The sequence below is a fragment of the Phoca vitulina genome, unplaced genomic scaffold (assembly GCF_004348235.1).
Source record: "Phoca vitulina isolate PV1807 unplaced genomic scaffold, GSC_HSeal_1.0 scaffold1, whole genome shotgun sequence".
NCBI lineage: Eukaryota > Metazoa > Chordata > Mammalia > Carnivora > Phocidae > Phoca > Phoca vitulina.
The window spans coordinates 32,962,622-33,034,386 of record NW_022589704.1 but is presented as its reverse complement, the minus strand read 5'-3'; the positions used below and the strand labels follow the sequence as shown (position 1 = coordinate 33,034,386).

Sequence of the window (71,765 nt, the reverse complement as noted above, 5' to 3'; positions counted from 1 at the left end):
CGGTTGGTTAAGCATCTGCCTTTGGCTCAGGTCATGATCTTGGAGTCCTAGGACTGAGTCCCACATGGGGCTCCCTGCTCAGCGGGGAGCCTGCTTCCCCCTCTCCCTTTGCTGGCTCCCGCTGCTGTGTTCTCTGTCAAATAGATAAATAAAATCTCTAAAAAAAAAAAAATCTTAAAAAATAAAATTTTCAAAATAAGATAATCATAGAAAATGGGAAAAGCATATGAACAAAGAATCTAAACTTAGTAGGTCAGTAGTAGCCTAATGCTACATCACAATGCCTACTTCACTCACTTCATCTCATCACATATGCATTTTATCATCTCACATCATCACAAGGATGAGTACAGTATAGTAAGATACTTTGAGAGCACATTCATGTGACTTCTATTACAGTATATAGTTATAATTGTTCTATTTTATTATTAGCTATTATTGCTAATGTCTTACTGAGCCTAATTTACAAATTAAACTTTACCAGAGGTATATATGTATAGGAAAAAACACAGTATTTATAGGGGTTCAGTACGATCCACAGTTTCAAGTATCCAGTGGGGGTCTTGGAACATATCCCTGCAGATAAGAAGAGACTACTATATGAAGATTCATTCCTCTAACAATTTTCAACTAACCTTATTATCAGTTAGTATCTCAAAAAAGGCCAATAAAGATACAGTCTGAGAAAAAGAGGCGCCAGGAAAGAGAAAGGGGTCAGGAAAGGGGCTGAAAGGCCCTTTGATTTTAGTATTTACTGTATTTGCCACTGAAGATGCTAACCAAAAAAAAAATGTTTTTATTTAGAGAAATTAAGATAATGTAAATCTGCCTAGTAGATCAATAAAACAGTATCAGCCTCTTCTACCTCCAGCAACAGATGCACATATAGTAAATGAAAATGCCATTTTTATTTTATTTTAAAGATTTTATTTAATTTATTTGAGAGAGAGAAAGCACGTGAGTGTGCGTGTTCGCAGGAGGGGGAGGGTGCAGAGGAAGAGGGACAAGCAGTCTTCCCACTGAGGGAGGGCCCAACACTGGCCCGATCCCAGGACCCCAAGATCGTGACCAGAGCTGAAGTCAGAGGCTTAAATGGCTGAGCCACCCAGGTGCCCCCAAAATGCCATTTTTAAATAATTTGCCTTATTTAAATCATTTTTCCAGTGTCAGAAATTACTCACACTTTAGAGAGTTAAAGGAGAAAAATAATGAAACTCACCTGTCCAATGACTTTGAGTTTAATGTATTCTCCTTCCTTCTTATCCCCCAAGTCCTCAGTTGAAGGTTTTGCCTCCTGAAAGAAACGTACATTTAAAAAGTTCCTATATGCTATTTTACTTACTTACTTAATGAGTACCCATCATTCTGAGTACAAAATCTGCACTTGAGAATATTAAAAGCGTTTATTTTCTCTGCCACGCCAATTAAGCAAAAAAAGTCCTAAGTCAATTACTGTTTCAAACACCAACGCGCTAGAAATCAAAAAAGAGATCTCTTTTATTATAATATCCTACAGTAATGGTTCTAAAACTGCGCCATGCATAGGAATCACCTGAAGGACTTTTTAAATGCCTGCTGGGCCCCACGCCCAGCTTTTTATTCAGTAGGTCTGGGCTAGGGCTGTAATTTGCATTTCTAATAAGTTACCAATTGGTGCTAATGCAGCTGGGTAGAGGAACAACCTAGAAACCACTACCCTACAGTCAACTCCTATTAGTTAGAAGTAGCTTGTTCTCCATTAATCCTTAAACATTCTGAATTCATGATTCTCTTCTCACAGCCTATCAGGAGAAGTTATCTACTCCAATTGCAAAACTGTACCCAGAAACATAAATTAACCATATAACCATAAGCAAAGTCTATTTGGGAAGGAAAATTAAAGAGTATATTAGCCTAATGTACTCTAGAGTCAAATCAGCTTTATATCATCTACTTATTTTAGACTATCTGAAGCAGTCTATCCAATTTTAAAAGAGTAGGTTTGGCTGAAAAAACTTAGGGGAATAAGTGGAGTAAGTAAAGTACAGCGTAGGTAGGGAAAGGAAAGAGGAGACAAAATTCGAAGAGAGAAAAGAGGGTTATAAAATAATTTCAAATGAAAGGATACTGAAATGAAAATGAAGTTAAAAGAATTAGTTAAAACAATTTCATCATGAAATATCTAAGAAAAGCAAGCCATTTTACTAAAGGAAGTAGCTTGGAAAATTTCACTCAATAACGTGTTAAAAATAGCTTTCCTGTGTACCTTACCTTAATCTGGCCACCAAATTAGCCATGTTTAAATATATACTCTTTTGTAAAACATGTAACAATTTCTGTTAATCCACACTTTTTAAGAATATAACCAACTATGTTGTATTTTACCAGTAAAATAACAGGGCCATTACTACCTGCGTATCTCGTGCCAGTAACTTAAAATTAAAATTCTTCAACATTCAAAAAAAATTTTTTTTTTTTTTTAAAGATTTTTATTTATTCATTTGCGAGAGAGACGGAGAGAGAACAAGCAGAGGGAGAGGCAGAGGGAGAGGGAGAAGCAGGCTCCCTGCTGAGCAAGGAGCCCGATGCGGGACTCGATCCCAGGACCCTGGGATCATGACCTGAGCCGAAGGCAGACGCTTAACCATCTGAGCCACCCAGGCGCCCAAAATTTAACAGAACATATTAAACTACAAGTAGCTTTTAACTTTAAGATACAGGATAGAGGGGCGCCTGGGTGGCTCAGTCGTTGAGCGTCTGCCTTCAGCTCAGGTCATGATCCTGGGGTCCTGGGATTGAGCCCCGCATCACATCGGGCTCCCTGCTCAGCGGGAAGCCTGCTTCTCCCTCTCCCACTCCCCCTGCTTGTGTTCCCTCTCTCACTAGGTCTCTCACTGTCAAATAAAATCTTTAAAAAAAAAAAAAAAAAAAGATACAGGATAGAGTCCACTGTAATGCTTAGACAACAGAATTGACTTCGTTAGTGTAAATCCTTGCCTGTTCTTCATTCTGCAGTACTTTCAACATTTGCTGACTACTGCATATTACGGCAGCAGACAAAATGCACCTTCTTTAGTGAGACAGTATTTCACCTGAAAACTAGAAGACTGTCTTTAAATATAGTCTCACCACCACATTTCTATGAATTTATATTCATAGTAAACAGTTGCTTCTTCCTTTAAGTATCTAGAAAGGATAAGGACAGTTTATTCCATGCAGTGAAGAGCAATAAAGAGCAATGAAACCCTGAGTTCTCTTTTACTGCAAGGAAAAGGGGTGTTAGGAAGCGGTTGTTTGAATTAACACAAAGGAGGAGAACCCTCCACCCCACGCCCAGCAGCAATTCATCAGCACAATGGGAGTGATTTTGCTCCAGTTTCTTAGCTAAGATAGCTATAGAAGCTACTCAAGGACAAAAGAGTTCTTTCCTCTCCTCCAATCAGTTCTTTCCTCTCCTCCAATCCCTCGTCCACACTGCTTTTCTAAAGCACAGCTTCTCTGATTGGATAACTACTCTATCAAAAAGCATTAGTAGCTCCCAGTACTCTAAGGCCTAGAACCAAACTCCACAGCACCTAATTCAGTTCCTCCCTTACCAAACTCAATTCTCATTTTTCCCTCACCACTTTCTTTACAAACCTGAGGACTCGGTTAAGTTGGACTATTTGCTGTTCCCCAAATAAGGCTATCAGCATTCTTCCACCTTCAGCCCTTTGTGGTTCCTGTTTCCTTTATCTAGAATATATATCCTCCCTCAACCACTCCTGAAATCACCTCACAGAAATCCATCCCACACATCATTTGAAGTCTAGTATTAAAAAAAAAAACTCTTCCAGGAACCACAGCACCCCCTAATCTTCCAACTGGGACTAATATTTTCCTTTCATGCTTGTATTTGCAATTTATTCATATCTTTCACGGCATTTATTTTCCAATTTTAAAATACTCCCTCCTCAACCATCTTCTCTAGTAGTCCTCATCTTTTTCTTCAAACTTCTTACAAGAGTACTCAGCATTAACTGTCTCCACTTTCACTATAATCTGGTTTATACATTAGCATTTCACTTGACACTGCTCTCACCAAGGTTACCAGTTACAAGGTAACCAGACTCCTTATTGCTAAATCCATCAGACAGTTTCAAATCTCATTTTTAACTCTAACACAATAGACAGTGATGCCCTCTTCCTTGGATACTCTCTACCTTTGGCCTCCAAGTTTCCACTCTCCTCTCATCTTGACTAATTCTTTAAATACTGGGGCTCCTCTGGATTCCACGTTTTCAATCCTCTGCTTTGTCTCCTTCAGTGACCCATGATTCCAACCACTTTTCAGATACTAATGACTCACAGTCATCCTCTCCAACCAGACAACTTTTCTGAGTTTTACACTCATTTATCCAAGTGCTTGACCATCTCCACTTGGGATGTCCCATGGGTACCTGAATATAAGTATCTAAAACTGAATGCATTATCTCTAACTCCTCTGTTAGATTTAACTTCTCCTTCCTGAAAACCACAATAAAAAAAGAAAAACAATTCCTCCTGGATTCCCAATTACAATAAATGGTCACCATACACTCAACTGCCCAAAACAGAAACTCAGGTGTCATCTTTGGCTAGTCTTCCTCTCTTAAATCTCACACTTAATCATTCATCATTCTGACAATGTTATCTCTTGGTGGCTCTCAAGTTTATTCTTCTCTCCATTCCACTGCCTTCTTTCAAGACTCATTGTTGTGCATGAATATTACTGCAACAGATGCCCCCAGTCTTCCTCCCTTCAATTCTCCAAACTACCACCAGAGCCATCTCTTTAAAATGCAATCTGATTTGCCCAGAATCTTCAGACAGAATCTTAAGTTCAAATTCCTTAGCTGACATTCACGGATCCTTCATGTACTAGTCCCTACCTAGCAATCCAGCCTTATTCTCCTACCTCTCTTCCTAATAATATCCTTTGCTCCAGTCATATTGATCTACAATTCCTTACACATGGCACCCTCTACCCTATCTCCACCATCTCTGTACATGTTAATCACCTCTGCTTAGAATGCCCTTTCTTACCTTCTTTCCCTTTCAATACCACTCAAGCATCACTTCCTACAAAATGATTTCTCTAATCACCCTCTTAAACATTCCCATAATGCTTACTTTTATCTATTAATCTTACTTTTATCTACTAATGCTTACTTTTATCTATAATAACCACATATTTGCATTTCTGTATCTTCTACCAGATTGAGTTCCTCACTGGCATACTTCATTGTTTTTCTAATCAAGCACAATGACCAGTACTTTGAATATATTCAATATGCTTGTTAAATAAATTAATGTTTTCTATGACAGTTTTGTCTTGACTTCCCTACAAGTTTACAAGGAGAGAACCCAAGTTTTTTCATCTTTATCATCTCTGTAATGCCAGGCAAATACTAGGCAATTATTTAAAGCTTGTTGAATAAAATTAACATTATTTTCTGTATCATACCACAAAATCTTAATAATGCTTCATACTTCTACTATACACAATAGTTAGTCCAGATAAAAATCCTTTCAGTTTTTTTATATTCACAGTTGGAAATAAAAGATAATTCACTTCAACTGCGTAAGAACATGTGAACAACTAGGATATGAAATTTCCAAAACTAAGCTGCCAGTTTCCCTAGTCACTACATTTTGGTGATCTCTTCCCAACTCTGAAGCACTACGGCAATGTCATCTGTATCACTTGTTTAACAGCCTCATGCTTGCCTAATGCAGTCATCCAACTTTTCATGTACCTTCTTTTTTTTTTTTTTGACAAACTAGTCTGAAAAATGAGAAGATCTTGGACAAAAAAGGCCAAAGACTGTCTCCAGTGATCTCAGTGTCTTTTTTATGTCTTCTTTCCTTCTCTCCCCCGTAAAAAAACAGCTAATACAGAATAGTATGGAACACTAGTTACAAAACAGTGAAAGCATTCATTAAGCACTGGGTCTGGGGACACTAGGTCACCAGAGAAAACAGAATCCCAGAGAGGGCTGGTTGATTTGGCTGCAAAGGATACATAGCCCTAGAACAGAAGAAACTGGTAATGGAAACAAAAGTAAATATATGTATGAGATCAAAGAGAGGAACCAGAAACCTCTAAATTTTCAGGTCTGTGTCATCCAGAGCCTGAATCATGGTAAATGGAATGGTAAAGGAATTTACCAGGCACGAGGCACTATCAACTCTTCCTTCCAAGACATAGAAGGAACAGCCTGAAAATAGAAGATGGCTGGATTTGGAAAGAGAACTAAGCTGGAAAGAACAAAAAACCCAACAAATGTACAAAATTCATGAGAAAAATTTTACTGTGCCATTTCAAAGTCAAAAGAACAAGAACTCTGCTTAGAAGTATTGGCAATCGAAAGAAGGAAGAAAAGAAAGAGAGAGAGAAAGAAAAAGAAAGAAACAAAGAAAAAGAAAGAAAGGGAAGGAAAGAAAGAGAAAAGAAAAAAGCAGCATTGGCAATCAGTATGCTGACAATTTAATCACATGAAGGGAGCATCACACTTAACTACCTCCAATTTGTCAATGACCCAAGCTGTACAAGAATTGTTCATTCTTGGGGGGTAGGGGGAAGAGGCAGGAATCCTGGGGAAATATATATTTACTCTTATTTGATGACATTAACAAATCTTCATTTTTTAAGGTGTGATAACAGTATTGTTAAACAGTATTTTTACTGTTTTTTTACAGTATTTTTAAATGTGTAACAGCATTGTTAAAACAAAAAGTTCTTCTGTTTTAGAGATACATACTGAAACATTTACAGATGAAATGATATAATGTCTGCCATTGCCTTCAAAATATGAGTGGATTGGAGCAGTGTAGATGAAATAAAATAGGCCAGACGATCAGTATATGGGTACAATTACAAACACACATTAAAGTTTTCCATAAAACCTTTCATAGAAAATGCATTCACTCAAAATTTCAAAAAAATCTCTTAACCATAGGTCTGACTAAAATACTTCAGCTTATTTCATTTTATTTCCTAATGAAAAAAGTTCAACATGGGTAAGTAGGATAATTCTAATACTTACATCCATTATTAAAATATACAAAACCCGGGGCGCCTGGGTGGGCTCAGCCGGTTAAGCCTCTGCCTTCGGCTCAGGCTCAGGTCATGATCCCGGGATCCTGGGATCAAGCCCGGAACTGGGCTCCCCGCTCAGCCAGGGTACTGGGATCAAGGCCCACATCAGGCTCCCTGCTCAGCAAGGAGCCTGCTTCTCCCTCCCCCTCTGCCTCTCTCTCAAATAAATAAAATCTTTAAAAATATATATACAAAACCCAAATTACAGTAACATCATCTCCCTCCTATTTCAAAGTATTTACCACAAGTCTAAAACACAAAAATACACACACACTTTCAGTTTCATGCTGCGTATGTTCAAACTTAAGAACAGTACTGGAGATGTGGAATGGAACCAACCAGACTTAGCCCCATAACTTCAAGGTTTAAGTCAAGCTGTCCAGACACCGGATCTTCTGCAAATTTACATTCAACCCTAGAATTGTGGTTAAACACTAGATATACAACTTCTCAGGAACTAAAAATTATAATTGAAAAACCGCACTGGTTGTGTAAAACTACTCTCTGAGCCTAGACTATGGACCTAAGCAAAGCCTGAACAAACTGGCTTGACTGTATACAGAAGTCCCAGCAAACAGGTTTAGAGGTATGGCAGACATTGTTAATTAACTATTCAACATCCTTTCCCCCCTTTTTCCTTACAAAGAGAAGCCTAGATTTGCCCAGCTAAAAAATACAAGCATTTCTCAGCTTCTCTTATGGCCATGTGACATAGTGCCGGCCAATGAGATAAAAGGTGAAAGACTTTTTGTTGGCACATACTTTTCCCCTTTGCTCCATCCCTTTCTCCAGCCTGGAACAAAGGCACAAAGTAACCTCTTTGTGCCCACAGGAGACAGGCATGAGAGTGAAGACATCTGTTATGGATGGGGGAAAAAGGAGTATGAAGGCATTGTGGGGCTGCCTTAATAGACCTGAACTATTTTCTAGACTTCTTGTTCCATGAGAAAAATAAACTGGTTTTCTGTTATTCAGCCCGAAAGAAATCCAAGCAGACACAGAAGGTGCTGTAAATAAGTATCATTTACTTTATATTAAAAACAGAACCTAGAAAACTACCTCAAATGCATCAAAAGCAGAATGGGTAAGTAAATTGTGGTACAGTCATACAGTGGAATGCAATTTAGCAATGCAATTTAACAACATACAACTACACACAATATGGACAAATCTCCAAACAATGCTGAGCAAAATAAGTCATATACAGAAGTACACACCATATGACTCCCATTTATGTAACGCTGTAACATATAAAAACAGGCAAACTAATCTAGTAGTCAGGGCAATGGTTCTTAATCTGAGTACTGGCTGCATGGATGTGTTCAGTTTGTGAAAATTCAGCAAACTGTACATTTATGTGCCTTTTTGATATATATATTAATCTTTGGTAAAACTGTGAAAAATAACTGGGCCTAGATATTGAGAACAGAGTCCAGCAAACAGAACTCCACTTTTCCTTCAGATTCTCATTAGCTCAGTAAAGGCAATCGAATGCAAAAATAATGGTCAAAATAAAAAAGTGTAACAAATATAATGTAATAAACTGAAGTTATGTTGCAGGAATATCCACAATTTAAACTAGTAAGGGAGTGCCTGGCTGGCTGAGTAAGAAGAGCATGCAACTCTTGATCTTGAGGTCATGAGTTCAAGTACCACACTGGGTGTAGAGATTACTTAAAATAAATTAATTGGGGGGGGGCTGGGTGGCTCGGTCATTAAGCGTCTGCCTTCGGCTCAGGTCATGATCCCAGATTCCTGGGACTGAGCCCCGCATCAGGCTCCCTGCTCAGCAGGAAGCCTGCTTCTCCTTCCCTCACTCCCCCTGCTTGTGTTCCTTCTCTGGCTGTCTCTGGCTGTCAAATAAATAAATAAAATCTTTTAAAATAAATTAATTTTCTTAAAAAATTTAACTGTAGGGGCGCCTGGGTGGCTCAGTCGTTAAGTGTCTGCCTTCAGCTCAGGTCATGGTCCCGGGGTCCTGGGATGGAGCCCCGCATCGGGCTCCCTGCTTGTCGGGAAGCCTGCTTCTCCCTCTCTCACTTCCCCTGTTTGTGTTCCCTCTCTCGCTGTCTCTGTCAAATAAATAAATAAAATCTTGGGGCGCCTGGGTGGCTCAGTCGTTAAGCGTCTGCCTTCGGCTCAGGTCATGATCCCAGGGTCCTGGGATCGAGCCCCGCATCAGGCTCTCTGCTCCACGGGAGGCCTGCTTCTCCCTCTCCCACTCCCCCTGCTTGTGTTCCCTCTCTCGCTGTGTCTTTCTCTGTCGAATAAATAAATAAAATCTTTAAATAAATAAATAAATAAATAAAATCTTTAAAAAAAAAAATTTAACTGTAAAAGTAAGATGCTCAGTAACAGGATGTGTGAACGTACCCACATGACTTTTTTTAAAGAAGCAGAGTATCAGAAAACGACCTCCCAAAAATCACTTTACAGAAAATTCTAAAGTGGGATACTAAATCTATCTTAGAGAAAATTATCCATAACAATCCCAATGCCCTAGAAGAAGCAAATGACCTGATCTTAGAGATAAAGTTACCAGATCTACTGCTAATAGAAATAAAGATCAAGAAGGAATGTAGGGGCGCCTGGGTGGCTCAGTCATTAAGCATCTGCCTTCGGCTCAGGTCATGATCCCAGGGTCCTGGGATTGAGCCCCGCATCGGGCTCCCTGCTCCACGGGAAGCCTGCTTCTCCCTCTCCCACTTCCCCTGCTTGTGTTCCTTCTCTCACTGTCTCTCTCTCTGTCAAATGAATAAATAAAATCTTTAAAAAAAAGGACTGTAAAGGGGCGCCTGGGTGGCTCAGCTGGTTAACCATCTGCCTTGGGCTCAGGTCAGGATCCCAGGGTCCTGGGATGGGGCCCCACGTCAGGCTCCCAGCTCAGTGGGGAGCCTGCTTCTCCCTCTCCCGGCTGTCTGTGCTCTCTCTCTCGCTCTCTCTCTCAAAAAAATAAATAAAATCTTAAAAAAAATTAAAAGGAATGTAAAAACATCATGAAAACTACTCCATGACAACCAACCCTTCCTCAATAGCGAAGAAACATCATGGAGGCTGAAAGAGGAGGAGGAAGATACCAGCTGCTTCAAGTTTTTGAGGCAGCTTTCCAATTCTAGGGCCTAGAATGGTGCTTAGTACATATTGCCATTCAATAAATACATGTTAAGTGAATGAATCTGACCACTCATTCCTTCAAAAACTTACTATCTTGTCACTGTGCTGGACACTTTAGGAAAAAAGAATGAATAAAGCCTGATTCCTGACCCTCAAAAGCAGTCTAATGGAGAAAGACACTTAAGTACATAATTGTAACACTATATATACAAGCTGTAATAGAGACATTTTCAGCTTTGCTGGCAGTATCCTAACCAATGAGGTTTATTCCAGGCGAGATTATGGCTAATATAATAGAGACCTTCTAACTGCTAAGGGGGCTAACAGGTATGAAGACATATTTGACAACTGCTTTACAGTTCTGAATTTGAACTATTCAACTAACCTTCATGAGTACTCTAACCATAACAATCATACTCGGTTTTCAAAATACTATTAAATATTGTTTTGGTGACATTTGCAATGTTTTATTATAACCTGTATGTCTGCAACATGCACTAGCAGCACCTCATATACCTATCAGAGAGAAGAGAGACTGTATCCTCTCCTAGGGCACAGAATGCTTACTGTATGTATCACTAACTACATGCTCAAGTCATAGCTACAGTTTACCAATCTTATTATGTGATATAAATAGTAGCATAATTATGAATTTTAATATATATCCAATTCATCATATTCTCCTGCTATCTCAAGCTAACAGTAATATCAGTAAACATCAACAATAAGGAAGATATAAAGAATATTGCAGGGAATAATGCTATCCTGACAGAAGAAATACCATTAATGTGGTAGATTAAAGATAACCATAAATTCTTTGTTACTGTTCCCATTGAGAAATGAAATCTAAATGCCTTTCCCTTGTTGACTATAGTTAATAATACTGTACTGCATATTTGAAAATTGCTAAGAGGTTAGATCTTAAGTTCTCATTACAAGAAAAAAAATTGTAACTGTGTGGTGATGGTTGTTAAATAGACATATTGGGGTGATCAGTTCACAATACACACACAAATATCAAATCATTATGCTGTACATCTGAAGCTAACATGTTATATGTCAATTACCTCCCCAAAATAAATAAATAAATGCCTTTCCCTTGAATTTGGGCTGGTCTTAGTGATCTGCCTGACCAACAGAATGCAGAGGTGACTTCCAAGGCGAGGTCCTAAGGAAGCTTGAGGTTTCCACTTAGGGTTCTCTGGGAACATTCACACTCTTGTGAGCCCTGAGCCACCACAGATCAATACCCTGGAGTCCCTATACTGCACAAAACACATGGCCTCAGAGAGGCCTTGTGACTTTATGAAGAGCCCATCCATTCCAACCCCCAACCATATAATCCCAGCTGAGGCCCCACACACCAAAAAGCAGTGGTAAGTCCAGCCCACAGAGCCCTGCCCAAATTGCAGATATATGAGCAAAATATAAAACTGCTGATTTAAGCCACTAAGTTTTGAGGTAGTTTGTAAGGTACCAACAGATAACCAGAATTACACAATGCTTCCAAATCCTTGACTAAAAGGAAAATAAAAGAAAATCATTTAGACTCTCTCTGAAGTGGGAGTGGGGAGAGTGAACCTGCTCACAACAGATTCAGTTAGCATTTCAAGTAAATCAGTCATCCAATTATTACAAATTAACAGACCTGAATTAAACAGCTGAAGTTCATGCTCCCTTTGATGACTTGGGCATGGGGGAGAAGGGGGGTGGAACACTATAAACCTGAATACAGGGAAGAAGGAAGGGAAAATATTTGTTCAAATTACCCATACCCATTTTGACAGTAAGCTTCTGGTTCTATATAAGTGCTTAGATTTGCTGCAAGGTGAGACCAGGCTAAAGGAGAGCACCCAATGAGATCTATTATTGGTTAAAGGCCAGTCTTTATCCTTTCTGAAGGGTCATGTACCTCTGATGAAAGCTATGGGCCCTTTCTCTCTAAAAGAAAAAATACACGTGTACAAATACTCACAAAACACCATACAATTTCAATGGATTTTCGGCCCTTAGGGTCCATGAATTTTGGGTTTAGAACCTGTTCTAGAGGATTATTCAGTAATGGTTCACAAATCCACTAGATAATGCTGGCATTGTTAGAATTATAAGAAAGTATTTCACTCAAATTCACAAAATAATAATTTTTCACTCATCAATGGAGAATCCAGCAATTTAAGTCTTGTTTGATTTTAATGTCCACCTATTTTTTAACCTAAAATTGTTACTCAACTGCAGTATCTTAGCACCAGACAACAAACTTCTGAGAGGTGCCTCAGAAAAGGCATCCTTCTAAAAAGATCTTGGTTGAAGCTAATATTGCCTCTTGGGCTGTGGTTCAGTCTCATGCTGCTGATATTGCACAGTAATAACTTGAGATTCTTACTCTTGCTCATAAGCCTCTTAAGGGTAAGAGTTCAGCTTCGTACCACTTTAAATCCTTAGCACCCAACACTGATATTGTACTGAGTCTTGATTATTAATAACGATGCTGGTGAAACAGACTAGAGCAACAGTTCTCAAACTTTTTGGTCTCATTACTCTTTTACACTCTTAGAAATTATTTAGAACCCCATAAAGCTTTTGTTAGGTTGGTTATATTTATTGAGGTCTACAGTATCAGACATTGAAACTGAGAAATGTTTTAAGTATTCATTAATTCATTCAAAAATAACAATAAACCCACTATTTATCAGCAGATAACATATTTTTTATTGAAAATGTTTTTGAAAACAAAACTAGCGAGGGACGCCTGGGTGGCTCAGTGGTTGGGCATTTGCCTTCAGCTCAGGTCATGATCCCAGGATTCTGGGATCAAGTCCCACATTGGGCTCCCTGCTCAGTGAGGAGCCTGCTTCTCCTTCTGCTTGCCGCTTCCCCTGCTTGTGCTCACTTGCTCTTTCTCTCTCTCTCTCTCTCTCTCTCTCTGACGAATAAATAAATAAAATCTTAAAAAAAAAAAAAACCTAGCGAGAACAACACTATTTTGCATTTTTGCAAATCTCTTTAATGTCTGGCTTATAAGAGAAAACAGCTGGATTTTTACATCTGTTTCTACATTTCAATCTGTTGTGACATCACAGGTCACGTTAGTGTTTAGAAAACACCAGTGAACATTCATGAAAGGATGACAATGAAAAAGACCAATAATTCCTAGTATTATCATTAAAATAGTTCTGACCTCAAGGACCTTCTAAAAAAGAATCTGAAGAACATCTGACCACCTGTTAGTGTACAAAGTCCGTTATTTCTTCCTTCATGTCTCTCTTAATGACTGGAATTCAAACTGGAGCAATAAATTCTACAATTTAGTTTATAATTCTTTCTGTACATTGCTCTTTCATCAGACTATAGTAAATTTCAACATGCTTCCTAACATCAAAATAAAAGGCTGATGAAACTAAGCATTTACCTCTTCTTTCCTCCCTGGTAACCAAGTAAACAACTATCCAGGGAGATACTTATAATGCCACTTATAATTCCCATACCAATTTAGGAATTAATCTAGACTGTTAGTTAAGAAGATCCATCCAAAACTAATCTAGATTATGATTAAGCTTTAAAAATAAAAATAAAAATATCAGTGTACATTTGCCCAATAGTACAAATCCACAAAAGCCTCACTTGCTCTCACCCAGTGGTACAAAACTGAACCGGGTTAAAAGCCAGGGGAATAACTGTGTTAAATTTAAAAGTTCAAGTACATTATGGAGTTGAATGAAAAACAAATTTTCTAGATAACTATCACTAAACAAGCAAAAGATCCAAAAAGACTTTTAAAAGTCAAAGTCTTCTGAGCAAACAAAACGAAGTCCAGACAAAAACCTTATGAATTAAAAACTAGCTATAAACGCGGTTAACTGAAGAAAAAGGATGAGGAAGAAAAACTTACCAAGCAAAACTGAACACTCCTGATCAAGTGCAAAATCCCAAGTAAAATCTTGATATTAACACTCTGCCATTATAGCTTTCACAGCTTTCTGTGACTATTATGCAACTGCTCTACACACACGCAGTTTTCCTATCCTTTCCCTCAAAAGTATCAGTCAGCTTGAGGTTAAATGCCCAGATGAATGTTTTCTGTTGCTCTGGCAGTTTTGTTCTACTTTGTTTCTTGGTTATTCTGAGCGCTCTCTTACAACTGGAGAGTTGCTGAACCAATCCCGAGTAAGAAATGGGAAAGTACAAGAAAAGAGGCGACAGCTCTGCACCACCACACGGAAAAAGACTCAGCCGAGCAGCGGCGGCCCTGCCCTAGCTGCAATCCGAACAGAAAGCAGAGCTTTTTAGGTTCCCAGCAACACCAGACGTCTCCCGCCCCCACGTCCCCACTCCTGGACTATCTAAACACCGAGACCCAAAAAGTGGAGTCCACCCGCTTTTCAGGGCCAGAGAGTCTCCCGGGCTGGGATTCTCTCCCGTTACATAACTGGGGCCTAGCGCCCTGCTTCTGCAGTCAGTCTCCAGGACAGGGAGACGGACGTGTTCCCCAGGGACCCTCTCAGGGAGGTGGAAGCTAGGCTCTGCACCTGGTCGACCCCGGAAAAAGAAGGGGGAACCACTCGAGGGAGGCCGCAATCAGAGACGCTGGGGCACAGGGGGTGATGAGCAGGCCCGGAGAGGAGCAGGGCGGCTCCCGGAGGCCCGCGGCAGGCCCCGGCGTCTCCGACACTAGTCCACTCCCCTCCCTCTCCGGCCGAGTCCCACCGGCCGCCCCCTCCCCCATTCCGCGCTCCCCTCCCCCGCGTCTCCATCCCGGCCCCAGCCGAGAGGCAGGCGGACCAGCCGAGTAAGGCCTCGGCCACGGCCAAAGCACCGCTCCCAACCCAGTACCTGGTCAGACATGGTGACGGTGGCTTCACCCAGGGTCTCCGCACAGCAGCGGCCTCGGGTAGGCAGAACCTCGCTCCGGGGTTTACAAATCCGTCTATCTTCCCCACAGCACAACACCGCGGCTGGAGGGACTTCCGCTACGCGTTGCGTCACTTCCGCTACGGGTTGGGAGGAGGGATAGGGAAAAGAGGAAAGGCGAGGCGGGAAAACGGGTGGGGGAGCTGCCCGGAGGCGAGAGGGCGCAGGAGCTGCTTTATTGGTGGTCGCTCGAGTGAATTAACAACAGTTTCCTCAGCTCCACCGAGGACTAGACCTTTCGCCTCCGTCCGGAGCCTGTCCTCCAGGGGAAAAGTTCCGCGTCTTAGTGTTTGGAAACATACTAACAGCCGCACTCCTGCCCCTCTGACACCTAGCACGTTTTTGGAAAGCTGAGCTAAGATATTTCTATTGTCTCTTCCTGGCCTTGCTCGTCAACTTCCCCAAGTACACTGGATTGAATACTAGTGCTTTTTACCGTACAGCTAACTTTTGATTAATCGGCCACTCTGCCTAGCACATGACCTTGATTTTTTTTTAAAAAAAGCAAAACAAAACAAAACGATCCCATTGGATACGATCTTGATGGCTACTGATGAAAGAGATTCTTGGGAAAGTTTTAAACCAGTGGGGAGGGGGAGGTAATTCTGACCCTTGAATTAGTTGCTTTAAGTTAAAGAATGATTGTTTATATGACTTCTTTAAAATACAGTGGCCCTGCTAGCATAAGGGTAGAAGATAAGGATTTAGACAAATGAAATAGAATTGAGATTCTGGAAATAATAAACCCTGACACACTGACTAATTTTTTACAAGAATATCAAGACAATTTAATGGTGAAAGAAATTTTTCAACAAATGTTACTGAGACAACTGGATATCCACGTGCAAAACACTGAATTTGGATCACTACCTCACAACATATGAAAAATTAACTTTAATGGACCAAAGGCCTAAATGTAAGTAAGCACCAAAACTATAAAACTCTTAGGAGATGGAGCGCCTAGGTGACTCAGTCAGTTAAGCGAGGGACTCTCGATTTTGCTCAGGTCATGTTCTCAGGGTTGTGACATCAAACCCCATCTTGCCTCTGCGGTCAGCACAGTCCGCTTGAGATTCTCTCTCTCTCTCTCCCTCTGCCCTTCCCACCTGCGCACTCTCTCTAAATAAATAAGTTAATTAAAAAAAAAAAACTCAGGATAAAACATAGGCATGAATCTCCTTGGCCTTTGATTAAGCAATGGATTCTTAGGTATGACACCAAAAACACAAGCAACCAAAGAAAAATAAATAAATTAAACTTCATCAAAATTTAAAACTTCTGTCTTTTGTGTTGAAAAAATCTAAAGAATGAAGAAAATATTTGCAAATAATATATCTGATAAGGATCTAATATTCAGAATACAGAAAGAACTATTACAATTCAATCATAAAAATATAAATAATGCAATTTTTAAATGGGCAAAAGATCTGAATAGGCATTGTTCCTAAGAAAATATGCAAATGGACAAATGGACGTGAAAAACGTTCACCATTATTAGCCATCAGAGAAATGCATATTAAAACTACAGTGAGGGGCACCTGGGTGGCTCAGCCGGTTGAGCTTCCGACTCTTGATTTCAGCTCAGGTCGTGTTCACCAGGTGGTGGGATGAAGCCCCATGTCCGGCTCCCCGCTCAGCAGGCAGTCTGCTTCTCTCTCTCCTCCCCTCCGCCTGCTGGACTGTGCACATGGATGCTGCCTCTCTCTCTCTCTCTCTCTCTCTCTCTCTGAAGTGAATAAATTAAAACACACACACACACAATGAGATACCACTTCATGCCTACTAGAATATCTGTAATCAAAAAGACAGATGACAATAATTGACAAAGATATAGAGAAATTGGAACTTGTATACTGCTAAGTGGAAATATAAAATGCTTTGGACCTTTCCGTGCTACCCAGGGAGAGGTCCCTACAGTGTTGTTTTGCATTCCCATCGTAACTTAAAGGAAAACTTTCACAATGTCCAGAGACATTGATGTCCTGCAAATGAAGGAGGAGGATGTCCTCAAATTCCTTGCAGCAGGAACCCACTTAAGTGGCACCCACCTTGACTTCCAAATGGAACCTACATCTACAAAAGGAAAAGCGATGGTATCTCCATCATAAATCTGAAGAGAATCTGGGAGAAACTTCTGCTGGCAGCTTGTGCCATTGTTGCCATTGAAAAGTCAGCTGATGTCAGGATCATATCATCCAGGAATACTGGCCAGTGAGCTATGCTGAAGTTCGCTGCTGCTACCTGAACCACTCCTATTGCTGGAAGCTTCACTAACCGGATCCAGACAGCCTTCTGGGAGCTGAGACTTACAGTGGCTACTGATCCCAGGGCTGATCACCAGCCTCTCACAGATTCATCTTACGTTAACCTGCCTACCACCGCTCCGTGTAACACAGACTCTCCCCTGCACTATATGGGCCTTGCAACAAGGGAGCTCACTCAGTGGGTCTGCTGTGGTAGATGCTGGCCAGGGAAGTTCTGTGCATGCGTGGCACCATTTCCCATGAACACCCATGGGAGGTCATGCCTGATTTATACTTCTATAGGGTCCTGAAGAGATTGAAAAGGAAGAGCAGGCCACTGCTGAGAAGGCTGTGACCAAGGAGGAATTTCAGCATGAATGGACGGCTCCAGCTCCTAGATTCACTGCTATTCAACCTGAGGTGGCAGACTGGTCTGAAGGCAAGCAGGGGCCCTCGGTGCCTATTCAGCAGTTCCCTCCCGAGGACTGGAGCGCTCAGCCGGCCACTGCAGGGCACCTGGGTGGCTCAGTCTGTTAAGCATCTGCCTTCTGCTCAGGTCATGATCCCAGAGTCCTGGGATTGAACCCCGCATCGGGCTCCCTGCTCAGTGGGGAGCCTGCTTCTTCCTCTCCCTCTGCTGCCCACCCCTGCTTGTGCTCTTTCTGTCTGACAAATAAATAAATAAAATTTAAAAAAGAAAAATTTAGGGGTGCCTGGGTGTCTCAGTCAGTTAAGTGTCTGCCTTCAGCTCAGGTCATGATCTCAGGGTCCTGGAATCGAGCCCCGCATCAGGCTCCTTGCTCCGTGGGAAGCCTGCTTCTCCCTCTCCCACTCCCCCTGCTTGTGTTCCCTCTCGTGCTGTCTCTCTCCCTGTCAAATAAATAAATAAAATCTTTAAAAAAATAAAAATAAAAAATAAATAAAAATTTAAATAAATAAGTAAAAAACATTGACTCACTGAATCATATAGATTTCCTAAATGTTGACACATTTCATTATAAAATTTTAAAAATCATATTATTTTCACAGACTCATCAAAAAATATCGTCAATCATTATTTTTGGACTTATCAGAAAAAAACTTGTATTCATCACTGTCAAATTCACAATGATGAATACAAGTTTTCCAAAATGCTAATTTTTGTGTAAAAGCTCAGATTTTGTCATTGACAACAAATATTGGCAATTGTTTTCTTTGTTAGACTTATTTGTCCATTTTTTTGAGAAATTATCTGCTATATTTCTAAGTCTGAATAATGATTATTGACCTGCCATTTGTTCTATCACTTAAAAACAGTGTTCCTTTTTTTTTTTTAAAGTGGCTAAATCACCTTGTAACTCAATCTTTTGTGTGCTTTTCCTGGAGATAGTCATCTTATGGAGAAGAAATAGCTGTACTTCTTCATTAATAAAATTAGTGTTTTTGTGTCCTACTGCTGCTATAACAAATTTCCACAAACTTAATGGCTTACAACAACACAATTTATCATCTTACAGTTCTGAAGTCAGAAGTCAAGGTGTTGCAGGGCTATGTTCCTTCTGGAGGCTCGAGAGGAGAATTCCTTTTCTTACCTTTTTCAGCTTCAGGAGGCCACCTGCATTTTTTGGTTTGTGGCCCCTTCCTTCATCTCCAAAGCCTGCTGGATCTTTAGCAACTACCTTCCCTCCCCTACACTCTTCCCTCTACCTCTCCTTCTCCTTAGCTTCTGTCTATGGTCACATCTGCTTCTCTGACTCTGACCCTTATATCTCCCTTGTCTAAGAACTCTTGTGATTACATTGAACTATCTAAGTAATCCAGGATAACCACCTCATCTCAAGATCCTTATTCACACCTGCACAATCCTATTTGCCATGGAAGGTAACATATTCAGATTTCCGGGAGTAAGAAGTGGACATCTTGGGGCGTCTGGGTGGTTCAGTCAGTTAAACTTCTGCCTTCGGCTCAGGTCATGATTCCAGGGTCCTGGGATCGAGCCCCACATCGGGCTCCCTGCTCGGCAGGAAGCCTGCTTCTCCCTCTCCCACTCCCCCTGCTTGTGTTCCCTCTCTCGCTGTCTCTCTCTGTCAAATAAATAAATAAAATCTTAAAAAAAAAAAAAAAGAAGTGGACATCTTTAGGGGACCATTGTCCAGCCTACCACAATTAATTTTTTACTGTTTCATCAAGGACATTCTTAGGTGAAGCTAGTTGTTTTTTTTTTTAAGCGCGTCACAGTGAGGAGTACGATGAATGCTAGCAGAGTTGGCATCACTGTCTTGATTCATGCTAAAATGCCAGCAGTTTTATAAACTATGGCTTTGCATTATCAGTGCTAATGTTCACACAGTGAATAAAGCAAATAATATCTAAATATTATTATGAAAATAATTTTGACCTTGCAGGCCTCCTGGAAAGGCCTCAGGTCCTCTGTATCCCACGGACCATATTTTGAGCTAGAGGGAGGGAAGTAAGAGCTTTTCCTGGCCTAGATGAGTGAGAAGAGGAAAAGAGGCAAGCATGACAAATTCTGTATGGTAGAACCATGGTTTGGGAGGGAGGAGCTAGAAAGAAAACACCAGAAAGGAAAGTAAGGGACCATTCACAGAAAATCTAGTAAACTATATTAGGAAATTTGGACTTAATCCTGATATGCATAGGGTTGGACGTGGAGGGGCAAGGGGGACATAAAGTGTTTTTAATCAGGGAAAGTGAGAATACAAGATTGCAGTGTGGAAAAGCAAGACAATAAGAGGGAGGGAAAGAAGAGAATGAGAGGGAAGTAAGTTAGGAAGCTGCAGCAGTAATCCAAAAGAAAAAAAGAGAATGACAGGGAATTAGACTGATGGTAGTAGGGCTGGAAATGAAGATGATACAATCAGCAAGTTTGGGTAATTGATTGGATTCTGACTTGAGTAACCTGACATGGTGATATCATTTTAAGATTTGATACGGGGCGCCTGGATGGCTCAGTCGTTAAGCGTCTGCCTTCGGCTCAGGTCGTGATCCCGGGATCCTGGGATCGAGCCCCGCATTGGGCTCCCTGCTCAGCGGGAAGCCTGCTTCTCCCTCTCCCCCTCCCCCGCTTGTGTTCCCTTTCTCGCTGTGTCTCTCTCTGTCAAATAAATAAAATCTTTAAATAAATAAATAAATAAATAAATAAATAAAATTGCAACTCCTGGGGCGCCTGGGTGGCTCAGTTGGCTAAGTGACAACTCTTGGTTTTGGCTCAGGTCATGATCTTAGGGTTGTGGTCTCAGGATCATGAGATCAAACCCTGCGTGAGGCTCTGCACTCAGCGTGGAGTCTGCTTGAGATTCTCTCTCTCTCTCTTTCAGATAAATAAATCTTAAAAAAAAATAAAACACAGAAAAGAAAAGAAAACCTTGGAGAAGAGGAGCAGATTTGCAAAGAAAAAATTGGTAAGTTTTTGTTTGTTTGTTTTTAAGATTTTATTTATTTATTTGACAGAGAGATAGAGAGAGAGCACAAGTAGGCAAAGCGGCAGGCAGAGGGAGAGGGAGAAGCAGGTTCTCTGCTGAGCAGGGAGCCCCACGCAGGGCTCGATCCCAGGACCTGGGATCATGACCTGAACCGAAGGCAGACACTTAACCAACTGAGCCACCCAGGTGCCCCAAAAATGGTAAGTTTTAAATGTAAGTGTGCAGTGCCCAGCATCACCCAAGGAAAGATGTCCAGGAAGCAGTTGATATGATTTGGAGCACTGAGAGAATTCTGGGCTGAAGTTAAGAGATTTGGAATCACTGACATATAAATGTTGTTGGGGCACCTGGTGGCTCAGTCAGTTGGGTGCCCAACTCTTGGTTTTGGCTCAGGTCATCATCTAGAGGTCATGGGATCAAGCCCCACATCGGGCTCCATGCTCAGCAGGGAGTCTACATAGGGTTCTCTCTCTCCCTCTCTCTCTGCCCCTCCCCCTTCTCGTGTGCACACACTCTCTCTCTAAAAGTATATATATATATGTATGTATATATATGTGTGTATATATATGTATAATAAATGTTGATGATAATTGTTAACACTTATTGAGCGGCAGATGCTCTTCCAAGTACTATATATTTATTATTTCACTTAGTCTTATAAAGTAATAAAACTATCCTCATCTCATAGATGAAAATACAGAGACAAGAGAGATTGAATTCCCCCAAGTGATGGAGTCAGTATTTGAACTCCAGTTCCTTCAGTGATTTACAACAGGTAGAAAGGACAGAAGAAATGCTCCCTGTAGGATACCCATCAAAATCAACTGAACCTCTGAGAGTTAGATGAATGCCCTTGGGAGTTTATTCCTCTTGTTTTTTTCCTCACTCCTAACCTCTAGAATCACAGCCAGAGTAAACCACAATTATTGCCAGAAGTGTCTTACATTTCTCAGGTGTGGTATGGCAATAAGAGAGTGGCTTGGATTTAAGATCTCAGAGGTGGAGAAATTCTTGGTGATAACATGGACTAGGGTATGGCCATGGAAGTGTGAGGTTGAAGTCTCAGAAATGAGCAGATAAAGGAATAGAATATTAGATATAGAATATACCTATATTATTCTATATAAATATAGAATAATAGTTTCTATCACATAGAAACTGATTTCACGGGGTGCCTGGGTGGCTCAGTCAGTTAAGCATCTGCCTTTGGCTCAGGTCATGATTCCAGGGTCCTGGGGTTGAGCCCCACATCGGACTCCCTGCTCAGTGGGGAGTCTGCTTCTCCCTCTCCCTCTGCCTCTCCCCACTGCTTGTGCTCTCTCACTCACTCTCTCTCTCTCAAATAAATTAATAAAATCGAAAGGAAGAAAGGAAGAAAGAAACTGACTTCACTCAAGATGACTGCAGGGCCTGGAGTGTAGGGAAGCCAACTGAACCAGTGAATGAGTTTGGCAGATGGCAGTAAAGAGGAAGAACAAGTTTTTAAACTCAATGGAGGAGGGGCACCTGGGTGGCTCAGTCGTTAAGCGTCTGCCTTCGGCTCAGGTCGTGATCATGGGGTCCTGGGATCGAGTCCCGCATCGGGCTCCCTGCTCGGCGGGGAGTCTGCTTCTCCCTCTCCCACTCCCCCTGCTTGTGTTCCCTCTCTCGCTGTGTCTCTCTCTGTCAAATAAATAAAATCTTTAAAAAAATAAATAAATAAATAAACTCAATGGAGGAATGGTGTTCTCACAGTCATATTGGAAAGACTGAGGAACACAAAGAACTTGGACCAATTTTCTACCATTTCTCAAACAAGATTCTTGGAAAAATTAAAATTAAACATGACCTGCACATCTGTTATGCAGCTACGCCTTCGTATCACTGGCTCTTTATCTCTCCTCTCATTCTCTTCCCCCATAAAGAATCACAACAGGTTTTTCCTGCATTAACATGGCAGTATGGGTGAAGTAGAATTCCTCAGTTGTGTTAATTAATGGACAAACTAGCCAAGAACAAACTCCTGAGTTCAGGGATAAACAACTTCTTTGCTGTCTGAACGATTTAAGCCCTGTCTGTAGGAGCCATTAGTAGAACATTTTTAAGAGCTGGAGAAAGCAGAAAAAGTAAAAGTAAGGAAGGGTAGAAAATAGCAAAGAGAGTTGTCTTTGTTCAAAAGAGGTGGTACCACCAACTTTTGCTTCAGGTGCCATTCAAAAGCAAAGTAACAAAAAGTGGAAACATTTTCCATCTCTTGGCAGATCCTCCAACAGGCTTAGAAGAACTTCAACTATCCTGATTTTTAAAATAATTCCCCTATTAGAATATCAGTAGCTCTCAAGAAGAGGCCCTTTCAATTAAACTATATGTGCAATTAACATATGGTCTTCTATTAATAGAACTGTACATATAATTAGAAACTAGTGCAGCCTGCAACCCCACACTCATATTTTCTCGTTGGGAAAAGAAGTCGGAGGAGGAGGAGGAGGAGGAGGAGGAGGAAAGAAAAAAGTTAAAGAAAAATTGGGTCAAAGGGGAATATATAGAATGAAAACGCTGACTTCTTACTGTGATACTTTTCCACTTGATTTTGAGAGTCAAATGTAACTTACATGCTCTTTGGAATGGTAGTTTTTGGACCTGACCTATTTTCTATTCCGATTTCAAATGTATATTGTATATAGTTCAGCAAATATGTAAAAATACTTTGTTAAAATATTGACTAAAGTCAGAGTAAATTTTTCTGGAAATCAAAAGGAAAATAGACCATTCAGATGAAAAGAATAGATGAACATATCAATTGATTCTCCTTCTATCCCTCCCCCCAGTCATGCTCACTCTCTCTCGCTCGCTCTCTCAAATAATTAAATAAAGTCTTTTTTTTTTTTTAATTTTTAGGGGCTCCTGAGTGGCTCAGTCGTTAAGTGTCTGCCTTCGGCTCAGGTCATGATCCCAGAGTCCTGGGATCGAGCCCCGCATCGTGCTCCCTGCTCTGCAGGAAGCCTGCTTCTCCCTCAGCTTGTGTTCCCTCTCTTGCTGTCTCTCTCTCTGTCAAATAAATAAATAAAATCTAAAAAAAAAAAATGTTAAAAGGGACGACTGGGTGGCTGAGTCAGTTAAGCATCTGCCTTCAGCTCAGGTCATGATCCCAGACTCCTGGGATCGGGTCCCACATCAGGCTCCTTGCTCAGTGGGGAGCCTGCTTCTCCCTCTGCCTGCCACTCCCTCTGCTTGTGCGCTCTCTCTCTCTCTCTCTCTCTCAAATAAATAAATAAAATCTTTAAAAAATGTTTTTAATTAAAAAAGTAACATATCTTATTATTCCCTCTTCAAAAAAAACCCAGCTCATCCCAAATTGTATATGAAATCAATGGTCTAGCCATTAGTGAATTATTTCATTTCTTTTAAAGATTTTATTTATTTATTTGAGAGAGAGAGAGAGCACGAATTGGGGGGGATGGACAGAGGGAGAGGCAGACTCCCTGCCGATGGGGGCTCGATCCCAGGACCCTGAGTGAGATCATGACCTGAGCTGAAGGCAGTCACTTAACTGACTGAGCCACCCAGGTGTCCTAGTGAATTATTTCAAAGACAGTAACCTGATTATACATCTTTAACAGGATATAATCTAGGGACAAAAAGTGTAAATTTTAAATGAGTTTAATATTAATAATAATATTAGTATTGTTATTATGAAGCTATTATATATCAAGTATAGAACAAAGCATATAAATATTTTAAATCTGTAGAATCAATAAGATGCTCCCTTTTTATTTTTGATACAGCTTGTTTGTACCTTCTCTATTTTTTCTTGAACAGTCTTATCAGATGTGTATTAATTTTACTAGTCGTTTAAAAAAAACCACTTTTACTTTCTTAATTCTCTATATTGTAGGTTTACTGCTATTTTTTCTGCTTTTATGCCGTTTTCTTCTGCTTTTTTTTTTTAAAGATATTATTTATTTGACAAAGAGGGACACAGTGAAAGAGGGAACACAAGCAGGCGGAGTGGGAGAGGGAGAAGCAGGCTTCCCGCTGAGCAGGGAGCCCGATGCGGGCCGATCCCAGGAACCTGGGATTATGACCTGAGCTGAAAGCAGATGCTCAACGACTGAGCCACCCAGGCACCCCTTCTTCTGCTTTTTTGCTTTTAATTTGTTTTTGTTTTTTTTTAGCTTTTTGAGGTTAATACTGAGATCACTGATTTTTAACCTTTTTTCTTTTTTAATAAATATATGTATTTTTATTTTGTATTTTTTTTTAAGTAGGCTCCACACCCAGAGCCCAACACGGGGCCCAACTCATGACCCTGAAATCAAGAATCAGATGCTTAACTGACTGAGTCACCCAGGCACCCCTAAATATATATATTTTTAGAAGTAAATATTTTGGGGAGGAGCAAAAAAATAAAGGTAAATATTTCACTCTTAAACACAGCTTCAGCCTTATCCCACAAAATTTGACATATTGTATTAATATTTTCATTATTATTTAATTCAAAAAGGAGACATCTTGGGATAAAGCAAAACTATCATTTAAAAAACACAGTAGTAAAATGAATGTTAGCTTTTGCTATGATACAGGGTTTCCTAAGTAACAGTTGTGTCTTTATTGGTTCACTTGCTCAAAAAAATGAAGAAGTTGTTGGGCTTTCTTTGTTCTCAGTAAGTCTAACCAAGTATGATGAAAAGATAGCTTATTCTTTTTATCCTAATCCCATCCCTATGAAAAGAAGGACAGCATCTCCCATAATAAAAGAAATGCACATTAAAATGAGATACGGGGCACCTGGATGGTTCAGTCAGTGGAGCATGCGACTCTTGATCTTGGGGTTGTGAGTTCAAGTCCCATGTTAGGTGGAGATTACTTAAAAATAAAAATCTTAAAAAAAATGAGATACAATCTTTTACCTACCTGTTTTGCAAAGAGTAAAAGATAGATAATGCTTACTATTGTCATGGGTTGGAAGATGAATACTCTCATTCATGGATGGAGAGAGTGTAAATGATACAGTTTTATCGGAGGACAAATTGAAAATATCAAAATTTTATACATACATAAATTTGACATGATATTCCTTTTTTTTAAGCTTTTATTTATTTATTTGTCAGAGATAGAGCACAAGCAGGGGGAATGTCAGGCAGAGGGAGACGGAGAAGCAGGCCTCCCCCTGAGCAAGGAGCCCGATGCAGGACTCAATCCCAGGACCCTGGGATCATGACCTGAGCCAAAGGCAGACACTTAACCTTAGCCGACTGAGCCATCCAGGTGCCGCTTAACATGACATTCCTATTCTAGGAATTTACCCTTGAGTAATACTGACACAACTGTTTACAGAGTAACAATTCAAGGATGTTCTCTACAGCATTGTAATACTAGCTGAAAAATTGTATATAATTCTATGTCTATCAGTAGGGAATCAGTTACATAAATTATGCTATATACCTAGAATAGAATCCTATGCCTTCAATTTTTAAAATGAGATGAATCTACCAACAGCGTTTTTCACAGAAATAGAGCAAACAATCCTAAAATTTGTATGGACAAAGGACCATGAATAGCCAAAGCAATCTTGAAAAACAAAACTGGAGGTATCCCAGTTCCATACTTCAAGTTATATTACAAAACTGTAGTAATCAAAACAGTATGGTACTGTGCAAAAAATAGATACATAAATCAATGGAAAAGAACAGAAAACCTGTAAATAAACCCACAATTATATGGTCTATTGATCTTTGACAAAGGAGGAGAAAGAATATACAATGGGAAAAAAACAGTCTCTTCAAGAAATGGTGTTGGGAAAATTAGACAGCTACATGCAAAAGAATGAAACTGGACCACTTTCTTACACTGTAACACAAAAATAAATTCAAAATGGATTAAAGACCTAAATGGTGACCTGAAACCATAAAAATCCTAGAAGAGAGGGGCATCTGGGTAGCTCAGTCACTTAAGTGTCCAACTCTTGATTTCGGTTCAGGTCATGACCTCAGGGTCTTGAGATTGAGCCACATGTCAGGCTCTGCGTTTAGCAAGGAGTCGGCTTGAGATTCTCTCCCTCTCCCTCTGCCCCTCCCCCCCGACTCTCTCTCTTTCTCAAATAAATAAATAAATCTTAAAAAAAAAAAAAACCTGGAAGACAACACAGGCAGTAATTTCTCTGGCATTGGCCATAGCAACATTTTTCTAGATATGTCTCCCGAGGCAAGGGAAATAAAAGCAAAAAGAAACTTGGGACTACATCAATATAAAAAGCTTCTTGGGGGGCCACCTGGGTGGCTCAGTCAGTTAAGCATCTGACTCTTGATTGCGGCTCAGGATCATGATCTCAGGGTCATGAGATCAAGCCCCATGTCAGGCTCTGCGCTCAGCAGGGAGTCTGCTTGAGATTCTCTCTCTTCCTCTCCCTCTGCACCCCCCTCTAAAATAAATAAATAAATCTTTTTTAAAAGCTTCTTGGGGCACCTGGCTGGCTCAATCAGTAGAATATGTGAGTCTTAATCTTGGGGTTGTAAATTTGAGCCCCACATTGGGTGTAGAAATTAAAAAAAAAAAATTTTTCTGCACAGCAAAGGAAACAATCAACAAAACTAAAAGGCAACCTACTGAATGGGAGAAGTTATTTGCAAATGACATATCTGATATCAGATAAATCTGCCCATTTCTTAATAATCCAATTAAAAATGAGCTATATTTAGTGGGGGCAGGAGGAATTATATGATTTATATTTCTTTTTTTTTTTTTTTTTTAATATTTTATTTATTTATTTGAGAGAGAGAATGAGATAGAGAGAGAGAGCATGAGAGGGGGGAGGGTCAGAGGGAGGAGCAGACTCCCTGCCGAGCAGGGAGCCCGATGCGGGACTCGATCCCGGGACTCCAGGATCATGACCTGAGCCGAAGGCAGTCGCTTAACCAACTGAGCCACCCAGGCGCCCTATGATTTATATTTCTGTGGGAGAAGAAAACTGCTACTAAAGTAGTACTATTACTATTACTAATAACAGCAAACACCATTTGTAAGACACTTCCTTAAGTAGAATACATAAATTATTTAATATTCACAATGACCCTATGAAATAAGTCTATAATAACACTGTTTGCAGATAAGCAAAATGGGGTATGGTTTAAGTAACTTATCTAAGATCTCATAGACAAAAAGCTGGAATCTGAACCCAGGCAGTTTGGCTCTAGAGCCCATTATCTTAACCCACTATGCCAAGTCATCTGATATATAATATAAATAATTATATTTATATAATATACATATATTCATATAAATTATATTTATATTATAATATAATTTATGCTTATATCATATATAATATAAATCTATAAATATAATATATAAATGTTTATTTTATATATATAAAAGCATATACATACAGAGTTTACAATCTTATACATCAAACTCATTTTTTTGTTTTGTTTTTTTTTAGCTTTTAATTTGAAATAATTATAAATTCACAGGAAGTTGGAAAGATAGTATAGAGAGGTTCCATGTACTCTTTATCCCCTTTCCCCAATGGCTGCATCTTATGTAACTACAGTAAAATATCAAATCAGGAGTTTAACGTTGTTACAGTACATGTAAATGGTGCAATGCCATTTTATCACATATATAAATTCATGTAAAAACCATCCTGATGAAGACACAGACTATTCCATCACCACAAAGATCTCCTTTATGCTATTTCTTTATAGTAGTTGTCATCCCCCCACCCCATCTCTAACCCCTGAGAACCACTAATTTGTTTTCCATCCCTATATTTTTGTCATTTCAAGAATGTTATATGAATGGAATTATAAGCTATGTGACCACTTTTATCTGATGGTTTCATGGAAAGTCCCCAGTTCCTGCTCCTTTCTTTATAAAAATTTTTTTTAATTTAAATTCAATTAATTAACATATAATGCATTACTTGTTTCAGGGGCACAGGTCTGTGATTCATCAGTCTTATATAACACCCAGTGCTCATTACAACACATACCCTCCCCAATTACCCCAACCCTCCCATCACCTCCCCGTAAACATATAATTTATGTTTATATAATACATAATATAATATAAATACATAAATATAAATGTAATATATAAATATATGGGGTTTTTTGGTTTTTGTTTTTTTAAAAAGATTTTATTTATTTATTTATTAGAGAGAGAGAGCACAAGTGGTGGGAGAGGGAGAAGCAGACTTCCCGCTGAGCAAGGAGCCCGGTGTGGGGCTCGATCCAGGACCCTGAGATCATGACCTGAGCCAAACGCAGGCACTCAACCGATTGAGCCACCCAGGTGCCCCATATATGCTCTCTCTCTCTCTCTCTCTCTATATATATATATACACACACACACACAGAGTTTACAATCTTATACATCAAACTCTTAACAATGATTCTTTCTTTCTTTTTTTTTTAGAGAGAAGGAGAGGGGAGAGGGAGAGAGGAAGGTGGAGAGGAACAGAGGGAGAGAATCTTAAGCAGTCTCCATGCTCTTAAGCGGAGTCCGACATGGGTCTCGATCTCAAAACCCTGAAATCATGACCTGAGCTGAAATCAAGAGTTGGACACTTAACCAACTGACTGAGCCACCCAGGTGCCTCAACAATGGTTATTTCTTGAGAAGGGATTACAGGGACTTCCAAATTCTAAGTTATTGAGGGGGAGGGCTAACATTTAGATTGTTTGTTATACCATGAATATACTACTTTTGTAGACAAATAATTATTTGGTTCCTGCCATGAGCCAGACACTGATCTAGGTACGGGGAAAAATGTATTTTAGTAATAAGGTAACTAGCTACTAACAAATAACTCAAAGATTTCAATGTCTTAACAAAATTAGGCTTTATTTTTAATTCACATCACAGCCCAAATTGGGTGTTTAGCAGGCAGCCTTTCATATTTTGATTCAAGGATTCTGTCTCCTATCAACTTATGATGGCACCATCTTCTCAGGCAGGTATATGCAAACATTTTCTATAAAAAGATAAGTAGTAAATATTTTGGGTTTTGTGGGACAAACTGTCACCATTCTGTCATTGTGGCATGAAAGCAGCCATAGATAATAAACAAATAAATGGGCATGGCTATGTTCCAACAAAACTTTATTTACAAAAAAATGTGGTGGCCTGGATTTCACCCATGGATGATAGTTTACCAGTCCTTGTTCCAGGGTCTTCTTAGAGTTCTGGATTGGATCCTCTCTGCATTCAAGAGGTCAAGGGATATAATAAGGCAGGCTAGAAGTGGAACTTGACTTCACCCATATCCCATTGGCAAGAATCCAGACACATAGCCCCAAGCAAATAAGCCTGGGATATGTCATTTTCTTGTGACTCAATGAAAGGAAAAGAGATTGGTGACCATTTAGCGAACCTGTGGCAGAGTCAGCTCTTTTTGTCACCAAATATCCTGCTTACTATTTTTCCTTTGTATAGATAATACTCTCCCCATCCGCAAAGAGGACAGCCCAAAGTTCCACCCAGTAAATACATTCAGCTCAAAGTCCAAGCTCTCCAGGTAATGTCCAGTTTTCTCCAACAGGCTCGGATATGGCTCTTTATAGTCTGGTGACCTATGAACTAAAAAGACAAATAATCTGCCCAGACACACCCATACTCATTGGTAATGCAATAAAGACAGGAAAACTGAAAAACATTCTCATTCAGAAGAAGGAAGAATTGAACACACAGTACTCACTAGGTCACAGCAATTCTGCAATCCCATTGGGTAAATATGGTAAAGGTCTCTCTCTCTGGGGGTGGGTCAACACCTCTGAAGGCTCTGATACGTCACAACAGCCTGCTACCCCACAGGGATGCCCTCACTCCACTCAAACGCCAATATCCTGCACTGGGCAACCATCGGCATGAGTGTCTTCCTTCCCCTCCCCAAGTTCTGATACCCGTTGCTAGGCCTCCCCTCCACAGGACACCCTTCTTACCCCAGGCCGACTCTGACCCTCTGTCCAGGTGATACCGTATTGACACTTACTTCTCAGCTTCATCTAATGACTTTGGATGGAATGGTTTTGGAAGGGAAAGGGAGAAAAAGAAGAGAAAATAAAAGGGAAAGAGGAAGAGGAACGGCTCAAAGCCTTTCTTTTTTTTTTTTAATATAGATTTTTTATTTTTAAGAGGGAGAGCATTCATGGAGGGGAGGGCAGAGGGAGAGGGAGAGAATCTTAAGCAGGCCCCATGCCCACGCCCAGCATAGAGCCGGACATAGGGCTCAATCTCATGACCCTGAGATTATGACCTGAGCTGAAATCAAGAGTCAAACGCTTAACTGACTGAGCCACCCAGATGCCCCAGCTCAAAGCCTTTCTTAACTGATTTCTTATTATTGAGGTGTAGAAGCAGTCAGAATTTTTACCTGCAAGGTTCCAAGTTTTAAATGCTATTCCCTTCTATTTCTTTTTACAAACCCGTGAGGGAATTCTTTCCTGATCTCATCTCTTTCTTTTAATATCTTGCACACACTGTTAAAAATAACCTCTATTAAGTTTCTATTTTCTATTCTCCCAGGACTCAGTAGACACACAGTCTGCTGCTCAAGTAATCTCAGGCAACAATTTTGCCAAATGTTTTGCCACTGTATCTCATGACTAACCTTCTTTCCATGGACAGATTTTAGATTCATTGCAGCCCACCACCCACTTGCTATGCAAATGCCATGTAGATTTGTTGGTTTGTTTGTTTTTACAGTTGCATCCCACTTTAAGCAATGAACAAAACACATAAAGCCTCTACTCTTACTGAGCTTACATTCTGTAGTATTCTTCTAACTCATCATATGGTTTTATTTTAGGAAGGGCATGACTGTTTTAAATTGTACTTGGGATTTGTTTTCATCAGGCACAGTAAGACATGGAGACACAGAAACTGTCATAAAGGAAGAAGTTTTTATACTCATGGATCCCTAGAAGCAGGAGGCACAGCACATCACATAAGACCACAGGGCAACCACCATGAGGCCGAAGGAGGGGCTTGGGAGGAGGGTAGGCAAAGCTTTCATTTTGGTTTTCTCAGGAAGGAATGGGTAAGGCAGGGTAAGCAAGCTGAGCAGGTTTAGGATTGGATAGTTTGATTTCTGTGGGCTCTTGGCAATAGGTGTGGTCCCCAGGTGCCCAGTACCTGGCCCTGTAGTGATTTAGGGCAGAAGGTTAGTGTCCTCAACTGCAGGAACCTGACAAAAGGAGGTGTGGACTCAGGATTCGTTGGTTTGCATATCAAAGGCCTGTTCCCAGGTACGTCCTTTCTGATCTCTAGGAATTTGCTAACTCTGGAACGGGCAGTTCCTCATGGAGGGGAGGGCAGAGGGAGAGGGAGAGACTTGGGGTCCTTAAGATCCCAAGATGTCAAAGCATCATAAAATGTAAAACATTTTAAAAGGTGAGGAACACTGGAGCGCCCAGCTGGCTCAGTTGGTAGAGCATACAACCCATGATCTTGGGGCCGTGAGCTTGAGCTCCACATTGGGTGTAGAGATTACTTTAAAAAAAATTTTTTTTAAAGATTTTATTTTATTTATTTATTTGACAGAGACACAGCGAGAAGGAACACAAGCAGGGGGAGCAGGAGAGGGAGAAGCGGGCTTCCTGCAGAGCAGGGAGCCCGATGCGGGGTTCCATCCCAGGACCCTGGGATCATGACCTGAGCTGAAGGCAGACGCTCAACGACTGAGCCACCCAGGCGCCCCAAATAAAATCTTTAAAAAAAATTTAAATGTGAGGAATACTGATGTCTCTAACTAGAAGATAATCCTATCCCCTACCTAGTTCCGTTTACTTGGATCACTCCCATCTGTTTAGCAGGACTCAAATGATATCTCCTTCAGCCACCTTTTCTCATCCCCAATTATACATCATCCATATTCAAAAAGCATCAAGATTTTGCACACTTCCTTCCTCTCTCTCTCATCTTCTCTCTCTCTCCGGAATTCTCTTAGGGCAAACCCCAGACATGTCATTTCATCCATACATAGTTCAGAATGCATTCCTTAAAAATGGATGTTTTCTTAAATTACCATATTATTTCCACGTACCTAGAAATAAAATCACTCTTCTCTTTTAAAAGAATAATTAATTTTTTGAGAGTTATGGTGCTTCTCTGTGGTAGGCAGAATAACCCCCCCCAAAAATGTCAATTTCTAGTCTCTAGAACCTGTGAATATGTTACCATACATGGCAAAAGGGACTTTGCATATTTATTTGAGTGAGTGAGAGAGAGAGAGTGAGAGAGATCATGAGCAGGGGGGAAGGGCAGAGGGAGAAGCAGACTCCCCGCCGAGCCAGGAGCCTGACGTGGAGCTTGATTCCAGAACCCCGGGATCATGACCTGAGCTGAAGGCAGACGCTTAAACGACTGAGCCACCCAGGCGCCTCATGGTTACAATTTTTAAGAGTTTTTTACTTTTAATTAATCTCCACACCCAAAGTCACCCAAATTCACAACCCTGAGATCAAGAGTTGCACATTCCACTGACTGAGTGAGCCAGGGGCTCCTCATGTTTACTATTTATTACGAGGAAATGATAAATATCAAAATCAGCCAATGAAAGAAGCACATAAGGCAAAATCTAGGAGAGCTCTAAACACAAAATTTCCAACGTCCTCTCCCATGGAGTTAAGATGTTGTTACTGTCCCAGCATTTATGTTTGACAATGTTCATGGAGTACCACCAACTAGAGAAGCTCACTTGAGCCTCCAGGTCCAGAGTTTTTATTAAGGCTTCATTACATAGGCATGATCGATTGATTGATTGCTCATTGGGTTGAACTTAGTCTCCAGGTTAGTCACATGGTTGGTCACATGGCCAACCCCCACCCTAAACAAAGACACTCCTATGAGGTATGACAGATATTATCTCCCAGAAGCCAAGAGCAAAGGCCAGACCTCTCTTTGAGCAAAGTCAAATTACTTCCCATAGATCTTTGAAAAGAATTTCAGTTTTTTCTTTCACTGTATTCATTTTCTTCCCTTTGATGGTAATCCTTCTGATTGCATACAAATGACAGATTTTTATGATCAGTTAATCTTCAATAGTTTTCAGAGAGAGGTGGGTAGTCACAGATACAGAAATATAAATGAACCATTACAAAGGCTCCCTACCTTTCTCTTGCAGTGAAGGAAAAGGTTTTATTCATTTATACACAAACAGAAAACTAGTAGCCACAGTTTTCCAATTCAAGGGCTGAAAGGAAACACAGAGCATAAAACTCACCAGCTGATTATGGCTGTTCCAGATCTCAAAGAGTTGTTTTCTATTCACAAACACAAAATATTTTTAAGCTCATAATGACTCACAGACATAACAGACAAACAGAAAGACAAACCAACAAATAACCAAAAAAAACATACATAAAAAGACAGCTACTCATGAATGTTAACTATACTTCAATAATAAAAATTAAAAAAAAAAAAAAAAAAGACAGACACTCTGACTTCTGCTATCCAACCATGACCAGACTCCCTGTGTCTGTCTGCCATCTGGCCTAGAACAAATGGTTATATCATAAACAAACAAACAAACAAATAAATAAGTGCCAGATTCCATGTTTCTGCCACCAGCAATTGTACACAAATCAAAACGAGAACTACATCCAGACCTGGTCATTAACTAGAAACAGAATCAGAAACAGAAAAAGACGGACTAATGTGCTATTGCCACAGGAAATAAACTCAGGAGCTGAGAAGATTACATCAAGGTAAAAATAGCCCATATGGTACCCTTCTCTGGCAAAGCAGTCAACTGAGATCTAATAGGTAAAATCTACTTCGACTTCTCAGTGGAATTGCTACTAGAACGGCCAGAGGAAGTCTAAAAGAGAAAGTCATTTAGAAAAAAATTTACTTAGGGACGCCTGGGTGGCTCAGTCGGTTAAGCGTCTGCCTTTGGCTCAGGTCATGATCCCAGGGTCCTGGGATCGAGCCCCACATTGGGATCCTTGCTCAGCGGGAAGCCTGCTTCTCCCTCTGCCTGCTGCTACCTCTGCTTGTGCTTGCTTGCTCTCTCTCTCTGTCTGACAAATAAATAAAATTTTTAAAAAATTTACTTGCCAAGAAAGTTATTAAAGGGGGCAGTATTTAAAACACTTGCTCATCACAAACCGGAACAAATGAACAAAACATGTATTAAAAGGAAAATGCTCATTTAATTTGGTTACCAGGGTTTTTTAATAAAGGAAAAACAGCAGTTTTCTCACATGAATATCTTTCAAGCTTTTCCCCTGTCTGCAGGTATTAGCATAGCAAAAAGGCAGGGATAGAGTTGTTTTTGTTTGAGAGCGTAATTTACATGAAATTGCAAGATTTCATTTAGTTCAGGGATCTAGAACTAAAACCTGGTTTTGTTGTGTTTTGTTTTTGTTTCCTTGGAGGGCAAAGTGGCATGTATGTATATTCGTTTCCTATCTGCAGGATGGGATATGCATGTCTACCCTTAATGGAAACAAGCCGTATCAATTTTATTCCACATTTCTTTAGTTTCCTTCTTGATATCTCCCTCCTCTGGTCTATTTGAATTACAGTCTTAATTTAATTTAATTACATGGTAATTGTTTCCATTTACTAAGTACTTAAGTAATGTCAACAAAGATAGTATCTTGCTTAATAGTCACAATAACTCTGTGAGGTAGATGTTACTCCTGTTTTACACACAAGGAAAGTGCCAATAAGTTAAATCATTCACCAAGGGACCTAAAGATCTATTAAGTAGTAACAGGTGAAGCTGAGATTTGGACTCCGGCTTACTTTTGCTGTATTGCAATTGTGTGTACTAGTCTGCTTTCCCCAAAAATCAGTAGCAGCTTGAGGGCAGGGATTATGTATTGCATGTCTTTGACCAGAACAAAGTATAGGGTCTAGTATGTAGTAGGCATATAAATGAATGAGCTATCTTTTTAAAAAAATTTTATTTATTTGAGAGAGAGAGACAGAGCATGAGCAGGGGGAGGGGCAGAGGGAGAGGGAGAGGGAGAAGCAGACTCTGCCCCTGAGCAGGGAGCCCAACTCGGGGCTTGAAGGCAGATGCTTAACCAACTGAGCCAGCCAGGCACCCCATGAATGAGCTATCTTTTAATATTTTATAATTTTTTAAAAGATTTTATTTATTGGGGCGCCTGGGTGGCTCAGTTGGTTAAGCGACTGCCTTCGGCTCAGGTCATGATCCTGGGGTCCTGGGATCGAGCCCCGCATCGGGCTCCCTGCTCAGCTGGAAGCCTGCTTCTCCCTCTCCCACTCCCCGTACTTGTGTTCCCCCTCACGCTGTCTCTCTCTCTCTCTCTCTCTGTCAATTAAATAAATAAATAAAATCTTAAAAAAAAAAAGATTTTATTTATTTATTTGACAGAGAGAGACACAGCGAGAGAGGGAACACAAGCAGGGGAGAGTGGGAGAGGGAGAAGCAGGCTTCCTGCCGAGCAGGGAGCCCGATGCGGGGCTCGATCCCGACCTGGGATCATGACCTGAGCTGAAGGCAGACACTTAACGACTGAGCCACCCAGGCGCCCCAATATTTTATAATTTTTAAACATGCAAAGGTCTTATATTTGAAAAAGCTACATTAAGCTCATTGCAGGCAAGGAATGTTGATGTTAGAGCTGAGGTGCTAAATGTCAAAGATAAAGGCCAGCTAATAGTCTGTTCAGGCCCATACCTTGATGTCGTTCAGGGTCTGGACTTTAGCTTTACAAGTAAGGAACTCAATTTTGATCATGAATCCAGAGTTGATTAGTTTAGAGGGAATTGCTCATTTTGCCCAAGCTCACAAGAAAATGATGAAAGAGCGTAACTGTAATTAACTGGTCAGAGATGAAACTTTTTGGGGTTGTTCACAGAGTTAAGTGACACAGCTTCCCAGAACACAGATCACCTTTGTGTTCTCTAGGTAGGCTACCCTCCCTGGAGGTTATCCAAACTGTTAATGTCTCAATGTTCAGGAAACTTTTTTCTTTCTTTCTTTCTTTCTTTTTTTTTTTTTTTTTTTTTTTTTGATGTTCAGGAAACTCTTTAAGTAAAATAGTCAGGAATTCAATTGAAACATATGCTCTTACATAGGATCTGCAGTACATAGGGCAAATAAGGGAAAGACATTAAGATTTTCATTCAGGGGGCACCTGACTGGCTCAGTACGTAGAGCTTGTGACTCCAGATCTCAGGGTTGTGAGTTTGAGCCCCACTTTCAGTGCAGAGATTACTTAAAAATAAATTCTTTTTAAAAACAGAAAAGATTTTCCTTCTGAGGTGCTGATCTGATGGCAGGAAGTCCTCAGAAAATGCCAGACTGGAGAGAGCCACAATAGGATCGTGAAAGGAAGTCATCCTGCATCTAGTTGCATGAGCCAGACTGAGCAGGAAAGCGTGGCTGTTAGAACAGATGGTCTGAGATTTGAGCCTGTTTCCAACCCATGTCCTAACTGCCTCTCCTTTCTCCAAGTACCCATGGTCTCTGGAAGGAGAGGACTTTGGCACAAAGAAAAATATGTCTCACAAAAGAACAGGTTAAGAAGCACAAAAGCTGCTTCCCTGTTTCCTGGAGAGGAACAAGAACCCTTGAAGGTGGCGGCGTACAGAAAATGCGCCATGGTGTGGGCAGCACCTGTGTTCAGTGATGTGGCAGCCGTCAACAACAGAAAGACAGCGGTACTAGCAGACACCAGGGCAAGGGAACACAGAGCGACAGGCAGCAGCTCAACAATTCTGTGACAGAAACAATCTCTATGGCCCAACCTCTGCAGATTCTTAAAGGAAACCGTGAAGGAGGTTGTGTGATCTTGGGTTCTTAACTTCTTTGAAAAGGCAAATGAGGGTAATAATAAGAGTTGAGTACCTATTGCCTAAGTTTGTTGTGAGAATTACATCGTATGACGAGCACTGAAAACAGACAAATACTGTTATGTCGGTGAAAATGTTAATTCATTGATTTTAAATGGGGTCATTTATTAGTCACTCCAATACTGCCATACTGGTCATATTGGTCATACTGTTCTGAGAACATACCAGGCACACTCCGGCTTTGGTATCTTTGAATAAACTGTTCTCTTTGCCTGAAATACTTTTCCTCCAGATATCATGAGAACTGGCTCCCTAAAGTCATTTATTCAAATGTCACCTCAATGAGGCCTTTCCTGGCCATCCAGGAATATCTTATTCCCCTATCCTGCTTTCTTTTTCTCTGTAGCATCTAGTACTCTCTAATGTACCAGATATTTATCTATTTTGTTTCCCCTTACTAGAAGTTCCATGAAGTATGGAAGGTTTTCCATGTTTTGTTCACTGGTATGTCCTTAGTGCCTGTAAGAATGTCTGACAGAGAGTAAACACTCACATTTGTTAACTACATAAAAGATGTTTACTACTTGAATGACATGAAAGATCCAAACATCTCCTTGTATTTATTACAAGGCACATGAGAGGTCTCTGAACAAAAGGATATCTTTTGCCAATATCAGTTGGTCCCAAAAAGTACACGGAGCCTGTATTAGCACCTTGAAATTTAATCCCATTATTCATTCCAGTCTTTCATTTACTCATCACTACTTGTATTTATGGAGTCCTTACCATGTGCCAGATACTAGCTTAGTACTGGGCATCCAGCAATGAACTTTCATGGAGCTTATATTCTAGCTAGGTCAGGGATGCGGCTGGAGGGTGAGGAGAGAACAAAAGAATCATGTTTCTTATCTTTGTCCTTTCACCATGTTAAGCCATACTAAAGTTATAAGTCCTTCTTCTGGGTTATCTGTACTCTCCCATATTCTCCTCCTCATACTTCTTTGTGATATCTCCCCTTGTCCTAGTACTTTGTTTAATCAAGTATTGAATCTCTTATTTTTCTCTTGCAACAGGGAATTTTCAGACGATTACTGTATTTGGCCAAGATCCAAATCCAAATCCAGAGTCAGCTCTGAACCCCGGACGAATGCATCACTGAGCTGATTACATACATGGCAATGTGCAATTTCTTCTTCTTCTCCGATAAGCCACAGTAAAGAGGGTTCTCATTGAATAAGTGGTTTTGTTTCTCTTTGAGTAAAGGATGCAAGCTTTAGATGCAAGAAAAAGAATTTTACTTCCTGCAAACATTCATTCATTAAATGGTTAAGAATTTTTTTTTAAAGAGGGGTACCTGGGTGGCTCAGTTGGTTGAGCATGTGTCTTTTGATTCTGGGGTTGTAAGTTTGAGCCCCATGTTGGGTGTAGAGATTACTTAAAAAAATAAAATCTTTAAAAAAAGAAAGAAAACTAGACAGAAAATGATATATATTGTGAAATGATATAATACCACAAACAGACGCTGTGCTTGCATTTCATCTGCCTACCCTTCCTTTCCCAGTCAAGCCATTTTGGTTTCTCTTGCCTCCCTGACCACACTGAATCCTATGGGTATAATCGACCATACTCTTGTCTGTAACCTAGATTCCCCCATCCCTTGATTTTTCCCCACTTTCATCTTTTCTGTTATTCAGTCCAGGATTTGCATTCCTCTTGATGCTAGGTTGCAGAGCTGCTTGAAAAAAAAAAAATCAAGTTACTTAGTGTTTCAAAACTTTCAGCAGGTTGCAACTTAATGTTTACAAGCGATCCGCATATAAGGCCTGGAAAGTGAGGAAGGAAACTTCACTCCTATTGAAAGCCAGACTTGTGGAATAATTGAGGTATTTAAATCAGTCATTCAAACTGAAAGGTACCAGAAAAGCAAATTCCGCTAAGACAAGGACGTAAAGTCCAAATGCCTACCCTACAATCATTGCAGCAAAAATGGGAGAGGCCTACATATACATGAAAGACATCTGTGCTAATAATCAGTTTGGCCAGAGAGAAGAGAACGGCCAGGAGTGCTCGCATACACAGGCACAGTCATGGTGTCATCCCGAGAACTTGACTTCAAGCCAGCGCTATCCAGGGAGTAAAATTAAGCGGCTAGCATTTCCCAAATTCCAGATGCTTGGGGCAAACGGACGAAACAGCTCTGCATTTCTCTCAAGGTAAAATATATCACATATAGTAATTTTAAAAATAATAAAAAGCAAAGTTCTTCCCTTTTAGGTTTCCGTACCGCTTAAAAGCTCGCTTTAGTCCCTAAGAAATCTCGCGACATTTTCTTTCTTTCTCTCTTTTTTTTTTCCCCTCTTCCCCCCTCCCACCCCGTTGGCGGGAACATACCGGAAGCGACGGTACTCTATCTGTCGGAAGTGATGTCATATCCCAGAAGCCTTGGAGAAGGAGAAGCGGGTTCCGGCGTTGTACCCATAGTCCGGTTTGGAACGTTTAGGCAACGTGGTCTGATTCTTTGCGAGAAGGCGTTCGCGTTTGTGCTCGGCTTGCTGCGGCCTCGCAGGCCTTTGGGGGGCCGAAAGTTTGGTCTCTTTTCACTGGTATACGAGCTCGCGGCGGGCCGCGCAGCGCCCTAACCGGGCCTCACCATGTTGGTGCTATTTGAAACGTCTGTCGGCTACGCCATCTTTAAGGTAAGTTGCAGGTTGAACCGCTGGAGAGGCAAGGCTGGTGTTGTGCAGGAGAGGACAGGGAGGACGAAGGGGAGGAATACACCGCTCAGGATCGCGTGGGAGCCGTTTGTGTCCTGCTCTGAAAGTTAGCGGAAGGCTTTGGGCCTGGGAGGCGCATGTGTCGGTGAACACGTGGCCGCGCCGTTTGGGGCGCCTGGTTCTGTGTTAGAGGATTTGGCCCCGTGAGAGAGGTGGGCAGGAGCCTTATTAGAATTTCACAGGTAAAGGTACGGAGTTTGGGGTTTATTCTGAGTGTTTTTGAGGAATGATGGGTAGGTTTTAAGCAGAGGAATGACCTAAAGTTGTCTTCATGAAGTTGCTTTCCTGTGTGGAGAATAGATTACAGCAGGCAAGAAAGGAACCAAGAATATTTTTGCATTAATCGAGACAAGATGAAATTGCTTGGATTAAGATTGGTATGGAGGGAAACAAATACCGGGAGAAATTTTGAAGGTAGAACTGGTGGGATTGGCTGATGAATGGAGAATGTGGGTTTTAGGTTGAATAAGTTGATACGTGATGGTGGGGGAAAAAACGAGTTTCGGGGCTTTTCGGGGGGAAGATACTAAAAAGATCCAGTTTGGGCTGTGAAACTTGGGTTGTTAGACGTGGAAATGCAATCGTCATTTTAAGTTTCAGACCTAAGGGAGAAATCTGGGCCGATGGTAATCAATTGGAGATTTGGTTGTCTTAATAGGGAAAGTTTGAAATTTAAAGATTATCAGCACGGAGCCTACATTCGTGTAGTAGGATGCTATTGAGATGTTCCAAAGAATGAGGTAAACTGAGTGCTATCCATGTGCCAGGCACTCCTCTGAGCTCTACAAATGTATAACGAAAAACAATTTTCACATATATGCTGATAAGGTAAAAATGCTGGATAAAATGTGTATAGTATTGCTCTGTGAATAAAAAAAACTGTGTATGTGGTATGAGTGCAGAAAATCTGGAATCGGCATTCCAAAATGTTGATTTAGAGGAGCTTTTAACTTTATTAAGTTGTTTTTTCAGACATTTGAGAATATAGTTCCATTTGCACTTGTTACATTACTTATTATTTTTAAGAGATAAAATAATAAAAGCCAAAAGCTAGCTTTGCTTATTTTTTCTCATTGGGGTTGTCTGTAATGGCTTTAGAGCCTGGGAGTGTGTCTCTTTTTCCCAGCTTTTTGTAGTCTTCTCTAAATTCTTAAGTAGAATTCTGCACATGCCCTCAAATTTTCTTAGCATGGTCTATCATACTTTGAACATGGTCTATCATACTTTGAATTAGTGTGTATGGATGAATTTCTCATCTAAGTAGATTTAGGTATATTGTCCTGAACTGAGAGAGGGAGGCGCAACTGCACAGTCATTGGTTGCTGCTGATGGTAGGAAGGAATTGGCTTAGCAATTCTCTGGTTTCTAGACCTGGGTCATAAAATACTCAATTATGTCTCGGTGAATTACTGATTTCTTTTAATGAAGAGTATTCTCCATAAAAATGTCTTGACTATTCTGTAGCAGTTTTTAATGGTACCCCCTTGCAAATTACTGTTCAAATTTAATAAATTGTGGTTTATGGTTTAAGTAATGTAATAGAGAAGTAACTAAAGCCTTGAATACATTGATAAAATGATTCAGTTCCAAATATTTCAATTAATAGCAGTTATTAATTGTTAATAAAGTAGACATAGAAAATGTTCTGGAATTGGTGGTTGCACAGTTTTGTGAAAATATACTGAGAAGTAAGTTGTACACTTTAGAAGGGTGAATATTATGGTGTGTAAATTATGTATTAAAAAATAGATCTATAGTACAAAGTTATTAGCTCCCTTTACCATAATCAGAATGCTGGGGTATAAAATTACATTGGTTGCATAAAATTCATACTTTAGTGGGGATGCTTTAAGAAATTTTTAAAACTTTTATCAGGTCATAGTCAGGAATACATTTTATTTTATTTTATTTTATTTTTTTTTTTAAAGATTTTATTTATTTATTTGACAGAGAGAGACACAGCGAGAGAGGGAACACAAGCAGGGGGAGTGGGAGAGGGAGAAGCAGGCTCCCCGCGGAGCAGGGAGCCCGATGTGGGACTCGATCCCAGGACCCTGGGATCATGACCTGAGCCGAAGGCAGTCGCTTAACCAACTGAGCCACCCAGGCGCCCAGGAATACATTTTAATATCATGATCTAGTGTACATATATGCACATATACAGTGATTCGCAAAGAATTAAATACTTTGTAAAAAAAATTACTGGGTGTTAACAAGGTTATATATGAAGGCAAATAAACGAACTATTACCATTTTTAGAATATTGTAAAAACTTAACTTGGTCCCTTGTATCATGAGGCATCTTTTAGTTTTACTCATCCCAGACCTTTTGTAGCTATGCTGCCCAGTACGATTGCCACTAGCAATCTATTTAGCTGTTTAGCACTTTATCTACATAGCTATTTAGCACTTGAAATTTGGCTAGTAAAGCTGTGGAAATGAATTTTTAGTTTAATTCACTTAAAAAAATTTTTTTAAAGATTTTACTTATTTATTTGACAGAGAGAGATACGGAGAGAGAGGGAACACAAGCAGGGGGAGTGGGAGAGGGAGACGCAGGCTCCCCGCCGAGCAGGGAGCCCGATGTGGGGCTCGATCCCAGCACCCTGAGATCATGACCTGAGCCGAAAGCAGACACCCAACGACTGAGCCACCCAGGCGCCCCAAATTCACTTAAATATTAATAGTCACATTGTGTAGTGCAGCTTTGTGGTATAGTGTTGTGTGTTCTTCATTTCCTCAAGCCTGGAGGGAGAGATTTTATGTGTATACCAGAGTTCATGTATAATATGATTACTGAGCAATATGGTTTTCTAGCTTCATTTATTGGGTATAACCCATCTACTGTAAAAGTGCAGTTTGATCCATTTTAGTAAAATGTATACAGCTGTGCAAGTTGCAGTCCAGTTTTAAAATACTTCCTCTTGGGGCGCCTGGGTGGCTCAGTCATTAAGCGTCTGCCTTCGGCTTGGGTCATGATCTCAGGGTCCTGGGATGGAGCCCCACATTGGGCTCCTGGCTCAGCGGGAAGCCTGCTTCTCCTCTCCCACTCCCCCTGCTTGTATTCCCTCTCTCGCTTGTCTCTCTCTGTCAGATAAATAAATAAAATCTTAAAAAAAAAAATAAAGAATACTTCCTCTTAAAAAGTTACCTCCTGCCCATTTGCAAGTCAGTCGGACCCAGCTCTAGGCAGCCACTGTCTGTATAATTTTGTCATTTCTAGAAATTTCATGTAAATGGAGTAATAGTTTTTTGTGTCTGGCTTTTTTCACTTAGCATGCATTTGAAGCTAATCCATGTTGCATGTATCAATTTGTTCCTTTTTGAATAATCCACATTTGAAACTATTCCAAGTTATCCTGTACAGCAACTCACACAAGTTTCATAAAATAGTACTTACCCATTTTGTTTGTAAAGTAAAACTAAAAAAAGTTAGCATTAAATGTTTAAATAAAACAGGAAATCTCAAAGTAATCAATTAAGTGAAAATTAGGGACGCTTTTGATATAGTGTGCTCTTTCCTCTTTATAAATTTATTGCCTGTCTGGAATAGAGGAGGATACTCTAGGAATATCTGGCATGCTATGGGATGCATTTATGTTTGTGTTTTACTCTTTATTGTGAAAAATTTCAAGGAGACAAGTAGTAGATTATAAAGAACCTCCATGTACACCATCACTCAGTTTCAACAGACCCGTTTTGTGGGCCATCTCTCTCCCATTCTCCCCACATTGTTTTGAAGCAAATCCTGCATATTTAGTTTTATCTGTAAATATAAGTATGTGTCGTGCGTATACTATGAAGGCGCACACACAAGTTGTGTCATCCCCCCCTGCAATGTTAGCTTTATTCAGTTTCAAAGCAAAGTTAATATAATTATACCACAGGACTCCAAACTTGATGACATTTCACTACCTGTTTAACTTGGCTTCTTACACATCATAGAGAGCAAAGCACAAGTTACACAACAAACAAGACAGAACAAGGGGAAGTTGGAGGTAGGAAGTTAATGCAGTCTTCCATTGCACAATTGAAATAAGGCCTGGGTCTGGTGCCGGTCAGCTCACAGCACTAGTTGCTTATTATGTTCATGCAGTGGAGGATCTCTTTTCTTTTTAAGATTTTTATTTATTTATTTGAGAGAGAGAAAAAAGAGTGAGCATGCAAGGAGAGAGAGAGAGCGCGCACGCACGCACATGAGCCAGGGGAGGGGCAGAGAAGCGGACTCTCCGCTGAGCAGAGAGCCGGAAGCCCAGGACTCCAGGATCATGAGCCAAGGGCAGCCACCGACTGAGCGACCCAGGCACCCCAGACAATCTGTATTTTGTTCAGAGGTCAGTTGGGCAGGGCCTTCGGTGGCAGCTACCTTTCTGATGTGGGCAGATGTGAAAGAGTCAGCATTAATAAGGTCTTGACTGTTTGCTGCAAATCATTTCAAAAGGGATTTATTCAGTCTTGATTGGCAAACCTCTGTTTCTCCTGGTTATCGTTTCTGAGTGGGTCTCAGCCAGTGCTGGTTCGGCAATATTTGGTCTAAGCCGAAATGCCTTGGTTGCTTGCGCCACTGCTTGATATAAGTTACTGCTTGGCAGGAATGACTGCATCTTGCTCTCTATAGTATGGGCAAGATAAAGACTATGCTAAAGATTTTAATGGCAATAACTATACACCATTTCTACTTGGAAGTGGAAATAATTCCATCTTAATCCAAAATAGACTTAAAATGGACTTTGTATACAAATGTTTTCAGATTTCTTTGTGTGAAAATGAATGACTAAAATTTGAGGCATATTTTTCAGGAAATATAGCAGTTATTTCTAATTTTGTTTTGTTCAGACTGTCTTTATTAGTAATTTTCTCTTAAATATGTTGTAGCACAATTGGGAACAGAATGGCAAGGTTTTATTTGCCATAACAGAGTCTTTGGAGACCTTTGAGTAGTCTTGAATGTTTCCATTACATTTCCTTTCTTACTTTAAGAATGCTGATAATATCTCTTGAATATGCCGATTGTTACCCAACTGTTATCTCCAAATATACTTGCTTTTCAACTACAAAAAATGTAAATTTTACTCATGAGTCATATCCCCTGTTTGGTACATATTCTCAATAATTCCTGAACTTTGGATATGGTTAGTGTGGCATTCTCTGAATAAACTATTTTTCCAAAAGTCAGGACTGTTCTGTGAACTTCCTTTATCAGAAAATAACTGAATCAGTGTTTCAGTGCATTCATGAGATTTGCTGGAATGTCTTTGGATTCTAAAGTTCTCATGATAGGCAAAATAGAATTGTTAGTGGCTTGTAATTTTTTGTATGTGTGTGAAGATATTTATTAAGCAAACTCTGTGCCCAACGTGGGGCTTGAATTTACAGCCCTGAGTTCAAGAGTCCCATCCTCTGCTGGCTAAGCCAGCCAGGCACCCCAGCTTGTAATTTTTAAATATGAACACTATGCTTTTGGATCATTTACTGCTCTTACTCTGGTTTCTAAGTTTTTTCACTTCGATTTATTTTGACCAACTTCTCGAATTCTGTAAATATATCAATTTAGCTATGTGTGATTGAATTTAAACAACACAACAAATCTTTAAAATCATCCTGCCACGCTCGTCTGACAGAAATTAAGTGCAACTTGCAGTGTCGTATTCATGCTTTATCACAAAAATATATACTAGGCTATAACTGGACAATAAAACTTACTGTGTAAATATTCTGTGATAATACAGATTTGATGAAATGTTTATCAGTATAGTTTTTAATTTATTGGCTGGGTTTTTTTCCCCCCATAAGAAGACATGCATGATATCTATTTGTACTTTAAACTTGAATCTCCCATCAGTTGTAAGGCATCCCAATTTCAAGAATGTTAAATATGGGGGAAATGCATTTTAGCATTGATTCTACCCTATGTTATACTTGGGCAGTTGACTTACTACATTGGATTTTGATGAGAGTATAGGGAAATAATTTTTTTAAAGATTATTTATTTATTTGACAGAGAGATAGAACAAGTAGGCAGAGTGGCAGGCAGAGGGAGAGGGAGAAGCAGGCCCCCTGGTGAGCAGGGAGCCCGATGTGGGATTCGATCCCAGGACCCTGGGATCATGACCTGAGCCAAAGGCAGATGCTTAACCAACTGAGCCACCCAGGAGCCCGGGAAATAAGTTTTATTCACTCTTGATTTAAGTGAAACTAATAGACTCTCTTGAAAGCAATTTGGTAGCATCTGTCAAATGTGAAGTAATACATTTCCTATGTGATCAATTAACTCCACTTCCAGTAGAATATGTGCTATAGAAATACAACACGTATACACACAAACTGTTTTCGGAAGGAGAAAAGGAAAATTTAGAAAAACCCTAAACATCTGTAAGGGCATAAAATGGTGGTATTTTCATACAATGGTTGTTAAAACCTAGGATTGTGTCCATGTTATGCTAAGTGGTATAGTATGATTCCTAAAGGTATGTATAAATAAAATGTTAAGACAGTCAAAAAGAATATATATATACCTAAATGTTAATGACTTTTTCATAGATTTAAAGTGCCCCTTTTTTTTCTTTGCATTTTAAGTTTTCTTATAACAGGAGGTATCCTAAAATTGATGCTATCTTAGTTTTAGAGAAATCCATCCATAATACTTTGTTAGGATGATCGTAGCAGTAAATAAAACTTACTTTTTATTCTAGAAAGTAGGCAAATAAAGTCTTTTGATGTTCTATGAATATGATATGCTTTGTGAAGGGGTTAGTGGGTTAGTGGCTCCTTCAAATAGGAAGTTTTCATCAAAGACTTCAACTGAATTCCATCCAGTTATTAAATGGGCTACTTGAGCTATTAATTTGACCAAAAATTTATGGTGGGTAAGAAAACTGGTTTGTTACTTCAGTGAGGAAAAATCGCTTCTACACTCTTATTTTACATATGCAGTTGTACTTGAAGTGTGTAATTATGTATGCCTAAGCTATGCCATTAAAATTATTTAAATGTTTGTTACAGGTTTTGAATGAGAAGAAACTTCAAGAGGTTGATAGTTTGTGGAAAGAATTTGAAACTCCAGAGAAAGCAAATAAAATGTAAGCCATCTTGAAACCAAGAATTTAGCAGTTAACATTTAGTTGGTGTTTGTTGTTGGTAGTGGTGGAGTTTTTATTTTTATTTTATTTTTTTTATTATGTTAATCCCCATACGTTACATCATTAGTTTTTGATGTAGTGTTCCATGATTCATTGTTTGCATATAACACCCAGTGCTCCATGCAGAACATGCTCTCTTTAATACCCATCACCAGGCTAACCCATCCTCCTACCCCTCAGTTTGTTTTTCAGAGTCCATAGTCTCTGGTAGTGGTGGTGTTTTTAAGATTTTGTTTATTTGTTTTAGAGAGAGAGAGAGAGCCTGTGAGTGGGTGTGGGGAGCAGAGGGAGAAGGACAAGCAGACTCCGTGGTGAGCATAGAGCCTGTGGGACCCGATCCCACAACCCTGAGACCATGACTTGAGCCGAAATCAAGAGTCAGACACTGAACCAACTGAGCCACCTAGGTGCCCCTGTTGTTACTGTTTTAATCTCTATACCCAGTGTGGGGCTTGAACTCATGACCCTGAGATTCCATGAGTCACATGCTCTACTTTGACTGAGCCAGCCAGGGGCCCTAAGTAGTGGAATTACTGAATAAATTATAGTATATCTATAGATCTCTTACTAACTTGGAGAGAGGTCAGTGGTATACCAAGGAAACCATGCTTCAGAATGATATGTATAATGTGATCCCATTTTTGCAGGGTTCTTGTATATCTCTATATGCATTTATGCAAGCATAGAGATGAACAAATGCCACTTCAGAAAGGTGGAAATGGGGGTGGGGAGAGGCAGAATAAGATGAAATTACTACTTTTCCTAAAATCTTTTTGTGTTGTTAAGTGTGTATTTAAGGGACCCACCAGGGTTTTTGTTCCCTGGCAGGTAAGAAAATCTTCCTTAAAACAACACTATCTTAGATATAATAGAAGACTAGTTTTTTTTTTCAAGGGCTGTATGCTTCATTTGGCTGAGTTAACCTGATTCATTGTTGTCAATGATGTATTCTTGTTGGAACTGAATATAAATGATCTAACTCAAATATTCGTCACTACCACTGAGACAACAATGAATTATTCATCATATATTTTTGTTTCAATATAAAATGATGTTACCTTGCATATACCCTGTATGGGGGGGAAGGGGGTAAAATAAGGGTAACAGCTATCAGATTTGATGATAAACTATTTCTTAATGGCCTTTGTATGAGATGGACAAATCATTGTTGTGAGATTCCTGCCTTAAGAGGGACTCTTAATACCTTTTCTAAGGTCTTCTCTGTCCTTCTAAGGATCTGTGTCCAGCTTTAAGCAGCAGAGGTTATGTTGAAGCTTCAGCATCTTTCCTGTGGTTGAGATGTGGTATCAAACCTCTTTGCTGATGTTTATTTTCCTTCAAAGCCTACAACCTCTGCAGTAGTCCAGACATTACTAACCTAACATTTAGAGAAACTGGTTGTTTAAAGAATTTATCTGACTTTGCACCCTGATACCCAGTGACGGGAAAGTGTATTTTGTTGGTAAACAAAACAGTCCAAAACCTTTTTCCTAAATACATGGTTTTTGCACAACCAGTATGCCCTCATAACTTTTCTTTTCTTCCTTCTAGAGTAAAGCTAAAACATTTTGAGAAATTTCAGGATACAGCAGAAGCATTAGCAGGTAAAGTGAAAGACTAGCTTTTTTGTTTTTTTTTTAATCTTGTTAGTTGATTATCCTTATCAAAAGATTATTTGCTTCAGTTGCCTGAGTTAACCTTATTCAATGTTGTCAATGATGCATTCTTTTTGGAATTGAATTTAAGTGATCTAACTCAAATTCGTCACTACCACTGAGACAACATTGAGTTAGCTTTTTTCACCATAGGGTTTGTTTCCCCCCCATGTGATGAGAGGTGAGAAGTGGTTAAATTGATCTCCCTGTGGAAACCAACAGCATAATGCTGAAGCACAATTCAGTAAAAGCTGTTCTACAAGGGACCAAGGTAATGTAGTCAAGTACACAGCTGTCTGATAATACTAATCCAGGGGTAAAGTTGAGAATAGCCAGGATTCACAGTTGAAATAATAATACAGCAGCTCTCCAGAAGTACACATTTTTAGTTCAGAAGAGTACAATATTATTAAAAGTTTTAGGAAAACTAATAGGCTTTTGTGTGTATGGTTTGGTTTGGTTTGGTTTGGTTTTTAATGCAAAAACTACACCTAGGCTTAAGAGTTAATCTGAAGGGGGCATGAAGAATGGATGACTCCTGTCCTTCAACTGGTCCTCATGATGGGAGAACAGACAATAGGTGTTATTAACTAGGCTTGGCTTTAGTTGGCAGTTGGTCTCAAGGTTTTTTGTTTTTTTTTTTTTTAATGTTAGGGAAAACAAGAAGCCTGGATATAAAATTCTGCTTGTGGATTTTTCTTTCCTTTTTTTTTTTTTTTTTGATTTTTTATTGTTATGTTAATCCCCATACATTACATCATTAGTTTTAGATATAGTGTTCCATGATTCATTGTTTGTGCATAACACCCTGTGCTCCATGCAGAACGTGCCCTCCCCAATACCCATCACCAGGCTAACCCATCCTACTTGTGGATTTTTCAATTGCTTAAGTTCCGTATATCAAATCAGCCAACCGCTTGGCGGTATAATTTGAAAATGTAGGACCATAAGGAAGGATATGGCATATAATTAGGCAAGAATTTCACAAACCCAAATAATTTTGTTATCAGCCCCAAGAGAAAGGTATAATTCTCTTATAAAAATTAGGAACGTAACTAAACATGCTGGAATATTAATGGGCTGCCCCAACATTGGCAGAAGGGTAGCTGAAGGAAGACCCACAAATGGATCCAATTTTTTAATTTTTAAAAATAGTTCTAGGACTGCTTCATCAGTAAGTCAATAATTAAAGCCTCATAGAGCCATTAAAGCACAACTATGATAATTTTTGCCTGAAGGTTTTTTTTTGTTTTTAGTAATGTCTACATCCAACATGGGGCTTGAACTCATGGCCCCAAGATCAAGTTGCATGCTCTTCCAACTGAGCCAGCCAGCACCCCTGCCTGGAGAATTTTTTAAAAGATCTGTTCATCACAGCTTTAAAATTATATGGGTAGGATTTTGTTAAGACTCCAAGTGAGATTGTGTTGGCTGTTCTCCAACTCTGGGGGACATTATTCACATAGACAGTGATTTGAACTTCGCTGGAATTGTAAAGTGAGTGGCCCTGATCCCAAATGGCTTCTTTTGAATTCCTTTTTGCATATTACCTCTTTAATCTTTTTTGAGATATTTCTGACCAGTCCTTATTAAACGGATAGATCCAGCTTCTACCCAAACATGAAGCAGGTTTTTACTATTAATAGGTAATATATTTATCATGTAGTGATTGTCCGGTTTTGTACTCCTCCTTTCAAAATTGTTGTTAAATCCTTGATGCAGTCCTGTGGGTTAGATGTTAATCACTATTTATAGGAAAACTGAGGCTTGAGGGATATCTCCTTTTCCTCCTGAGTTCTTGGTATTCCTTAAAATAATGTAAAGATAAATGGCCAGATGCCATGCTAGCTGAGAATTTAAAGTCAACTCCAGCCCACCCCCGCATCTACTTTCCATGAAGGCAGAGTCTACATTGTTCTTCACCATCAAATTCCTGGATTCTAGCACATAAATATTTTGGGCAAAGGAATGAAAATAGTGAGCTCTGTCAAGAATCTTTTCCCATCTATTTTTACTAGAAACTCAAATATCACCTTATTAAGAGAGCAGTCTTTCCTGGGAATTAACTTCCATTCCCTGTTATAAGGAAATTTTGATGTGACAGAACCCAAACTGAGCGGTTATAGATATCATAGTATGCATTTAAAAACCCCGTAGCCTAAGAAACAGTCTGATGGGTTGTGATATCAAGAATTTATATTGAGGGGCACCTGGCTGGGTCAGTCCGTAGAGCATGAGACTCTTGATTTCAGAGTCGTGAGTTCAAGCCTCATGTTGGATGTGGAGCCTACTTGAAAAAAAAAAAAGTCTTTGGGGTGCCTGGCTGGCTCAGTTGGAAGAGCATGTGACTCTTGATCTCAGGGTCATGAGTTTGAGCCCCAGTTCGGTGTAGAGATTACTTAAATAAATAAACTTAAAAGATGAAAATAAAAGGTTGAATTTTTTTTATTTTTTATTTTTTTAAGAATTTAAAGGCACCTGGGTGGTGCAGTTGGTTAAGTACCCAACTCTTGGTTTCGGCTCAGATTATGAGATGGAGCTGGCGTCAGTGCAGAGTCTGCTGAAGACTCTCTCTTCCTCCCTCTGCCCCTCCCCCCTGAGCATGCACTTGCTTTTTTGCTCACTCTCTAAAATAAATAAATCTTTAAAAAAAAAGAAATTTATATTGGTCCTAGAAGTTCAGATTATACCGTTTGTATGGAAGCTTTATTTTTATGGTCTGATTTTCAAGTTGCAAGTCTTCCAAATACTACCGCAAAATTTGGTACTCTCTCGCTCTTTCTCTCTGACAAATAATAAAATCTTTAAAAAAAAAAAAAGAATTTGGTACAAGCCTACTTTTGGATGAAGTGGGAAGATTACTAGGGGACGCTGAAAAGTGGCTAGTGAAGTAAGAGAAGACTCAGTTTCCCCTTTACCTGTCACCATTTCTGCCATCTTTTAAAAATATATATTATGAAGAGTAATTAACATGATTTTTAATAATAAAGGGAAGATAAATGTAAATGTTAGCTCTAGAGTAGAAATTTTTGCTTAAGAAATTTTTAAAAAAGGAAAACACTGAAGTATAAAAGATACGGAAGATTGATAACTATAAGCTAGAAGTTGAATAAAATTTTTTAATTATAGAAGATTAAAAACTTGAAAGAATATAACTCTTACTAGAAAGGTAGGTTATAAGGAGTCAGTGTTGTACAATATGGTATGTAAAAGGTTATAACCTAAAAAAAGTAGCTTGAGACTCAGCTTCTCAGAACGTAAGAGCTCTGTAAGAGCTGTGTGGTAGCTAGATGATTTTTGTCCTCATCTTTCATCTTCCCAGATAACAGATGAAATGGACTTGTAACTCAAATGGATGGAGATGTGGTCAGGAGGAAAGAGAAGGTACCTGGCTGATTAAGCATAAACTGTCTGCTTAGAAATTGTGGCCGACTTCCTTCCTGGCAGGCATACTTTAAATTCAGCCAAAACCCTGACAGATAGCAGAAGAGATGTTAGTCCATGTGGGTCCAGAAGATCCTAAGTGTAGGCCTAAGAAAGGGTGAGAGTTACAAAGTAGCGGATTTAGAACCTGCCAAAAATGAAAGCAGTCCCAAATAGAATAGTCTCCCTTTGGGTAGTGAGTTCTCTGTCACTGGAGGTTTACAGGTAGAGGCCTGATGACATCTGGATCTGGAATTAGCAAAGCCTTCATTCAGGCATGCTTACTGCAGCAGGACCTTCCAAATGGATACACTCCTTTTTACTACAGTCTTGACAGGATTTTAGGGTATCTCACAGAGCATCAGGCCAGTCTGCCTACAGTAACATTGGAGAGTAAATCTATTTGTCATTCCAAAATAGATTGTTTCTAACATTTTGATTCGAGCTCTGTCTGGGTTCAAGAGTAGATTTCATACGACATAAGGAAAGGAATGCTGTATCTGCTTTTAACTTCTGGTTCTAGAACTGAAATGAGGGTGGGAAGGTCAGATGAGACTGAAATGTGTACTCCTTCAGTGTTTTCTACATTTATCATTTCATTTTAGAAGTAATGTTAAATTGAACTTTTTGAAAGGAGGTGTTTATTTTGCTTTATTCTTTAAGTTTAAACGAGATCTTGAGGTTCTTAAAATTTAAAAAACTTGAGAGTTAACTCTTTTTTCTTTTTCCTTAAAAGCATTCACAGCTCTAATGGAGGGCAAAATCAATAAGCAGCTGAAGAAAGTTCTGAAGAAAATAGTAAAAGAAGCCCATGAACCCCTGGCTGTAGCTGATGCTAAACTAGGAGGGGTCATAAAGGTAAATATGTTTTTCATGCCTGCTAATCAGAACTCACCATACAGCATAGTAGCTACAAAGCCTAGCCTTTGTATTGAGTTGTTTGTTATTACATGATCTTTTTTCCTAGGCTACAGAATAATTGATTTCCAATACGATTATCAGGACCCAAGTACATACAAGTAATGCCTGTTTGTTGTAGAAAATATTAACCCCAAAAAGTAATAAAAATTAGCTTTAACCTTGCCACCCAGAGATCTGTTAACACTATGTATATCCTGCCATGTTTTTGTTTAGTCACATTTCTTTTTCTTTCAACAGAAATGAGGATATGACATTTCTTTTTAGTGTATGTGTTTTATTAGAAAACTTTAGCAGGGGGTAGAGTCTCTGGAGATGAAAGTGGAAAGACTGGAAAAGTGGACTCCCAAGCATGAAAAGCAGAACAGTTTGAGAGCTGGTCGTGATTATTTTGATCTTCAGTGATTATAGTAGATATTATAGTGACAGGTTAATTACTGTGTTTGTGAGCATACCTCTGCTTTTTAAAGTAAGGTTTATATTATGTTGTAGGTCTTCTTAGGTAGGAAAATGCTAAGGAGCTTTGAGGGGCTTTTTTTAGGTCAGGATTGTGAATTTAAGAAGTTCAATTAAATAAATTATTTCTAATACTGTCTGGTAAGTAATGAAGTTTTCTGTGATGATGTCAGTCTCTATATTCATTCCATGAAGTGCCCACAAGTGTTAGTTTGTAATTTTCTGTTAAAAAACATTAAATTTTAAGGACATCTGGGTGGCTTAGTCAGTTAAGTGTCTGCCTTCAGCTCAAGTGATGATCCCAGGGTCCTGGGATCAAGTCCCACATCTGCCTCCTTGCTCAGTGGGGAGCCTGCTTCTCCCTCTCCCTCTGCCTGACACTCCCCCTGCTTGTGCTCTCTCTGTTACAAATAAAGAAAGAAAATCTTTTAAAAAAATTAAATTTTAGCATAATAAATACAGAATGACAAATTGCTAGATGGTGGGATTATAGGTATCTTTAATTTTTTTTTTCAGTTTCTCTTTTTTTAAGATTTTATTTATTTATTAGAGGGAGAGAGCGAGCACAGGAGGGAGAGGGAGAGAGAATCTGAAGCGGACTACGCACTGAGCGCAGAGCCTGACTCGGGCCCAGTCCCACGACCGTGAGATCATGACCTGAGCCAAAACCCGAGTTGGATGCTTAACTGCCTGAACCACCCAGGCACCCCCAGTTTCTCTGTTTAAAAAACTTAACATTAAAGGGGTGCCTGGGTGGCCCAGGCAGTTAAGCATCTGACTGTTGATCTCAGCTCAGGTCTTGATCTCTGGCTTGCAAGTTCAAGCTCCACAATGGGCTTCATGCTGGGCATGGAGCCTACTTAAAAAAAAAAATTACACTGAAGATCACTCATACATACCAAATATTGTTTCTTAAGCACATACATACCAAGTATTTGTTTCTTAATCATGTAATACATCTAATTTTGCATGCATGTAATTATTTGCATTTGATGAACTAGAACTATAGATTTATATGAAGGACTTAGCAAATACAATGCAGAATGAAAAAAAATGAAGGTGTGCAGAACAAAATTTATTAGTGTGTGTGGGGTGTGTAAAAAGTTGAATTGTATAGTAAACCCTTGAATAACTTAGGGGTTGGGGGTGCCAACCCTTCCCCACATACGCACAGTCAAAATTCTGTCAGTTAAGCTGCCAACTCCTGATTTTAGCTCAGGTCGTGAGATCAAACCCTATGTCGGGCTCAGTGCGGAATCTGCTTGTCCTTCTCCCTCTGCTCCCCGCCCCTCCACACTCTCAAATAAATAAATGAAATCTTTCTAAAAAAAATTCTGTGTATAACTTTTGACTCCCCCAAAATTTTACTACTAAAAGCCTACTGTTGACCAGAAATCTTACCAATAACATAAATAGCTGATTAACCCATATTTTGTATACGTATTAGGTATTATATTCTTAAAGTAAGCTAGAGGGGCGCCTGGGTGGCTCAGTCGTTAAGTGTCTGCCTTTGCCTCAGGTCATGATCCCAGGGTCCTGGGATCCAGCCCTGCATTGGGCTCCCTGCTCCACGGGAAGTCTGCTTCTCCCTCTCCCACTCCCCCTGCTTGTGTTCCCTCTCTTGCTGTGTCTCTCTCTGTCAAATAAATAAAATCTTTTAAAAATAAATAAATAAATAAAGCTAGAGAAAAGAATGTTATTTTTTTAAAGATTTTACTTATTTATTTGACACACAGAGAGAGATCACAAGTAGGCAGAGGGGAGAGGGAGAAGCAGGCTCCCTGCTGAGCAGAGAGCCCAGAATTAAGATGTGGGGCTCAACCCCAGGACCATGAGATCATGACCTGAGCTGAAGGCAGACGCTTAACTGACTGAGCTACCCAGGCGCCCCTGGAAAAGAATATTATTAAGGAAATCGGGGATGCCTAGCTGGCTCAGTAGATGGAGCATAAAACTCTTGATCTCGGGATATGAGTTCAGGCCCCACATTGGGTGTAGAGGTTACTTAAAAATAAATCCTTTTTTTTCTTTTTTTTTTAAGGGGGTGGCGCCTGGGTCATTCACTCCGTTAAGCATCCAACTCTTGATTTCAGTTCAGGTCATGATCTCAGGGTCATGGAGTCAGCCCCACATCTGAACTCTGTGCTCAGCACAGAGTCTGCTTGGGATTCTCTCTCTACCTCTGCCCCCTCTCTCTGTTCGTGCGCTCACGTGTGCTCTCTCTCTCTCCCCCTAAGTAAATGGATAAAATCTTTAAAAAAAAAAAAAAAGTCTTTTTAAAGAAAAAAGGAAAATCGGGGACACCTGGGTGGCTCAGTTGGTTAAGCATCTGACTCTTGAGTTCAGGCCCCGGGTTGGACTTCACATGGGCATGGAGCCTACTTAAAAAAGCGTGGAGGGGGGGGGATCAGAAGGAAGAGAAAGTACATTTACAGTACTGTACTGTGTTTATCAAACAATCTGCATTTATTATTCTTTGTACAAACACACTACAAAAATGTGAAACGAGAAATTTTTTTAAATAAAAAATATTTAAATCTGTGCTATTTTAATATTTAAATAGTTTTAGGAAAACTTTTTTTTTTTAAGATTTTTTATTTATTTGAGAGAGAGCTAGTGAGAGCGAGCATGTGCCAGGGCAAGGGGCAGGGCAGAGGGAGAAGCAGACTCTCAACTGAGCAGGGAGCCCAATGTGGGGCTCGATCCCAGGACTCTGGGATCATGACCTGAGCCAAAGGCATATAGATGCCTAACCGGCTGAGCCACTAGGTCCCCTGAAAACTGTTATTTCTCTTTTTTTTAAAAAAAGATTTTCTTTATTTTGAGAGAGAGAACACAAGTGAGGGGGGAGGGGCAGAGGGAGAAGCAGGCTCCCCACTGAGCGGGGAGCCCGACGCAGGGCTTGATCCCAGGACCCCATGATCATGACCTGAGCCAAAGGCAGATGCTTAACTGACTGAGCCACCCAGGTACCCAAAACTCTTATTTCATTGATACAGATGTTCTTCTTACAGGAAAAGCTGAATCTCAGTTGTATCCATAGTCCTGTTGTTAATGAACTTATGAGAGGAATCCGTTCCCAGATGGATGGATTAATCCCTGGAGTAGAACCACGTGAAATGGCAGCTATGTGTCTTGGATTGGCACACAGGTGAGATTTACTGGAAAATAAAGTCCACTTATTCCTGTTTAATAAGCAATTGTGTTGCACTGGTTTAAGCATATTACAAATACTAATTTATTTCTCATAGTAATCTTATGAGGAAGATAGTAGTAGTATCTTTATTTTATAGATGAATCTGATGCCCAAAATCAATTCACCTGGTAAGTTATGAGGCCTGGATTATAACCCAGGCAGTCCTCATCATAGGCATTTATCCTTCTTCAAGTGTTGAGCCCCACAATTCTTGGGCTTTCCCTTTTTTCTTTCCCTGATCTCTACTGAATCATTTGCTATCCCTCCATCTTTTCATCTCCCCAAATTTTCTCATCTGCTGTGGTCTCCTTCTGTGTGTATCTGTTGTTTGTTTTACTCCGATTTGTATTGACTTTTTATAATAAGCCAAAGAGAAGCACATTGACCTATCATGTTTAACCAGAGGTCCGTTAGAACAGGCATTTCTGCTGTACTGTGATATGTGTTCTGAAAAGCTTGGCATTCTGTGAGATTGCACTAAAATAACAGGGTTTTTCAGTGAAAAAAATAGGATTAAAGGTAGATTACTCAAAACCTATGTAACTTTATAACCAGAGCACTATCAAAAATAGCCCTATATATTAATACAGTTAAAAAGACATGTTAGATTTATATTAAAGGAATAATAAACAGGTCTGTACCTTTGGACAAAAAATAGCATAAATCAACGGAAGGGTTAAAGCTGCTGAGTTACAAAGATGAGCAAAATGCATAAAAATTAAGGATAACTTTGTAATAAGCATTTTTAAGAGCGCACAAGCAGCTAAACTGCGTCAAGATTCAAGCTTGTGATTAATTGACATTGTATAACAGCAGTGGTTCTCAATCAAGGGCAATTAAATATCCCTTAGAGGACATTTGGCAATGGCTAGAGACATTTTGGCTGTTATAGATGGGGTCAGGTCTCTACTAACATAATGGGTAGAGGACAGGAATATTGCTAAATGTCCACAGTGCACAGAATAGGCCCCTACAACAAAGAATTATCATGCCCATATCGTTAACAGTGCCAAGGTTAAGAAAACCTTATGTACAGTAATGTTCCTCCGTGGACTTTCTGTTTTCACATGTTAACCTCCTGGTGTAAAGCCTTGAAACCCTGTAAAAATCATACATGAACCAATATGATTTGTACTACACAGCACTATCCTGTTTGTCTTTCACAAATTAATTCATATTTCAGAAATACAGGTTATAGCAGGACCAATGTATTTTCTTTTTTTAAGACTTTATTTCAGAGAGAGAGACAGGGCAAGCATGAGTGGGGGGTGGGGGAGAGGGAAAAGCAGACTCCCCGCCGAGCAGAGAGCCCTATGCGGGACTCCATCCCAGGGATCTGGGATCATTACCTGAGCAAAAGGCAGATGCCCAGCCAGCCACCAGCCACCCAGGCGCCCCTGTATTTTCTTTTTAAATGTGTATTTCCTAGTTTTGCATATTGTATTCTTGTCCAACTGGTTTTCCTGTGTTGGGAAAATTAATGCTCTAAGAGGGATTTTCGTTTTTAAAGAGTTTTTTAAGGGGCGCCTGGGTGGCTCAGTCAGTTAAGCGATTGCCTTCAGCTCAGGTCATGATCCCAGAGTCCTGGGATCAAGCCCCACATCGGGTTCCCTGCTCTGTAGGAAACCTGTTTTCTCCCTCTGCCTGCCATTCCCCCTGCTTGTGTGCGTGCTCTCTCTCTCTCTGACAAATAAATAAAAATAAAGTTTTTTAAGATGTTAATTAAACTCTTTTCGTAGCTGCTGTCAGTAATTTTTTATTTCCCCCCCCCTTATCCTCAGCTTGTCTCGATATAGATTGAAATTTAGTGCTGATAAAGTGGACACCATGATTGTTCAGGCAATTTGTAAGTATAGTGCATGTGAGGTCTGATCCTCATAACTTTTTCCTGCTGTTAAAACTGTATCTTTTATAATTTTATCAGTTGAAGAAGGAAAAGATTAATTAGGATTTTTAATAGCAAAGTAAATAAACTAGAAAATGCAGAATAGAAAAGGCAAGCCACCCGTAATTTGACTAGTTGGAGATAAGGTGAATTAACACTAGTGATGTTAACAAATTTGTCTTTTTCCATGAAGCAGATCAATAAGTGGGATCTAGTGCATTGTGCTTTTTTCACTTTGCTTTTTAATAGGTCATTCTCCCATGTCATTAAGTGAATTTTGGAAACATCATACTCTTAAGTTTCCAATTTTAAAAATCCCTTTAAATGGCAATTGCATTTCTGGGTATGTACTCCAAAGAATTGAAAGCAGGTACTCACAGATACATACACACCTATGTTTGTAGCAGCATTATTCACAATAGCCAAAAAAATGGAACAACCTAAATACCCAGTAACAGATGAATGGATAAACAAAATGGGGTACATACACATAATGGATAATTATTTTTAAACCTTAAAAAGGTTTACAACATGGATGAATTTTGAAAACATGCTGCGAAATAAGCCACACAGAAAAGACAACTGTTGTGTGATACCACTTATGAGGTACCTAGAACAGGCAAATTCATAAAAGACCGAAAGTAGAAGAGATTACCAGGAGATGGGGGAAGGTGGGGATGAGGTGTTTTTAATGGGTGCAGAGTTTCCATTTGTGGATGATCTAAGAGTTCTGGAAATGGATAGTGGGTGATTATTGAATAATATTTTGAATGTGCTTGATGCCACTGAAACCTACAATTAAAAATGGTTAAAATGGTAAATTTTATGTATATTTTAGTTTTTTAAAGCCCTTTTATGTTCCTCTTTTTCATTTTAATCTACTGCAGCCTTGTTAGATGACTTAGATAAAGAACTAAACAACTACATTATGCGGTGTAGAGAATGGTATGGCTGGCATTTCCCTGAATTAGGAAAAATTATTTCAGATAATCTGACATACTGCAAGTGTTTACAGAAAGTCGGTAAGTTTATCCTTTAAGGCATTGAAAATAATTTATTTGCATCCCAAGATATGAGTTATAGTAATTTTTTTTCTTAATAAGCTTCCCAGAGTTCCTTACAATTTATGTGTATTTTGGGAGTGTAGCCAAATTAGTGTCTGTTGGGATTCAGAAACTGGTAATTTGAACTTTGACTTCAATGGCCAGTACAACAAGAGAACGTGGTTCTCTGATTTGGTTTTTCTTAAATTGGCTTCTTAAGGTGGAATGTATCTCAGTGAATTTACCATTAATAGGAGCAACTGTAGACGTGGGAAATCCTGCAATATGTTATACTAAAGCTGGTACTGCTCTCTCTACTGTTAGTGTTATATTCCATACCAGTGTACAGTAATAATATTAGTAGAAGAACCTAACGATTGTTAACAAATGGGACTTAACCAGGCTCATATTGCATTACCGTATTACCACCCCAAGAATTCATGGCACTGACTTTAATAAAACCTTAGCTATAAATTGTCTGTTATAATATTATTAGTCCTGTTTTATGGGGTATTTTGTTTTTATTCTAATTTATATCTTTTTGGAGGGAGATGATGGGGAGAGATTTTAATCTCAAAATCAAGCCTTACATAAGGAAAATTAGTAGGTCAAACTTGTTCGCTTTTTGTTTTGTTTAGGCACCCTTTTCATTGGCTTATCTCTACTTTTTTTTTGACTATTTGGATTTTATATAATTTGTTGAAGAGTGATTCTCCCTCATCCTCTGCAAACATTCCATAGGCGATAGGAAGAATTATGCCTCAGCCAAACTTTCTGAATTACTGCCAGAGGAAGTTGAAGCAGAAGTGAAAGCAGCTGCGGAGATATCAATGGGAACAGAGGTTTCAGAAGAAGATATTTGCAATATTCTGCATCTTTGCACTCAGGTAAACTATACACATGGAGAAACTAGTTGTGGTGGGACCGGCTATGTAAAATAATTTTCTGATGGCAGTGATGATTTTTAAACTTACCATTCACCTGATAAATATGAGGGTGTTCAGTCACTACCTCATCTGATGCCATCTTGATTTGTATAATTAGAGGGGGAAATACATACTGAAGTAAGTTGAAAGAATACTATCTAATTTATTTGTATTGTTAGCTAGCATTGTCTGGATAATGAATTATGAATCCGTTAATAAGACCGAGAAATACAGCTTGAGTTATTTAATTCCAGCCTCTGTGTTTGTATCCTGGCATGCTCCCCACCCCGCCAATTTGGAGATCACAGTAGAGCATGTGACTCTTGATCTTGGGGTTGTAAGTTCGAGCCCCATGTTGGGTGTAAAGATTACTTAACAAAATCTTAAAAAAAAGATCACACACACTTAAAAAAAAGATCGCCAAAAAAAAAAAGACACAATGTCTAGCCCTTGGAGTTTTTAAAAATAACAGTAATATTGACTAATATTTTTAGGCAGTGTAGTAGGTTGTTTGCATTTATTATCTCATAAAATCTCTCTTAAAATGGGAAACTGAGATAAGGAATGCTTTGTTTTCCCAGGATTACACGGCTGATCTATGACAATTTAGGACTCTGTTGTTTCAGACATGTGGTTTTTATGTGATTTTTACACAAGTCATTTGTGGTATATTGATTTTGTTCCTTATACTAGGTAATTGAAATCTCAGAATATAGAACCCAGCTCTATGAATATCTGCAAAATCGAATGATGGCCATTGCACCAAATGTTACAGTCATGGTTGGGGAATTAGTGGGAGCACGGCTCATTGCTCATGCAGGTGATGATTTTAATGTAACTTATAAATAGGGATATTTAGAGTAGGTTGTTTTCCTCCTAGGATTATTTTTTCATCTAAAATTACATTTATTAAAAAATTTAGGTAATAAATATAAGTAGATGGTATATGGGAGAGGACTAAGGACCAAGTGTTCAATGATGATTCTGATGCGTATGCCTGATATCCTTTTGGATAATGAAGGCATCTTCAGTCACTACCTCTTCTGAGGCACTTGTGGTCCGTTGTCAGATGTTTATTACCATTAATGAGAATAATCAGATGAATGCAGGAGGTTGAAATCAGTTAATATTTCCTACCAAATTAGGGGCACCTGGGTGGCTCAGTTGGTTAAGCGCCTGACTCTTGATTTCGGCTCAGTCATGATCTCAGGGTTGTGAGATGGAGGCTGCTTAAGATTCTCTCTCTCCCCCTTTCTGCCCCCCATCTCTAAAACAAACAAACACAAAAAAAACTCATCAGATTAAATAGGAATAGTTCTCACAACAGGTGATATATACCCTTTTTTTTTAAAGATGGTTCACTACTGAATATGCTATTTTAATATATTTGACATGCAAAATATTTTTAGTAAATTTATAGTAAGACTTCATATGTGGGGCGCCTGGGTGGTTCAGTTGGTTAAGCAACTGCCTTCGGCTCAGGTCATGATCCTGGAGTGCCTGGATCGAGTCCCGCATCGGGCTCCCTGCTCGGCAGGGAGTCTGCTTCTCCCTCTGACCCTCCCCCGTCTCATGTGCTCTCTCTCATTCTCTCTCTCTCTCAAATAAATAAATAAAATCTTTAAAAAAAAAAAAAAGACTTCATATGTGTGTATGTTGATGCTACAAAGAAGGTATGCTATAAAAATAATACTGTATAATCGAATATTTGCAAATAGAGTGAAGTATCATGGTTACAGGAGTCATCATTACAATCCGTCACAGAAGATCTTAATGTATCATCTACATCAAAGTGTCTAAACTAGAATAGCCCCTGTAACTGCATCATTAGTCAGACAGCCCATTCAAATACCCTCAGCTGTGAGGTTGGGAATCATCTGGCTGGTTTGTTGTCTGCATCCAAATTTTCATAGGCTTAACTAAACTTCCTGTGGTCAGAGATGCAGGGATTAACAGAAGCTTGTGTTGAATTTTAAATATGTATCTAGTGGTTGAGCATTAATGTTGGTGGTCTGTTCTGACAAAATCTGTGCAATAAATCTAACAAAGCAGTAACTTTTTTTTTTTTTTAAAGATTTTACTTATTTGACAGAGAGAGACCCAGTGAGAGAGGGAACACAAGCATGGGGAGTGGGAGAGGGAGAAGCAGGCTTCCCGCGGAGCAGGGAGCCCGATGTGGGGCTCGATCCCAGGACCCTGGGACCATGACCCGAGCTGAAGGCAGATGCTTAACAATTAGCCACCCAGGCGCTCCAAAGCAGTAACTTTTTATACCTGATTAGTGTACTTATATCTCCTCATCCATATCTTAAACAACAGAGATAAAGTGTGAGAAAGTTATCACATAGTTCTGTTGAGATGTCCTGAGTATCCATATATTTGCATGTTTTTTTCATATCTAAAGCAGAATATTTGATGTCTAAAATCCTCCTCTGTGGTATGCTAATGGAATGTAGAATAGTTAATACCATCTCTCGGGCAAATAAGTTTAATTGCACCTTCAGTTTGTTGTAAGCATTCATTGTAAGCCTCTGCTTATGGTGCTACATGGATAAATCACAAATGCTGAGGCTTTTTAGGGAATCTCTGACTATAGAATCTATTATATCAGATTTTTATTTACTCTGGTGGCTATAATACTTAGATTATATGTCTTATGTTTAATACATGGAACTTTCAAATACTTGGAATTGCATTCCTTGTAACTACTTCTTTTTTTTGAAGGTTCTCTTTTGAATTTGGCCAAACATGCAGCTTCTACGGTTCAGATTCTTGGAGCAGAAAAGGCACTCTTCAGAGCCCTGAAGTCTAGACGAGATACCCCAAAGTATGGTCTCATTTATCATGCTTCACTCGTAGGCCAGACAAGTCCCAAACACAAAGGAAAGGTGAGTTGCATTTCTTCTGAGGCAGGTTGTTTTTTCTCTCCCTCCCCCACCCACCGATAATTCATTTTCTGCCTATTCTATAGTATGCAATAAAATTTTTCTACTGCTTCTTTGTCATTAAATAGAGAATGGTGAATTCTTGAGTTAAAAAACACTTTTGTGAAAGAAAATAATATAAGGAAGTGTTGCTGGGGGCACCTGGCTAACACAGTCAGTGGGACATGCAGCTCTTCATTACGGGGTCGTGAGTTCCCAGCCCCATGTTGGGAGCTTACTTAAAAAAAAAAATTATTATTACTATTATTTTTTAAAGATAAAGTGTTACTGATCTTGTTAAAGCTGTTTTCTTTTGCTATATTAGGATTTTTCTAGAATCCACCTGTTTGTGAGGGATGGAGTTGATGGCACATCAAAAGTTTTCTGTGTGGCAAGAAATCAATTTAACATCATCATTTATGAATTTTAAAATAATCAGTTCCCTCTCTCGCTATCTCTCTCTCTGTCAAATAAATAAATAAAATCTTTAAAAAACAAATTTAAAAAAAGGGGCGCCTGGGTGGCTCAGTCGTTAAGCGTCTGCCTTCGGCTCAGGTCATGATCCCAGGGTCCTGGGATCGAGCCCCGCATCGGGCTTCCTGCTCAGCAGGAAGCCTGCTTCTCCCTCTCCTACTCCCCCTGCTTGTGTTCCCTCTCTCGCTATCTCTCTCTCTGCCAAATAAATAAGTAAAATCTTTAAAAAAAATAATAACCATGCACTGTGATCAACACCTAGTGGGACTTAAGTGAATCCTTTTAATAGCCCTGTGAGATGTAAGGTATCAGTTTTATAGATGAGAAAGCTGAGTCTTCAGCATATTAAGAACTTTCACGCTTTTTGGTTAGGGTACATAATTTAACAGAAACTAGAATGTTAAGAAAAAAAACTGAAATGTTATAAAATTCAGAGCAGATTGATGAAAGGGTTGATAAAGTGTTAATTAGCTTAAAAGGGGGGCTACACTTTTTCCAGATGACCTCATGGTGTAGAACTAAGGTCACTGAGTAGAAATTAAAGGAAGACATTAGAAGGGTAGTTTGAGCTTGTTTTAGACATGAACTACTGCAATATTATTTCATCCAACAGAACGAATGGGGTTGTATATAACCAGTTAACCATTGAGAGATTCAGATATAAGCTAGGTGGCTTGAGTTGTATGATTCATAATACTTCATAATTCCTGACTTTAAAAAATACTAGAGTGAATGATAGAGTTGATGATTTGCTCCAGTTTTCTCATGAATAAGTTATTGAGGATTTTATCATCTCAACTTGGAATATAGTTTGAATGCCTCTAACTTTAAGTTCTCTATCAGATTTCTCGAATGCTGGCAGCCAAAACTGTTTTGGCTATCCGGTACGATGCTTTTGGTGAAGATTCCAGTTCTGCGATGGGAGTTGAGAACAGAGCCAAATTAGAGGCCAGGTTGAGGACCTTGGAAGATAGAGGGGTAAGGACCACATCCTGCCTATTGTAGAAGTGTTAGCTATCAAAAATAAATAAACTTTAAGTAGTTTATGTACTTACTCATTTCACCTACTAAGTAGTTTTATTTAAATGATAAATTTTAGTATGTTTAATAACATTTTTTGTTCCTGCTATTGACAGTTTCCCTTATATTTACAAAGATTTGGTATCTTTTCTTAGATAAGGAAAATAAGTGGAACAGGAAAAGCATTAGCAAAAACAGAAAAATACGAACATAAAAGGTAAGTACATTTGGGGGAGGATGGGTGAACAATATCTGCTTGATTAAATTTTAATTGACAACAGCAGTGTTTATAATAAAACAAACACCTCAGTGTCTCTGATTTTTTTTATAGTTTTCCATATTTCTAATTTTTAATCACAAACATTTTCATATTGTAATAAATTACATACATGGTATATATTTTGGCTTTTTTCTCTCTTTTTTTTAAAGTCTTATTTATTTAAGTAATCTCTATACCCAGCATGGGGCTCAAACTCATAACCCCGAGATCAAGAGTGATATACTCCTTCAACCGATGCAGCCAGGCAGGTGCCCCTTGGCTTTTTTTTTTTTCCTCTTAATATTTAGTTCATTTTCAGATGTTGATAGTAAATAGTATTCAGACCTCACCATGAAATGAACAAAAGATATATGTACGGAGAGGGATTTTGGTTATTTGAGGTGATGTTCAGTACTGGTAAGGTTGTGATGATGGAAGTAGAATGTGGTGCAGTTTTTCTGGAAAGTGGTTTGACAGTATGTATCAGGAGTCTTTAAAATGTTTCTAGTCATTAACCCATAAATTCTCCCTTAGGACTCCTGTAATTAAGAATTTTAATAGGGGCACCTGGGTGGCTCAGTCGTTAAGCGTCTGCCTTCGGCTCAGGTCATGATCCCAAGACCCTGGGATCGAGCCCCGCATCGGGCTCCCTGCTCCACGGGAAGCCTGCTTCTCTCTCTCCCTCTCCAACTCGCCCTGCTTGTGTTCCCTCTCTTGCTGTGTCTCTCTCTGTCAAATAAACAAAATCTTAAAAAAAAAAAGAATTTTAATAGTAAAATTTTAAACTGGGCAAGGAGTAACATCTTACTATAAATATTCATATATATTTAAACGTACGTATTTAGAAAAATTGCTTCCTTTATTCTGGAAAGAAACCAAAAGTGTTCCAGCTATGGGCATTAATATTTTGTTTTATGAATTTTCCAAGTTTTCAACAGTGACCATATATATATTTTGTAATTTTTAAAGATTTTATTTATTTGAGAGAGAGAGAGAAACAGCATGAGAGGTGAGGGTCAGAGGGAGAAGCAGGCTCCCTGCTGAGCCGGGAGCCCGATGTGGGACTCGATCCCAGGACTCGGGGATCATGACCTGAGCCGAAGGCAGTCACTTAACCAACTGAGCCACCCAGGCCCTATTTTGTAATTTTTAAAGTCTAATTTGGTGTCTTTAGTTGGTAAGTGTGGATCTTTGTTTTTTAAATTGTTTTTAATGTATAAAAATTAAGCAGCCATGACTCTACAAATAAACTTAAGAAATGAAACATTCCTTAGCTTGTTTTGAACAATATTTTAATATTCTCATGCCATTATGCTTTTGACTTTAAACTAAACACATGCACTTGAAGCACCAGTTATGAGATTTATTAGTTCTTGTTTTAGGCACTTAGTACTTCAGTTTTTTCTTTCTGCTACATTAGAACAAAAGCAAATGTAGGCTTTTAGGGAATCTTCATCCATATGTAGCCCCTTTTTCTTCTGCCTTTTGGGGTTTTGTGATGAAGTCTTCTGTGTTAACTTGATTTAGGTTTTGCGTTTTGTTTTCATTGAATTTGCCCTATTTCTAAAACTTGAATTGCTTCAGTTTTTACTTTCTAGAATAATCATTTGTTGTAAAGAAATTTTCTCCATTTTTCCCCATACTGATTTAATGTTTTTCTATACCATAGTCATTACATTGATTACTAAATGAGAATTCACTTTAACTCACCACTTCTCTTGAAGTGTGATTGACCTACTTGGAAAATAGTGATTGATACCTCTTTACCTTTTGGAAATTACTAGTTTTCATAAACTGCCCCAAAGCTACTAAAATGAAACAGTTTTGTATGGTTATATAAGTATTATCTAATGGCATCTCTTTTAAACTTCCTTAGAATTATTTCAGTTACAAGTATTTGTAGAGATTTTCTATAATTCTTTGACTCTTATAGTGAAGTGAAGACTTATGATCCTTCTGGTGATTCCACACTGCCAACCTGTTCTAAAAAACGCAAGATAGAACAGGTAGATAAAGAAGATGAAATTGTTGAAAAGAAGGCCAAAAAAGCCAAGGTTAAAATTAAAGGTCAGTTTGAATTTTTTAAATGTTGCTTATATTCATATTCTTTAAGAAAGACGGACTTCGTAAGTCTTGGGGAAGTAAGTACATGCCATTGAACTTTATTGTGAAACCACCCATATTGAAAGTTAATGGTGTTTTAAGCCATTGTGTTCCTTGAGAATAGTTAAGGTATTAAATTTATCAGACTTCATAGAGGAATGTGAGAAGCATTTCTTTGAATATATGGAATCACATATTATGCTAAGTGTACCAAACTTCAGTTCCTACCACGTGAACTATTTTGAGAGTCAGCTTAAAAAGGAAAAAAAGTTCATGGTTTTTAAATTAGTCACTGAGTTTTTGTTATATAGGTAAGGGTAGAATTTGCAGCAGTGGTTTTCTTCATTGTTTCTGTTATATAGAATGGACTAGAGTAATAACATGTTGGTAACCATCATTATAATAATGATATTTAATAGGTACTCTCCAGTGAACTAGGCTACCTTGCAAAGTTGATAAGCAGGTAACCCCATTTACGAGAAGTACCTGTGTTGAATGCCTGCCAGCTAGTCTATCAGGAAAATCAGGCATGAAAGTAATGACTGATTTAAGTTTTGGATTCTAAATAGCTTAGTGGTCAAAAGTATATTATCAGCAAATGTGGATTCCTGCCCTGGCTAAAGAAAACATAAAGTTATTTAACTTTTATGTTTCTCTTTATTTATTAACAAGTAAGGTGATCCCGGGCGCCTGGGTGGCTCAGTTGGTTAAGCGACTGCCTTCTGCTCAGGTCATGATCCTGGAGTTTCAGGATCGAGTCCCGCATCGGGCTCCCTGCTGAGCAGGGGCTCTGCTTCTCCCTCTGCCCTCTTCCCTCTCGTGCTCTCTGTCTCTCATTCTCTCTCTCTCAAATAAATAAATAAAATCTTTAAAAAAAAAACAAAAAAACAAGTAAGGTGATCCCTAAGCCCATTGATAACATTTGAAACAGCAAACTCCAGTATCTTCACTTATATATTGAATAAGCTTTTCAAACTTAACATTCTTATATCCTTGTCACTCTCAATCTGTTGCTCCACAAATTTGTCTGTCTTATTAATGGCAGTTCTAGTTGCTTTGGCCTTTAACCTTCACTCTTTTCTTACAACCCAAGTCTACTCTGGCAACAAATCTTTTTTTTTTTTTTTTTTTTTTTTTTAGATTTTCTTTTTAAGTAATCTCTACACCCAGTGTGGGGCTCAAACTTAAAAATCCCGAGATCAAAAGTTGCATGCTCCACCAACTAAGCTAGCCAGGTGCCCCTATTCTGGCAACAAATCCTCTCAATTCAGTTCTACTTTGAAAATCCATAATCTAACCACTTATCCACCACTGCTTTTGTTATTGTAACAGCCACAATGGCACCCCCCATTAACTCTCTCATTTAGTTTTACTCCATTAGCCACACTGGCCTCCTTGTTATTCTTTGATTCTACCAACTTTCCTCTCCCAAAATAACTTTAGCATTTGCTCTTCTCTCTACCCGGAATATTTTTCTTCAAGGTAGGTGCATCATTCACTCCTTTGCCTCTTCCAGGTATTGCCTGCCTGACTGTCCTGTCTGAAGTACCCGTATGCACTGCCTTCCTCAGCGTTCTTCTTCCTGCTTTATTTTTATTCTTAGCACTGATTACTGTGTAAAATATTGTATGGTTATATCATTTTTTTGCCTCCACTCCTAAAAAAAAAAAGATGTAGAAGGACAGGGATTTTTTTGTCTGTTTTATGCCCTGCTGAATCCAGTTGTCTAGGAAATGCCCTGGCATTTAGTAAGTGCTAAATGTATTTTTGGTGAATGAGTTTCTAATGATAGGTACCTATTATTGAGTTCTCTCTCTTTTTTTTTTAAAGATTCTATTTATTTATTCATTCATTCATTCATTCATTTATTTGAGAGAGAGAGTACGAGCTGCGGGGAGGGAGAGGGAGAAGCAGGCTCCCCGCCGAGCGGGGAGCCCGATGCAGGGCTTGATCCCGGGATCCCAAGATCATGACCTGAGCCGAAGGCAGACACTCAACCGGCCGAGCCACCCAGGCACCCCTGAGTCTGCATTCTGATGTGCCGAGCATGATACGTTATCTCGTTAAATCCAGTAAAATAGGCATCACTGAGTTGTACATGAGTAAATGGGGTTTACAGAAGTCAGTGACTTCCTCTCAGGGTCACAGCAGGTTGAATAAACCCAGGTCTCTTAACTCCAGAGCACAAATTCTTTTTTTTTTTTAAGATTTCATTGATTGTTTTAAAGATTTTATTTATTTATTTGACAGGGGCACAGCGAGAGAGGGAACACAAGCAGGGGGGAGTGGGAGAGGGAAAAACAGGCTTCCTGCCGAGCAGGGAGCCCGATGCAGGGCTCGATCACAGGACCCTGGGATCATGACCTGAGCCGAAGGCAGACGCTTAACGACTGAGCCACCCAGGCGCCCCTTATTTATTTATTTATTTATTTATTTATTTGACAGACCAGGAGAGCACAAGCAGGGGAAGCAGCAGGCAGAGGGAGAGGGAGAAGCAGACTTGCCGCTGAGCAAGGAGCCCGATGCAGGGCTTGATCCCAGGACCCTGGGATCATGACCTGAGCCGAAGGCAGACGCTTAACCGACTGAGCCACCCAGGCGCCCCTCCAGAGCACAGACTCTTCATCATTTATAATACAATTGACAATTTCCAAAAAACATTGGGTTTGGAGATCAGATGATCTGTTTCAATCCTAATTTCCATACATGGCTACATGATCTTGTAAAGTTAGTGGTCTTGGACTAGGTAGGTGTTTGAAGGACCTTTCCAGTTACAAAATTTTATAATAAATAAACATTGGATAGTTAACCAGAATGATGGGAAAAAACTGAGATTCAAAAGGTGGGGGAAGTGAGGTCTGATATAGTGTTAATTGTTTGTCTTTATACTTAACCCCATTCAGTTGAAGAAGCCCCAGTAGCAACAGAGGAAGAAGAAGAAGAAGGAGTACTAGTGGTAGAAGAACAGGAGACATCTGTGAAGAAGAAGAAGAAGAAGGACAAAAAGAAACACATTAAGGAAGAACCGCTTTCTGAGGAGGAACCATGCACCAGCACAGCAATTCCTGTATGTTTGTTTTTAATACTTTGTTGGCATGGGCCGGGTCTCTATTTTATTGTACTCTTCTATATTAGAAATGAGCAGGCAGTCAAGATGGTTTCATAGAAAGAACAGTAAAATAAAAATGATACTGTTATAAAAAAGGCCACTTCCCAAACCTAGAATCTTATTACAAAATGGGTTTACATTGAGGAAGAGAGAATATAACTTGCTACAGATTTTCATAGAGGTGATTTTTATATTTTCAGGTTTTAATCTTTAACCTAAGTTTGTTTTTGAGGGAAATAGATCTACTTTGCTTCTTATAAGATAAAGTTATTATTCCTCACCCATACATTTACAGCTCTTTCAAAAGCATTCTTGTTTGTTATTTTCAGAGTCCAGAGAAAAAGAAGAAAAAGAAAAAAAAGAGAGATAATGAGGACTAATTGAAGGGAACCATCTTTGAATCACTGGGATACATCACACTTAAGATTCAGTCAGGAATGTATCTGAGATGTTCTCTAACTGGAAGGTTGGATGAAACAATGTTACTAATCATCTGTACCTTTTCAAACCTATGTGTCTTGACACCAATTCTGTTAACTTGATTATGTCGTCATTTCTTAGAGTCTTTGTTATACAAATAAAAATATTTTCTTTGTATTTTAAGGTAGTTCTGTGATCTCTATATTTTAGACAGTTATGATCCTTTCTATATTTTATTTAGCATTTGATGATTATTGCTTTGATAATTATAGCTGAAAAGTGAGAGTTGTGAATTGTTAATTTGAAACAGCCTTTCACAAGGCTGTGATTAGGTGGACCAATTTAAGAGCCTCACTCTAATGTTTCTTTTTCCTTTTTGGACTGTCTGTATTTATTTAAATAAAGCTGTGTTTTGTATTCAAAATTTTAAAATTAGGTGAGCAAAACTTTTCTGTATCCCTTCAGAAAGTAAAAAAATTGTATCCTTAACTTTATTTTACTTC

General features: G+C 39.3%; 2 protein-coding genes, 4 non-coding genes and 1 pseudogene across 9 annotated transcripts in view; 6 read left to right on the top strand and 1 right to left on the bottom strand.

The window, feature by feature from the left end:
- Positions 1–15,201, bottom strand: part of SUMO1 (small ubiquitin like modifier 1) — a 28,154-nt gene extending 12,953 nt beyond the window's left edge. Inside the window, exons 1-2 of the mRNA XM_032404532.1 lie at positions 15,044–15,201; positions 1,220–1,294 (exon numbers count right to left, since the gene is read on the bottom strand). Coding sequence (XP_032260423.1) covers positions 1,220–1,294; positions 15,044–15,055 — 87 coding nt within the window. The 5' untranslated portion in view covers positions 15,056–15,201. The remainder of the gene's footprint in view (positions 1–1,219; positions 1,295–15,043) is intronic.
- Positions 15,202–17,082: 1,881 nt separating this feature from the next.
- On the top strand, positions 17,083–24,976 carry LOC116630348 (annotated as a pseudogene).
- A 14,952-nt stretch (positions 24,977–39,928) lies between these two features.
- On the top strand, positions 39,929–71,445 carry NOP58 (NOP58 ribonucleoprotein). 4 transcript variants are annotated; one of them, XM_032404522.1, is made up of 16 exons: positions 39,975–40,234; positions 47,315–47,391; positions 49,003–49,055; positions 49,260–49,377; positions 53,266–53,387; positions 56,918–57,054; positions 58,881–58,945; positions 59,872–60,006; positions 60,769–60,914; positions 61,647–61,773; positions 63,678–63,841; positions 65,195–65,329; positions 65,527–65,588; positions 67,564–67,697; positions 70,637–70,800; positions 71,172–71,397. In XM_032404522.1, exons 5-16 carry the CDS (start codon positions 53,280–53,282, stop codon positions 71,220–71,222), a joined length of 1,428 nt encoding a protein of 475 aa, XP_032260413.1. In that variant the 5' UTR covers positions 39,975–40,234; positions 47,315–47,391; positions 49,003–49,055; positions 49,260–49,377; positions 53,266–53,279; the 3' UTR covers positions 71,223–71,397. The 4 variants fall into 4 exon arrangements, with proteins under 4 accessions (XP_032260411.1, XP_032260413.1, XP_032260412.1 ...); XM_032404520.1 differs by lacking the exon at positions 49,260–49,377 and having other exon boundaries at positions 39,929–40,234; positions 71,172–71,445; XM_032404521.1 differs by lacking the exons at positions 49,003–49,055; positions 49,260–49,377.
- Positions 48,379–48,467, top strand: LOC116638230. Its single transcript, XR_004300666.1, has one exon. It is a non-coding gene; the product is annotated as a small nucleolar RNA SNORD70 (small nucleolar RNA).
- On the top strand, positions 49,154–49,240 carry LOC116638235. Its single transcript, XR_004300668.1, has one exon. It is a non-coding gene; the product is annotated as a small nucleolar RNA SNORD70 (small nucleolar RNA).
- LOC116638253 lies at positions 60,974–61,055 on the top strand. The gene has a single exon (XR_004300679.1). It is a non-coding gene; the product is annotated as a small nucleolar RNA SNORD11B (small nucleolar RNA).
- On the top strand, positions 61,922–62,005 carry LOC116638249. Its single transcript, XR_004300676.1, has one exon. It is a non-coding gene; the product is annotated as a small nucleolar RNA SNORD11 (small nucleolar RNA).
- Positions 71,446–71,765: the final 320 nt, after the last annotated feature.

Bases quoted from the DNA above. Each gene is read 5' to 3' on its own strand.
- NOP58 (XM_032404520.1), top strand. From the start codon at position 40,190: ATGTTGGTGCTATTTGAAACGTCTGTCGGCTACGCCATCTTTAAG. The intron at 53,388-56,917 runs GTAAATATGTTT...TTCTTCTTACAG, and splicing joins AACTAGGAGGGGTCATAAAG to GAAAAGCTGAATCTCAGTTG. The intron at 58,946-59,871 runs GTAAGTATAGTG...AATCTACTGCAG, and splicing joins CATGATTGTTCAGGCAATTT to CCTTGTTAGATGACTTAGAT.